Source organism: Helianthus annuus, chromosome 5, assembly GCF_002127325.2.
Source record: "Helianthus annuus cultivar XRQ/B chromosome 5, HanXRQr2.0-SUNRISE, whole genome shotgun sequence".
NCBI lineage: Eukaryota > Viridiplantae > Streptophyta > Magnoliopsida > Asterales > Asteraceae > Helianthus > Helianthus annuus.
The window spans coordinates 136,177,863-136,249,951 of record NC_035437.2 but is presented as its reverse complement, the minus strand read 5'-3'; the positions used below and the strand labels follow the sequence as shown (position 1 = coordinate 136,249,951).

Below are 72,089 nucleotides of genomic sequence, written 5' to 3'. Positions count from 1 at the left end.
CCGTGATCTTCTAGCATTGCTTGGTGGTTGTTCTACGACTTCTAAGCAAATCACGAGTGAGTACATAGTCCCCTCTTTTACTGTTTTTCAAACATTTTGGGGTGAAACACATGTGCCTACTTGTTACTTTCGTGTTTTCTTGTTTTCACATCATATGCTTGCTATGTTCTTTAGTACATTCATAGTACATGATTTCATTACATTGTTTTGCTATGTATGTTAACTTAACATGCTAGCACATTGATTTACATTACATTACTTTGCTAAATATGTTTACATGACATATTAGCACATTGTTTTACATGACTTTTCTGCTCTGTATGTTTACTTAGCATATTTAGCACATTGTTTTCACGTAACTTGCTTACATTTGGTATGACATTTGGTATGCATAAACGGTTCTTTACTACATTCATTAACATTGATCACGCCGCTCGGTAGTAAGTAGCGGTACCATAGGACTTGACAAATCCCGTTCCTAACATCCTGGGTTGGTGTGGATGTAAGGAATGACTGAATCCGTGAACATTTTTACTTTGATAACCTTTACTCTAAGGTTATCCTGCTGTCTCAAGGCTTGAATGTAGTGCGTTATCTTACCACACAAATGTTTGTATCAATAAAACAAGTTTTCTACTTGACAAAACATAACTTTTTGATTTATTCAAAATACTTTGTTTTGTTCCTTTTTACTTATGGTTAAGTATTCGCATTTTGTTACTTACCATACATAACTTTTGTTTACACATAACTACATGACTACATTTTGGACTTTTAAACATATGACAATGGTTTAGACAAGAACAATTGATGATTGGTTTAAACATGGACTTTATACATTGGTGATTTGTTTAAGTGACTTAAGTAACGGTATGGGTGCAGTATGATACAAACATGGTGGATACGCCGCTGGTACTTCCTATATATAAGTGTTTGTATTGTACTACATGTCATAGCGTTATTTAAATCATTTGGTTTGGACTTATACATTTTACACGAATAATACATTTTCACAAGACTTCGTTTTACAAAAACAACTCACTTATTACAACTTATTTTACTTGGTTATTCATTAACCATACATAATCCTTTTATTTATACTTATCATTAAACTTTATCGCTTTCCAAATGATTTACAAAACAAAACATTTTACAAGGTTCATGACTAACTTTTATTAAACATTCTTCTTAAACTTATAAGTCATGAATCCTATTTTCACAAAACCTATGTTACTCACTGGCATTTTTATGCTAACGTACCTATTTTCACATATGTTTCAGGAGCAAATGCGTAGGATGATCGTGACACGCTAGGGTGGACTTGGGCCTTAGTGACATAAAACAGAACTAGCCGTAGTTTAATTACGTCATGTGCTCTTTATTTCTGTAGTTTTAAGACAATGTAACTTGTTGGTTCTTGTTTGAAACAATGTATTCCACCCCTGGGTGATGAATAAAATAATATTTTAATTACCTTGGTTGTGGAACAATAATTCTGTTACAACACTCCCCGATGTTTCCGCCACGATTTGATGTTTTACGTGGTCGGGGTGTGACAGAAGAGTTGGTATCAGAGCCAATGGTTATAGGGAATTAGGTTATTAGTAATGCATTGACCTAGACTATAACCTTTCTAGGACCCCAACACAAGTTGTCTTGTGTTTAGATTTTAAAACATGCACTTCACCTATCCTTAGGTGATCATCAAAACAAGAACCCAGATTTCTAAAACGATTTTTGAAAAACAATCCTCTATTTTTCAAATGATTTATTTTATTATTTTGAACCCTTCCAGTTTAACTCATATTTGGCTTAGTGCCTTTCGAGTTTTCAAAATCCCGTCAAAGTTTGGGTCTAAATGATGTGAACACGTGCAAACTGGAAGAGTGAATGCCTGTACCATGAGTTTTCTGTCTAAGGCTAGAGTGTTCGTACAAATCCACATAATCGGACCAGTCACTCTTACCTGGGAACTCTTGGGGTGAGTGTTCACTTATAGGCGAGCATGTCTTCGCTAAGCATTGTTTATGGACCCATTTTACTTTGATTAGTCGCTGTGTGTCATTTGTTTGCTTTGTGATACGGACGAATGACCACCATCCTTGCTTTGTTGATTTTGTTTCATCTCGTTCTTTTCATCTAATCATCTCACTCGTTTCCTCTCGTGTTTTCCTCTTTCTAGCATGCCTCCTCGACGCGAAAATCAACTACCAAATGCCGAGCTGGCAGAAATCATCGCACAGCATATGGCTGCTGCGTTCCCGAATCTTATTGCTCAGCTTAACCAAGCCAACATCAATCAGAACGCTCCTTGTAACTTCAAGAGCTTCAATTCGGCTAAACCACTCAAGTTCAGTGGTACTGAGGGGGCAACTGGGCTCATTCAATGGTTTGAGAGCATTGAGAATACTTTTCGTCATGTTCAGTGTCCTGATAATCGCAAGGTCGAGTTTGCTTCTAGTGTTTTTCAGAAAAGGGCGTTGACATGGTGGAACGGGGTTATGAGAGATCGTGGTGCTGAAGTCGCTTTAGCACAAACATGGGCTGAGTTAAGGACTCTCATGATGAGTGAGTTCTGTCCTCGTCATGAATTGCGAGCGCTGGAAAGGGAGTTTGATGATCTAAAGCAGTTTAGTGGTGAGCACCGGGCATATACTGACAGGTTCGAAGAGTTGAGCTTGTTATGCCCAACAATGGTTACCCCACTTGATAAAGCTATCGAGAGATACATCGATGGTCTACCTGACTCTGTGCAAGACATCGTTACTGGTAGTAAGCCTACCACTGTTCGTCAGGCAATCGAGCTATCTGCAACATTGACTGAATCTCAGATTCGAAAGGGTAAGTTGCATCGGAAGGGTGACAAGAAGGGTAAGAAGCAGGATTCTGATAAGAAGGATAGCAAGAAAGGAAAGAACAAGAAGGGGAGTGATGCGGGTTCTTCGAGGGGTTCGAGGAAGCGGAAGGCTTCCCAGAACTATGCCGTTACTACTCAGGCTCAAGCTGCTCAAAATCAGCCTGCGCAACCTCCTGCCAAGAAACCGTACTTTGGCAATGCACCTCTGTGCAACAGGTGTAACGGACATCATCAACCACACCATCAGTGCCGTCAATGCACCAACTGCGGAAGATCTGGTCATCTCGCTGCTACATGCCGCATTCCTGTCAATCAGAATCGGGTAGCTCAAAACCCGGCTCAACAAGTTGCCCAGCCTCTCGCTCAGCAACAAGGTCAAGCAGCACGACCTCACTTTCCCCCAGGCGCTTGTTACAACTGTGGGGATCTGACCCACTTCCGCAACCAGTGTCCAAGGTTGATAAATGCAAACCCAATTCAAGCTCAGGCTCGTGGACGAGCTTTTAACATGAATGCTGTTGAGGCGCAAGATGACAACGAAGTGGTGAACGGTACGTTCTTTGTTTTCAACTGCGCGGCTACCAAGGTACGTTCCAGGTGATTCATTGGTTCTCTGAGCAGGCGCGAAGTGTTGTTAAGGCGATGTTAACTTGCGCAGCCTTGGTAGCTTTTGCATGAAGCTAATTGTAATTTTATGGCGGGAAAAACTTCGAAATTTGAACTCTGGCAAGTTGGTGAGATAAGTCGCTGATTGCGACGTCTGAGTTGACCCCTGGCACGGATGTCATCATGCCGACTGTGACGGTTGCACTTCGTGTCAGGAGAGTGAGGCCCACGCGCGCGTGGTAACCGTCACCCCTGCTTTTACGCGTGACATGGCAGCCTCTCATTGGTCAGCTTAGCGGCGAAAGCGGCACGTTTACCCATCGCATTAAATGCGATGGGTATATATATCCGAAGAGATGTGAGAGGTTCTCACTTTTCTTCTACTATTTCCATCTCTCTCGTTTCGTCTCTTTGAATCTTCAAATCTTGTAGCAGATCTTCAAGATTTTTCTTCACATCTTCAAGTTTTTCCAGAAACTTGGATCTTTATTCACGATGACTGAAGAACATCAGGAGGGTGTTTCTGGAGAAGAGGGTCCTGTTCCCGTTCTCCGGTGGGATCTTGGACTATTTGAGCAAATTGTTAGGAGCTTCCAGTTTCCACCGGAGTGGGATGCACGGTACCCGGCTCAAAATCAGACGTCAGCTGACGCACCGCCGGGCTACATGACGTTGTTTGAAGATTTTTTTCTTCAAGGCAACTTTAGGCTGCTGGCGACGAATTCATGGGGAATATATTGCATCACTACAACTTCCATATTTCCCAGATGAGTCCTCCTGGAATGGTTAGGGTTCGTCATTTTGAGTTTTTATGCCGAGCTCATGGCATCGAGCCATCTGTTGAGAAGTTCTGGGCCTTCTATCAGCTTCAACGGACGATGGGCTTCTTCTCGTTTGCCAGCCGTGGTGCTGCAAAGAAGATCTTGTTAAACCCACCGAAGAGTTTCCACGATTGGAAACCCAAATTTTTCTTTATTCGAGAAGAGGTGCTTCCGATTGCCATGCCCTTCAGAGATTGGAGCGAGCCGGTGCTGAAAGAGGATCTTCTGATCCCAAAACATGAACGGTGGTATCAACAATTGACCCCTACCCCTAACCGGGTGTTTGGGGAAAATGTATTGGTGGCGGCGCGCATGAGTGACCAGTGGTCACCGGACAGCAAGGAAGTGCCTGTTCTGAAGATTGGTGATCAAGGTCAGTTATTTTCCTACTTTCCCTTGTTGTATGTCTCCTGCTCTATTTTATTTATGCGTTTTGATGCGCAGAGGCGCAACTATACCAAGCTGCCTTTGCTACTTTTGGGGGATCCATGGGCATGCGCCCCCTTCTCGATGATGAGGAAAGCTGGTATGAGCAGATTAGAAGCAATTTCATGTACCCGGTTGCTGATGCATTTGCCTCGCCGCCTACTGCAACCGAAGCTGCGCAATTCCCTAAACCTCGTCCTTTGTGCTCTGTGACTTCTGCTGGGAAAGAGGTTTTCTATCTTTCCAGCGAGGAGTCTGTAGGGTCTTCAAACGGCGAGCTAAGTCCGTGGTCTAACATCTTTGCAGGTGTGTTGCGCGACTTGGGGGTTGACCCAGAAGAGAAGAAGAAAAAACCCTTGAAAAAGAAGAAGAAAATCAACTTGGATCCCGAGGTGACCAGTAAGGGGGCTGGTAGTAGTCGCGCAACCGCTGGTGCAGCTGGTAAAGGTACTGTTCGCCTTCGACAGAGTGATTTAAAGGATTATGTGATAATTAGTGATTCACTTAAAGGCTTATCGCGCGCAGCTGAGACGAAGACTGGAGCGGGTGGTTCAAGGAGCTCTGGAAGCGCGGGTTCTCGTAACCTGATGCTGGTGCAACTCCTTCCACTGCCGCGCATGAAGAAGAGGAGGCTGCTGCACAGTTGATCAGCAGAAAAAGAGTTAGAAGCGAGACCACCACTGGTGTGGCTTCCGCATCGGTGGTTGGTGCGATTCCCTTGGTTGGGAAAACGAGCAACTTGCGCTCTCTATATAGATTTTCTCCTGGTAAGCTCTTGACTTCTCTTCCTAATTGTAATTTTCTTTGCTTAATTACTTGGTTTCTGCAGAGATCAAGAAGAAAACCCCTGAGAAGGGGGGTTACATTTACTGAGCCAGAGCCGAAGAGGCCGAAGATTATCATTAAATCTCCCCAGACTGCTGGGGTTGAGTCTGCTAAGGAGAAAAATGTTGCTGAGAAGGATGTGGCGAAGGCTGCTGAGGCGCAGAGAAAAGCTGAGGAGCGTCGGAAGAAGATTGAGGAAGAGAAAAAGAGGAAAGCTGAGGAAGATAGGAGGCCCGAAGAGGCAAAGAGGAAAGAAGCTGAGGAAGAGAAGAGGGCTGAAGAGGCGAAGAGAAAGAAAGCCTCTGATGTGGAGAGGGAGAGAGAGCAGAAAAAGGCTATGGAAAGGCCTGTCAATGTTCCGGATTTTGAGATCATGAAGGGTCATGAGAGGAGGAAAGAGCCTGAGGTTCTTGATCGCACAAAGATAGTTTCTACCAAGGGGTCGGGTCGGTATGTTTCTAGTGGCGCAAGCTCTGGTGGGGCTGGGGGCTATAACCCACAGGTTATTGGGGCGAAGGATACCCTTGGTGATATCTATTACAAAAGCTATACCGAGGAATAACGTGGTAGCGCTCCTCACCAAGCTCCCTGGAGTTTGAAGCAAAGGGACACTTTTCAAGAATTTGGACCCTGCCGCGATTGGTTCTTAAACTCTTTCACTCCTGGTGAGGTTAATCGGCAGAGGGCGAAGACCCACGAGAGCTTGTATCGAACGTATGTGATCGGGGAGGCCAATACTCGCGCCGCTAATCATCAAATTGTTTGCGAGTGGCGAACGATGGTTAGGGAGCGAGCGGACTGGGAGAGTTATCGCGAGCGGATGTTGAAGCGTATCAGCGACTTTGAGAAGTCCAAAGCCGCCTTTGATGAGGAGAAGGCCAAGTTTGATGCGGACAAGAAAGCGGAGGAATGGGGGCGTGAGGGCCTGAAAAATAAACTCCAAGCTGCCGAACAACAACTGGCCAAGGAGAAGGCCGAGTTTAAGCGCATCTGTGAGAAAGATAATGAGCGCGCGTTCGCGGCTCGCAACAAGATTGTTGAGCTTGAAGCCAAGATTGTTGATCTCATTGCGAAGGTTGAGGATGCGCAGGCTGCCCAGGCTGCCAAGCAGCAGATTGAGGTTTGTAAAACTTATTTCCTTTCTTTCCATGCTGTTTGCAAAATAGCCTAAGTCTTTTGTCGCCTTTCAGGTAGAGTTGGCTGACGTGAAGTTGCAGTTGTCCAGCAAAGATAAGGATCTACAGGCCAAGGATGTCGAGATCGCTGAGCTGAAACGCCGGCTGAACGACCAGATTGATAGATGCGAGTCCTTGGAAATCGACCTCGAAGCGGAGAAGGTTAAGGCTGCCACAGCTGAAGAGGCGCGCGCTGTTAGTACCGCCGCCCTTAATGTAGCGCAGACTAACTACTTTGAGGCGCAAGGCATCGTTGATACACTTGTCTCTGAGGCCGAGTGGGTGCGCAGTCGCGGAGTAGTGCTGGTAAGTCTGTACTTATATATTTTTGTATGCTTAATTTGCTAGGAGTTGTCTTTAATATTCGGTTTTCGTTATAGGTTGCCAACTCTATCCTCAACGCTGGGGAGCTAGATCGCGCCGTTGCTGCTCTGACAGATGCTGCGCGCGCAGTAGGTCATTGAGGAGGGTATCTGGAATGTTTCCAACACGTCGAGGAGATGTTTGGACAAGAGTTTGACGTGAGCCATTGTTCGGTGACCGACCAGGCTAATGCCGAGTTGAGGCGTGCTGAGAGCGCTTATGATAACCTTACATTGCCTGTAATGGACTTAGTTGTGGAGGCTCTAAAGAAAGACGATTGGTGTCAGCGCCTCAAGGCCATTCTCGATCCACTGGTCACTGTTGAACTATCGGATGAGGAGGAGCCAGCTGGTGATGACGGTGGAAACGGTGGTGATGACGGCGGAAACGGTGATGATGGCGATGATGATGGTGATCAACATGATGAACTTGAATAGGCTTTGTCGAAAGGCGTTGTGCCTTGTAATTTTTTATTTGTTTTGAATGTACACTGTTGCGCGGTCGCGCTTTTTAAATTGAATGAAAGTTGCTTGTTCTTTCCCGTTACAATTATTGCACTGTTGTTAAAAACTTAGGTTAAATTAGCTCGAATAAATGGAAGTCTCTTCGAGTGAGTAGAACTGCCCGGTCTCGCGCTTTGTTCGCGGAGGACCTTGGAGGCGTTCTTGTTTGAGAGCTTGTAAGTTGCTGGAGTGTTTTCGTGCTAATCAGAAGTTTAACATGCATTTGTAACGAAAGAAGTAATAGACATGTCGTATGATTTCATTGACTTGGAAATGGGCGCTTAGGCCAACATACATTAATGGTTAAGGGCGTATAGCCAACATAGGAAAGTAAAAAGGCGCGTGGCCGATAGTAGCGGTTAAAGGCTCAAGGCCGAGGTAAATTACATATAGCATTTGCGCAGTTGTTGCGCATTCCACGTTCGCGGTAAGATGTGGCCATCTAGGGTACGTAACTTGTAAGCCCCTTTGCCTAGCACTTCGTGGATCAAGTATGGGCCTTCCCATTTGGGTGTTAGTTTCCCTGGGCGTTCGGCATTTGACGCTTCATTGTCTCGGAAGACGTATTCTCCTAGAGTTAAGGTACAGATGCGGACTCTTGTGTTGTAGTACTTCTCCAGTTGTGTTTTGTACTTGGCTTCTCTGATTCGCGTGATTTCGCGCCTTTCTTCCAACAAATCCAGGTCAAGACGTCGCTCTGCCTCATTGTCGATTGCGTTGACTGCTGTCAAGCGTGGGGAGGGCAGGCCAACTTCCGCCGGGATAACCGCCTCTGAGCCATAGACTAGGCTAAACGGGGTTTTGCCGGTACTTGTCTTTGGCATGGTTCGGTGAGCCCACAAGATACTCGGGAGCTCATCCACCCAGCCTCTTCGCTTTGTGCCCAGTCGGGCCTTTATCCCATCGACGATACACTTGTTCACACTTTCCACGTGCCCATTGCCTTGAGGATGTGCAACGTAGGAGAAAGTGTGTTCGATTTTCATCTCTTTCATCCACTTCTGGAGGTCTTCAGACGCAAAGTTAGTACCGTTATCGGTTACAATCTTTAGTGGTAGGCCGAACCTGCAGATGATGTGTTCCCAAATGAACTTGCGCACCATCATAGCTGTAGTTGAAGCTAGAGCTTTGGCCTCCACCCATTTGTGAAGTAATCCACGGCTACTATTATGAATTTTACGGCGCCAGGAGCCTCTGGGAAGGATCCCACCATGTCAATGCCCCACTGCTGAAAAGGCCAAGCAGTGGATACAGGGATAAGATCGTTTTTGGGGCGCAGGGTTTTAGGAGAGTGTCTCTGACAGGAATCGCACTTGCGCAATTCCTTCAGGGCATCAACGTGCATCCCTGGCCAGTAATATCCGGCGTTCATAATTTTTGCGACAACCATGCGTGGACCTGCATGGATGCCGCAGATCCCTTCTTGGATCTCCCTTATCAGGTAATTGGCATCTTGGGGGTCCACACAGCGCAGTAATGGCCCCAAGAAGGATTTTCGGTACAGAATACCGCCATTCATTTCGTAATGCAGGGCCTTGTTTTGGATCTTCCTCGCCTCTGCTCTGTTTTCAGGGAGTATCCCCTCTAGCAAATATTGGATTATAGGGGTCATCCAGGATGGTTGCCCCATCTCGATCACGTTTACTTGTCGCAACAAGACTGATGGATTCTTGAGTACTTCGATTCTTACATCTTTAGCAAGGTGTTGAAAGGAAGTTGAAGCAAGCTTGCTCAAGGCATCAGCTGGTTTGTTCTCAGAGCGATTGATGTGGACTACCTTGTGAGACTGGAACTGCTGAAGCAATTCTTTCGCTTGCTCTAGATATAGGGCCATAACCTCGCCCTTTGCATCGTATATACCGTTAACTTGGCTGGCTATCAGGAATGAATCAACGCGTGCTTGTAAATTTTTAGCTCCCATTTTGATGGCGAGGCGTAAGCCTGCCAGAAATGCTTCATACTCCGCCTCGTTGTTGGTGTTTTTAAAGTCCAACTTGATGGCGTAAGTAAATTCATGATTCTCAGGGCTCACAAGGCGCAGTCCTGCTCCCGCGTCGTCCTCATTTGATGCCCCATCGGTATAAAGCACCCAAGTCTCATTTGCCGTGTCTTTTTCAGGGGTCTCTATCAGCTCACATTCTTTGATTTTAGCAACTGGGACTTCTGTGATGAAGTCCGCAAGGACTTGGCCCTTGATGGCTGGGCGCGGCCTGTACAAAATGTTGTGGCCTCCCAGCTCTATGGCCCATTTTGCTAACCGCCCGGACGTTTCTGGTTTCTGCAGTATCGTGCCGATATGGAAGTTGGTAAGCACGGTTATCACATGCCCTGTAAAATATCTGCGCAGCCGTCGGGAGGCGTGTAGTAGCGCGAGAACCAATTTTTCCATCGTGGAATATCTTGTTTCCGGGTCAGTGAGTACCCTGCTGACGTAATAGATTGGAGTTTGGACTCCATTTCTCTCTACTAGTAATACTGACCCTACTGCCTTATCCGAAGAAGAAAAGTACAGTACGAGTGGTTCTTTTTCGAATGGTGTAGTCAGGGTAGGGAGCTCGATCAAACATTCCTTCATTTGCTGAAAAGCTGTCTCTGCCTTGGGGGTCCATTTGAACTCTTGTTTCTTCACACAGTTGCGCAACGTACTGATAAAGGGGTACGACTTCGCGGGGTGATTGGAAAGGAAACGGTTAAGCGCGGCCAGGCGGCCGGCCAAACGTTGCATCTCTTTGATTGTTCGCGGCGATGGCATTCGCTCTATGGCTTGGACTTTCTCTGGGTTCACTTTAAAACCGCCGTTTGTGACTATGAAGCCTAAAAACTTCCCTTCTTCCATGCCAAAAGAACACTTGGCTGGATTCAGCTTCATATTTACACTGCGCAATGAATTGAAAGTTTTTTCGATGTCCTTCAACATTTGGTCCTCTTCGGGACTTTTAACCACTAGATCATCGATGTAAACTTCAATGTGCTTTCCGATGTCCCCCGCGAAGGTCTTGTCCATCAAGCATTGGTATGTTGCGCCAGCATTTTTCAGACCGAATGGCATCTTTGTGTAACAAAAGATTCCAAGATCGGTTCTAAAAGCTGTCTTTTCCTCATCTTCGAGCTTCATCTGGACTTGATGATAACCCTTGTAGCAATCCAAGAAACACTTCCATCTATATGGCGCGAGAGAGTCTATCTTTTTATCGATCTCGGGCAAAGAATAGCAATCTTTAGGGCATGCCTTGTTGAGATCGGTATAATCTACACACATTCGCCATCCACCGTTCGACTTTTCCACCATTACCGGGTTCACGACCCAACTCTGATAACGCACTTCTCGTAAAATCCCAGCCTTGAGCAGCTCACATACTTGTTCATTCATTGCTTTCGTTTTGTCTGCTCCTAAGCTGCGCCTTCTTTGGACCTTTGGCTCAACAGAGGGGTAAGTGTTTAAGCAATGTTCGGTTATGTTGCGCGGGACGCCGGTCATGTCTGCCGGGGTCCAGGCAAAGATATCCATATTTCGGAACAATAATTGCTTTAAACGCGTTCGGATGTCTGACGAAATGGCGTGGCCAATTGTCACTGTTTGCTCTGGGTATTTGCGGTTTAAAACCCATTTTTCGGGCTCGGTTGTGGAAACCTTCGCCGCTTTTGCTGGGCGCAATTCTTCAGTTGACATTACTTCTTTCTTGGCGTAGATGATTGCCACTCCCGTCTTGGTTGGGAACCCTATCGCTAAATGGGGAGTTGAAGTAACCATGTTCAGCTCGCCTTGGGTTTCCCTCCCAATTAACACATCATGCCTCGACTTGACGGGCATCACCATGAAATTCACGCTTGTTGTTCTTGAATGCTTCCCGTCAGACAGCGTGACGGGGAAGTTGATTTGACCAAGTGGAAAAACCATCTCGTTGCAAAATCCGGACAAAGGATAATCAACTGGCTCGAGTCTCGCTTTGTCCTCTTCATCAAATTGGTTAAAACACTGTTCATAAATGATGTCGGCTGTACTTCCTGGATCAATGAATATGTACTCCGTTTCATAATGGCCGATGATACCGGTAATGACGACGGGTCGTGTGGCGCGAGGACCGCCGCGCACTACCGGGAAAATGACCTGTTGCTCTTGCCAAGAAGGCTCATAGGGGCGCTTGCCTTTCTCTTTTGCGCTGTATCTCGGTCCGTTGACCATGTGGGTCTCTAAGCGTCGGACTTTCTTGTGATTTCCTTCGTCGTGGCATTGGTGCTGACGAGTTTCTTTGCGCACGTTCTTCACCAAGTGGCTTAGCTTACCACTCTTTAGCGCTTTCTTGATCTCTTGGCGCAAACTATAGCAATCATCGGTCAAGTGCCCTGAGTCTTTATGAAAATCACAGTACAAGTTGGGGTCTTGCCCCTTCTTGTTTGTCATAGGTCTGGGAGCCTTGAAATCATGGTTCTCCGTCATCAGTACCTCTTTTGGCGTTTTTATGAGCGGAGTCCAATGCTTGTCACGATTATCATCTTTAACTGCTTTCCTGTAACCGATCCGGTCTATTGTTTCACACGCGTCCTCCTTATAGCGCGGTCTTTCATCATGGCCCCTTGGTCTCCCAGACTTCCAATCATTACCCTTGTATCTGTTGCGCCTGTTGTTGTCGCGCGTGTTCCCTCTGGAGAATCGATCTTAAGAGTGATAACTTTTGTTCCTAGCGAGTGATTCTTCAGTTTGCGCAACAATTTTTGCGGCTTCCATGAGTTTATCCCATTCTTTTGGCATTCCGTCTTTGCCTGTGATAGTTCTGATGAGACTATCACAGCGAATGGCTTTCTTGAAATGACAACGCATGAGTTGTTCGCTTACGCCGCCTATCTCCAAACATTCCTTGTTAAAACGGGTGATGAAATCTTCCAGACCTTCACCATCCCTTCGCCAGATATCTTCTACTTCAGCAGTGTCACGCTGGTAGCGTCGTTGTTGGCTGAAGTAGCTCAAAAACTGTGTCTTGAAATTTACCCATGATTTGATCTTCCCTGGTGGAAGGCTGTCGAACCAGGCGCGAGAAGCCCCGGTAAGGGTTTGAATAAACAAGTGACACCACATAGGCATGTTCCAACCACCCAAGCAACCTACACTGGTGAAAGTTCTGACGTGATCACCCGGATCAGTCAATCCGTTGAACTTTCCGACAGTCGGAGGTAACTTTTCTCTTGAAAGCGGCGCTAGTGCGATTTTCGGGATGAATTTCGAATGCTCCGCAGCTTCCGCTGGCCTGTAGGCCAGGCGGAAATCCCTTTCAGCTTCTTCTGTATACCCGACATGCTGTCGCGGTTTGAAGTACTCGTGATTCCTCTGCAAGCGGTTGAAGACTGACGAGCCTTCGTCGTCTTCCCAAGTTGGATCATTTGGGTCTGTCTCTTCCCATTCGTTGTTCATGTTGCGCGGCGTGAGCCGGCTATGAACAGGACCTCTTTGAAGGTTTGACGGATAGTCGTAGTAGCTTTCCGTTTCTCCCCTTGTGTCGCGCGTGTCCTGCACGCTTAGACGCCTGGTGGAGGGTGGCCTGTTAGTTCTGCCTTGGAGATTTGGCGGTGGGGGCATCTGGCGCGCCCCCTGACTTTGAGGAGTGACCAAGGACGGTTCTGCCGTCAAGACTGCTTGCTGCGCAATCAGAGATTGGTACGCTGCGTTTATTGTGGCGATATTCTTGGCATACCATGAGGCTGGAGTTTCGCCTTCTGGTAGCCCTAGCAACGCTGAAACATTCTGAGGTGGTGTTAGGTTTGAAGGTCCCTCGCCGTTATTCCCTGGAGTGACCGTCTGAGTGATGCGGGTGATGCTCCCACGCGGGCCCCCAGTATTGGTTACTTCGACTTCACCAATTTCTTCGATTTGCTGGGCTTGGAGGTTTTGGATTCCTTCACCCAACGCCGCGTTAGAGTTGGCTCCGAAGCCGAACTCGTGGATGATTCCTTGACCAGTCATGATCGAAGGACGAAAGATGTCAAAAACTCAGAAAAAGAAGATGAAGATGGTTATAGAAAAAACCGGTGGGCGCCAATGAAGAAACACTGAACTAATTATGGGGACTAATCAGTTTGGTTTATGTTTCTACCATAGTGGTTAATCTTCTAATGAATATCTGAGCTCCGACTTTGATGTTTAATACAGGACGCCGTTACTCGTCAAGAGGGGAATGTGGGGGTTTCCCTCTTAACCGGGCTCCGGCGTGAGAATAAGCGACTGCTTTGGGAGGATAATTAAGTATTAAGAGTGAGAGTAGAGGGAATAGAATATTTAACCTGTGGAATGAGGTCTCTATTTATAGCCGGAGAGGTGTAAGAGGATATGGGCTGATGGGCCTTGGGCCGGAAATGGACAACATAACGGATATGCTCTTTGTCTCGCTAGTGTCGACCGTTTAGTGGCTTCTAGAAGTTCTTCGGCGCTGGCGCACCTTAATTGGAGCCACGTGTCATTGTTGTCGGCCCTGCTGTTCTTCTGCCATCAGCAGACAAGTGGAGATCGTGGGACAGATGTCTCCGTCCTCTGATTGGTGCCACTTAGGCGTCCTTAAGTACTTCTTGCCAGACGATCGTGGCGCACGATTGAACAGAGCCTGCTGGACGCTCATTGGCTCTTTTTTACTGCCACTTGTACCTTGTGTACCACCGGGGGCAGCCTTGCGCTGCCTCCCTGTGTGGTTCTTGCTGAGCATCTAACTAACCCGCGCGGGTTAGTATGCTTGTGTGCTCCTTTAGTATGCTAAGTGCTGATATCGGAGCTTCTTGTGAGCGAGCCCTCTCGCGACGTAGAGCAGGAAAGTGGTGTTACTCGCGCGAAGCTCGTGGTAGGAAGTTTATTAAAAATAAGGAGTATGGTTCCCCGCGCACCCTTGATGGAGGTTTGCGCGGCTTTTTGGGACCATACCCCTTCAGTCATCTTCCTTTTCGTCGTCTTCAACCTCATTGTCTTTGTCTCTCCCAACATTTTCAATCTGGACACCCTTCATCTTCTTTTTTTCCCTGTTTACCTTGTTGTTTGGCTTTAAGCTCGTCGCAAGTCCGAATGTCATGACCTTTTTCATTGCATACGCTATATGTCCTTGACCTTTTCCCTTTGCGGCTGATCATTTGTTCCTTCTTCGATTTAATCCTTCTATGCGAGTCGTGGCCTTTGTTTCTTATACCAGCTGGCACACGAGCAGTAGGGGGAGCATTAGTTACTGGTTGTTGATAACCAATCAACTTTGAAAATCAGTCAAATTTTGGATCAAGTTGCTTGGTTATGCGACTCTGGTCAACTCTCTCTTTAAGCTGCATCATTTGATCCCTCACTAAGACAAGTTGATCAAGGTCGGAAATCAAATTACTAACCAAATACTCCCCTGTGTGGATGATTTCACGAGCAATCCGTTTAGCCTTGTGTTGCACATCCTTACCACCAATATTTAGATTGTACTTCACATTTAACTCATTGGGCACCACATCCTTCGTCCATCTCTTCGTAACATATTTGTTTGGAATTTCTTTAACACCAAACATCTTGAAAAGAAAATATATGTGTTTGCATAGCAGCCCATACTGCTCAAAACGCAAACAGCTACACTGTGCAGTTACATCATTTTCAAGATTCTTGAACCACACCTAGAAATAACCAAAAAAAATTATAAAATTTAAAATCGCATGTATAAAATAACAATTTCGCATGTCTAAACAATCATGTAACTGAATAAAATTAAAATCGCATGTGAAACATAACAATTTCGCATGTCTAAAAAATTATGTAAATGAATAAAATAAAATCGCATGTGTAATGTAACAAATTCGCATGTCCTAAAAAACATGTAAAATACCTCCAATAAACCATCTCCATGTGCTTTAAAGTCCTTCAACAATATTCTGATACGTGGACCTTCAACTTTGGTGTCCATTGGCAAACATTTGGAAATTGTTCCATGTATCTCTAATTGCTGATCAAAAAATATAGACCTGGTGTAGATCTTAGCAGCATCTTTTTCCAAGGTAGTTTGACTCCAATCAGCTGGCTCAGTATATCTTGAAATATGATCATTTTTTTCTATGATTGAACCTTTGTACATCTATTGCACCATCAAAATGATTCATAAACTCTACGAGTGTGAGTTGTGAATTAGCAACCTGACAAAAAAAATGGTTCTCACTCTCTGATCTTGAAGTTGTTCTCATAAGACCCGACATTGGCTCGTGCCGGTAAAAAGCCGGAATCCACATGGATCTCATCCTAAACATATCATCAATCCATTTGTTTTCAGTAAGACCGAACTCAATCATCACCAACTTCCACTGTCTCTCGAATAATTCGGGCTCAATCGAATCAGTCCAAACAATGTCGCACATCCTCCTTTTAAACTCATCATTATTGCACAACTCGTGTCCAACCTATAACAATAAATGCTTTTTATATCAGCCTATAACAAAAAACTATAATAAAAAAAATAACACCAACAAAACACAAAAATATTGCATGCTATACTTATCTGCCACTTTTTTCATTATGTGCCACATACACAATCTGTGTCTGCTAATAGGGAAAACCTCCTCAATAGCCTGTTTCATAGCAGGGTCTTGATCCGTCACTACAACATTTGGCTGCCGACCAAATGACCTTAAAAATGAATTCAGAAGCCATTTATATGATTCAATACTCTCTGATGCCAACAACCCAGCTGAGACTGTTACATTTCGACAGTGGTTGTCAATGCCAGTGAACGGAACAAACACCATCTTGTACCTGATCAACACATGCGAAATCACGTTTATGATATGCGAATTACTAAAAATCATATGCGAAACCAGAAATATAGCATGCGATATATTCAACACCACTCTATTGTCTACACATGCGATATTGAACGCTCATTAGCAAACAAACATGCGAAAATCAGTAACAAACATGTTTGTCTGTGAAACACTTACCTGTTTGTCTTGAAAGTTGCATCGAACGATATCACATCCCCAAATTCCATATAGTTAAGCTTGCATAAACCATCAGCCCAGAACAAACCAGTTAACCGTTTGCCATCATCAACAGAATATTCAAACGAATAATCAGCTAAATACTGTTTTTTGTCAGTCATCCTATTAATCACCATATCAGCATCATATTCTCCTATATAGCTATTAATTCGCTTCCTAAAATTTTTGCAATCATCAACCGTGGCACCAACGTTCTCAAAACCACCATAACGTTTCCTCATTATATGGAAAGCTTTGGCAGGACCAAGGTTTAAAGTGCCTAGTTCCCATACCATCTCCTCCTGGACATCTGACAATTGTCTGTAAGCTGGCAGCATGTGAATATCATTTTGACATACAAACTTATGATTATGCCCATCAACAAATCTCTTTACTGTATATAATCTACCATCCACAGTGCAAATCATAAGTTAAGCTTTGCATCCAGTCCTAATAGTCCCCCTGTTCCTTGTTTTAAATTGCTTTTTTGACTTCGAATGATCATCAATACACAGAGGCTTATGTCCCTCTTTAGAACAAACAAAATACTTAGTTTTGATTATACCACCACTGTATACTTCACCACCTTTCCGAATAGAAAAACCAGCTAACTTAGCATATGATTGATAAAACGCATATGCTTGTTCAATAGAGATAAATTGCATTCCAACAACAGGTGTAGTTGATGCTTGAACCTCCGGAGTGTAAACCCTTTCATCTACAAGAATCAAAATCAGAAACATAAAACGTCATAAAAAACACATGCGAAATGTATGATCAAAGCATGCGAAATGATGATATTGATCAATCTGAATTACATATGCGATTTATTATACAATAACATGCGGAAATACATAAAAAAATAAAATCAAATGCGAATTGTTAGAGTAATAACATGCGAAATTTCTGCATGTTGCTTTCAATACAAAAGTATAATCAACATTCAACCTTCAAAAAAAAGCAACAACAAACAAACATTGCTACGATTAAAACAAAAAACAACTATACGAACAATTTAGATATCTGAATAAACATAATTACCATTAGAACACTCGTTTGCATGACTTGTACTTGAAATTGGAATTGGATTTGCAGGTCGCGGATTTAAAACATCCTCAATCGAAATTCTCTGATAAGCAGATAATTGAGCATGATCACCGATCGGTCGATTTTCTTCAAAATCAACATATGTTCGTCCAGTGCTACTCTGTGGATCCATCAAAATAAACAAATTGAATGAAACCCTAACACAGAAGAACGAAAACTGCCAATTGAGAATTATGGAAAATTTGAAACTGATTTGAATAATAATTACCGGGATATCAGTGTAACGAACTTCTCGCTGAATGAATGAAGAGACGAATTTGCCCTCTGATGATTAGGTTAATTGCCTGATCTAACCTTATTAAACCGAAAATGAATCAGGACACGTGTACGGCTCAAAATATAGCGTATGTAATGTACGATAACCATATTTGTACCATACTCTTTACCTATATATATATATATATATATATATATATATATATCATTATTTGGACACATATTGTCGGTAAATCAGAGTTTTCAACGGTATTGGTATATTGTTGGAAATGTATAGCAACTTTTTACGTACTATTTCATAGGGAATTTCGTCTCTTTCTAGAAGCCTAAGTTCATAGTTGGCTAACCATAGGGGTGTTGTTAGTTCAAACATTTAATTTTGTCTCTTTATGTTGTTAGTCCTTACGCATTCTCTAAAGTCATAAGGTTGGGTACTAAGTTCTAAAATGACAAAAATACCCTAATTTCACAGTTAGTTTTTAACAACAGTTAGACTTAACGCCCTAGGATATTACAAAATCAAACGTTAACCTCATAATGTTACTTTAAATTATTTGTACCTGAGATTGTTACTATCCACAAACCACAGGGACTAACAGTGTAATTAACTCAATAATATTTAGTTAGAATAATATAAATAGTAAATGCAAATTTAAATGTTAATAAATTCTACAAATATAATTTTTGTTTATAAGACAATATTTAATATTTATTAACTAGTTAAATTTTATATTTTAAATTGTAAGACCCAGTTTAAACACACTAGATTTAATAACATAAAACCTTGCCTTTCATAGCAAATTTGAAGTTTACAAAAACTTTCAGGATTTGAAAACATAACTACACATAACATTCACGATAATATCCCTACGCAACCATATTCAAGGTAGAATCTACAACTGTTACATAATTTTAAAACAAAAGATCAAGTGCGGAAGCGTTCGCTTGAGTGTTCGGTTCAAATACAAATGCTTGATCATCACCCTTCTACGAGAAAACCTGAAAAACTGAACATTTTTAGACCAATGTTAGTATTATGGTCTTGGGATGATAATAATATAATCAAAACGGTGTTTGAAAACCAATTAACGCAACCAAGAATAATGAAATTCTGATTCTGGATCTGGGTGCCACCGTAACCTACGGTGGTCACCGTAAGTTACGGTGGTTCCTGGAAGTTTGTGACCTGCCGTAAGGCAGTAGCGTCCCGCCGTAGCATTTTATTGGCTACCGTAAGTTACGGTATCACCGTAACTTACGGTGGTCACTGTACATGTTTTCTTGCTTTGTTGTTGTTGTCATTCTATTCCCAAATTGCAGTAAATTAATCTTGTACATGATTATCACTAAACCAAGGTTAGGATACTCATGTTCTGATTATTACCGCCATCATGTTTCGCTTTCCCCATGAGGGATTGCTTACGCAAATATGTACATGTTTAAATTCAAGGCTTCGTGTTTGTCAAACTACACTACTTGACATGTTTACCAATCAGAACCTTAACTCCTGTATTAGGAGTTAAGTTTCTCTACTAGCTTAGCGTGTCCGCTACACGGCTTACGCTTGGTTTATAACCATTCGTCACATTTACTCTCAAACTTGTTTTGACCCGTTCGGATGCCAGAACTTAGGCACCAATCAAGGGACCCCCTTTTTCTATCGCATGATTGACCCATTTTACTTGTTTGAGACGCAAAGTCACTTTCGTGACATATTGGTCTATCTTGTTTACCATGCTTTATACTACGACATAAAAACAATAAGTAATCTTAATGTAACGAAACGGTAATTTCGTACCTTTAGAGCACGCCTTTCTCCCGTGAATTCCCTCCGGCTTGTCCGCTTGATGATCCGGACTCTTTGCCTAGGAAATTCAGTTTACAACTTGTTTAGAACTCTTTACATGAGTATTAACGCATTATTATAAACATTCATCAAATCTGCGTTTTCATCCAAAATTTAACATTCCAAATCCCTACTTAGGCATTTCAACAAACACCTAGCGGGTCAAATTTTACATAGTCATTACCAAGTTCATGACTTGTTATTTACATCTAAATTCACTTCAATTAACAAATTGTACACACTTAAACTTTCAAATTACTGAATTTCATCATACAATTCAGCTTTTCACTAGATTAAAATTCATAATCCTAGTGTTTGTCTAGTCTTTACAATATCATAAATCACCTACAATGGTGATTGTAATTTCTTCAAGTATCATGCAATGATTTTCACAAATATTCATCCAGGGTTTAATCCTAAGCATCATATTACTTCAGGATTCATTCATACATAACATATCTAGGTTAAATTTCAGTTATTCACCATTAACCTAGAGTTCATGATGGATCAAAATATCAAGATTTTACATACCTTTTTGATCCTTACAACGAGGTGATCACTAATTCGCGTTTAGAACTTGATTTGGAGCAGATTTATAGCTTCGATTGTGAGTTTTATGGAGATTTTAGGGTTTGGAACAAACCCCTACTCGCCCATTCCTTCCTTGATCGACCAGACACACCAAACGGTGTGTTTGGTAATTTTTGTTACTATTTCAGCATTTAACTTTCATGTTTTGGCAAGTTTAGTCCCTCACTTATCACCTAGCTTTAAATACTATTGTTTTAACTTAGTGCAAGCTATTTCAAGACTTGTAATTTTAACTAGGTTAAAATTTCTAGTTAGTTAATTCTTGTTTATTAAATCTTTAAATTTCTAATATAAGGATTTATATTTTCGGGGTGTTACATAAATTTAAATTTCATTTTATTCATTTTTCTTTTAATAACACGTACCATAGTTAATAATACGTATGGTCGTGTCGAGTCGGGTAACATTTCGCGTCAGAACATGTCACATAAAAAAGTTGTTTTGGTTCGAGTCAAAACAAGTTCAGGTTATGTAACACCTCGAAATTTTGTGTCCATTGATGTGTTAACACGTGTCATTTGTTTACACGTGGCATCTATGATAAATAAAGGACTAATTTTGACAAACCTTGAAAGTATATATAAATTCGAGGGTTATAAATGTCAACAAGGGTAAATATACTGTATAGTATCCCTAAATAATGCTTAAACCTTCAAACGAATAAATTATAGATCGTGTAAAAATAAAACGCGGAAGAAAGTGAGAGATTACAAACTACAGGGGTTAACTGTGTCAACATGTTTAATAATACCTTTGAGTGACCCTTTAACGTTCCAAAGACTTTGTAACGGTATTATACCCTCACTAAAATAATATATATGAATTTCGCGAAGTTTCGATATGAAACGAGAAAGTTACGATCGAATTCGTAAAAGAAGGGTTAAAAGCGTCAACAGTGAAAGTTAAGGCTTTCCAATATAATTAATAAATAAACCGGGGACTTAATAATGCGGGTAATTAACACGAGGCCCCTATCGGTAAATAACCGAGGGCCAAACCGCAAAGTTACCCCTTCAAAACCGAAAGGTCAGGCGAATCATTACGAAAGATTTCGTTATTAATGGCCAGATTCTGTAATCATTACAAAAAGATTTAAAAATCCTGAATTCTTAACCTTAGGCGACCCGCGTAAGGTTTAAACATAAGTTGAGGCGGGCCGCGAGCCTCCTCTATTTCGCGTCTGATTTCTTAACCTTTAGGCGACCCGCATTAAAAAGCATGAGAACTCCCATGCGGGCCGCGTAAAGTGCCCAGATGCAGAAACTTTGTAACTACTTGGCTTTTGGAACCTTTGAACGATCAAACACCACTTAATGGAGCATGGGCACCCTACATTTGACCCATAACACTTAGGGGACATCTACCCATCACCCCTGACCTGTTGTGGTAGTTGTAATGATCATAGGAGCTTGTTTTTGGCTATAAATAGCACCTTTGTGTGCATAACCATTCACACAATCAAAACACACAACTACTGATCATTCTAAGTGCTCCCAAGCATTCTCTTCTGCTCTATAATCAAGAAGCAACTTCTGTAAGTCGTTCATAACCATTTTGGCTTCACATTTCCATAGTTATAGCTCATAAACGCAACCGTCGTAACTAACGGTTGTCATTGCCATATCTTGCAAATGATTCAGTCTTATGACGAATCAAAAATGGTTACGAGTTGGTATTTATATGGGTATTAAACCTCTAAAATGGTTCCCCCTGATCACCACTCTAACTATATCAATTATCGAGTCAAACGTGCGGTTAAAAAGTCAACAGAAAGCTATTTTAGCGATTTAAGCATAATCTGTAATGTATATGTTATGGAACCTGTTTTGACAATCATAAAACATGATAATAAGTATATAAACCTGTTTGCGCTCGTTTGAATCGATCATTTACTATATTGAACCGGTTCGGAGCCGAAAGTCGCAAAAGTTTGACTTTTGCTTTGACTTCAGTTCTGACCCGTTTTAGTGAGGTATAAATATACCTTAGGACTCTCTTAGGACCAGGTCACATGTTGGTATACGCCCCTGTGGTCGGTTCATGAGTTATCCGAGTCTTTTACGTATTTCCGTCATTCGCCTAAAAGTTGACCGTAACGGCCTTTTTAAAATTAAAACGAGTATTTCGGACACGTGAACGGACCAAAACCTTGCTTATTAAATTATAAGCATGTCCTTAAAGTTTCGCGTCAATCCGAGGTCTAGAAGGAGAGTTATGCTAAAAGGCGCACTTTTAAGAAAGTTTTTACAATTAACGGCGCAATTAGCATAACGCCCATCTAACCCAAGTTTTCGTCACCAAAACTTTTACCCACTGTGGTAAAATAATATTTTGGGAATTTTAAAGATTTTTAATAATTTTTACCTTGCTCATAACCTGCGGTTATGGCTACGGTTCGGTAAATACCGAATATGCCCTTTTTGGCCAAAACGAGAGTTCTACAAGGTCTTTTGACCCGATTCCAGTTGCTACTGGTTTTAAATAATGAATAAAGTATTTTAAGCTTTATAAGCTGTTCGGGAAACTCAGATTTCCTGTAGAACTCGAAAATCCCTTTTAAAGTCTTTAAAATGACCGAAAAGCCCCTACGGGGCATAATATAAACTTAAACTCGTTACGGGCATTACGGAAGGTATCCTACTGATACCAAAATACTTTTAAAGCATATTGACTTAGGAAATAAGCGTACGACTCTCATAGTTAACCGTTTCGCCTATTTGCGCACACGGTACGGCTCATGGAACTAGTTTTCGTGCAATAGCCGATATGGGTCAAATTATATTATTTGAACCCCAAAATCCAGAGTATGAACTATAAACCCATATAAAACAAGTCACTGAACTTGTCGGGTCCAAAACATACTCCATTCTCGGTTTTCGCCTCTTCGTGCGAATTAACCATATCTATATATCGGAATCAACCGGTTTAAGCTACGGCTAATACAAGGACCGTTAGGATTCTAAGAGGTTAATTAAAACCTTCGTTCCAGATTAGGAGCCCCAGTAAAAGCTATCGGTGACTTGATCTAAATTAAGGATTAATACTTGCAAAGGTAAATACTTTTGACTTATTTCCCCTATATGGGCTTAGGTTACGGTATATTAATACCGCTTGATTGAGCATTATATACTTCCATCGCTTAGGTGGTTAATTGATTAAATATGATCGGCTCATTTAAACAGTTTTGTTGCTTATAAGCCTTTGGGGGGTTTAATGACCGTTGTCCCGGATATCCTCGGCATCATTTTACGAAATGGCCACGACCATCGACATCCCGGTATAGGCGTACACCCGGTATAAAGTGTCGACATTAAAACTAAAAGACGTAGCCGTTGGTTTCTGTACTACGGTTTTACGCAAACGTGGTGTGTCTATAAATCTTTAACCCGGCACGACCCGGGCTACTGAACGCATAAAAGAACATGTAAAACGTTCACAAGATCATTATGAATTTTCCCAAGTTATAAAAGAGTTTGTGCCTTGTGCATTCAAATCAATTTTAATAAACATTTTCAAATGTGTCAGTTGAATGTATTTACCAGTGTAAACTGACGTATTTTCCCCAAAAAGATTAAGTGCAGGTACCTAAACGTAATTGGCTGGTATTAGCTCCCTAGCGTCGGGATAAGCCTCGCAAGCTTGATTGCAGTATCTGATGGAACATTACTTTACCTTTATTTACGATCCACTGTGGATATATTCAACCCCTGTAATACATTTTGATATTACGATCAGAGGTTGAAATTTATATATTTATCTTATGCTTCCGCTGTGCATTATATAATTGTGTGGTTTGACTATATTGTTGCCAACATCGTCACGGTAATCCCCCACCGGGCCCACCGGTGAGACACGTGGAAATAGGGGTGTGACAGGTTGGTATCAGAGCCAACATTGAGTGAATTAAACACTATCCTAATGTGTTTAATCTCAGTGACACAATTGCACATACTTGAGTCTAGACAAGAACTTAGGACAAATTCGGATTAATACTCCTTTTTGTCTTTAATTTCGATTTGATTTTTAATAAGTTTGGAGCAGGAAAATGCCACCTGTTATATTCCGAGGAAGAGGAAGGGGACGTAGAGGCCGAGGAGAAATCGTGACACATCACGATCAAGAAGCTGGACCATCTGGTACAAGACATCCTTCGATGACAAGGAGCGAAGAGCCACAACGACGAAGAGATCTTTACGAACCCGCGAGGCATTCCACTTCGCACAGCTCGACGCCATCCTACCGGCACTCCTTTGGGCCAGACTCAGAAAATAATCCCAACAACCCACAACCTTCCTTCATACCTCTACAACGTTCGGTATCGCACCGAAATTACGACGACCCTACTCCGTACTACGTAGCTCAGTTTAATCCGGCTGACTACATACAGGAACCTTCAGGTTTTGTTCCACTAGGGCCACAAGACCATTTTTCTGAAGATCCCATGGAGGAAGATGAGGATCCAACTGAACCAGCTCGTGGTACGCCCACGCATCCGATAGAAGTATCTGATGGATCTTCATATCATGGTCCGCAGTATCAAGGCCCAGACAGCTTTATGGCCTTGTTTGACCGACATGAGTGGTACAACACACCATCTCATCAGACATCGCAACCGAGACATCCACAGGATCCCTCTGAGGATTCACGCTTTGAGGCAGTTACGCCACCACCTCCGCCACCGGCACAACCAGTAATACCTGATCCGCCGAGGCGTAGGAGGACCAATGCTCGTATGTCTACACGAGGAGGAGGGGGTAACCACTTCAGCACTCCTCGACATTCTAGTAGTAGCCACTATCCGCCACTACATGAAGAAGGACCTTCAAGTCCTATACAGGAGGCGAACTCCGCACCTACTGCACGAAATTCGCCACCATTTGGGTATGACCAACCCATACCTGCTTATACGGGTCCGACGGCTTACAACCCGTTCGAACCGTCACAAGCACAATACAACTACGGCTATGAGCGCGACCCATATGTGGTGTCGGCTAGATATAATGCGCGCTACCCTGACGGAGCACATGGAAACATGGGACCACCGGATTACTCAGCTCATGGGTATCCAATACCTCCCAGACCTCCAGTTCCGCAACAAGCGCCACAACCACGATTCTCTCCTCCTGAACAGGAAGAAATACTCCATCGACTAGATCGAGTGGAGAGAGAGTTCGAGGAAGAGAAGAAAAGCCACCGAGGATTTCTCAAGGGCTTGGCGAACCTACTAAAGGGCAAGAAGAAGAAACGTGACCACTAGCCCTTAATAATAGTACTACTGTAATTTCTACTTTGAAATAAGTCCCTGCGTGGACAACTTATCGTATTTCAGTCCCTACGTGGACTTATCTTTAGTCCTTGCATGGACACCTATCTTATATTAGTCCCTGCGTGGACTTGTCACTTATTTTAAAACCTCTATGGAGGTATGTATTATTTGAAAGACCCGTTTAGGGCAATATGTAATTGTATTTGAAATTTCGGAATGTATGTTATGTGTTTTGTTTTAATATATATAAAAAATAAATCAAAACCATTCCTTTTATATTGATCTGCCTAATAAAGAATCTTAAGGGGGTGAAACCTAGCTTGGGGTCTTTTAAGATCAGTCAAGATGGTACGACCTAGCTGAAAAGATTCTGATTTCCCTGTTAACCTCTGTACGCATGTTAACATTCATGGCAGATGTGATTCGTTAAAATCACGCACGTCATTCTTATACAATAATCCTTTGAGGATTTCAAAACCCAACTAGATGATATATAGATCGTGGGTTAAATCACCAATGAAGGTGATCAATATTATAAAGACATCCATTTAGTGATGCAATGCCTACGGGCCAGTACTACAAAGACATCCATTTAGTGATGCAGTGCCTACGGGCCAGTATTATTAAAAACATCCATTAGTGATGCAGTGCCTACGGGCCAGAATTATTAAAACATCCATTAGTGATGTAGTGCCTACGGGCCAATATTATCAAAACATCCATTAGTGATGTAGTGCCTACAGGCCAACCATATTAAGACATCCATTAGAGGTGTAGTGCCTATGGACCATAATAATTGTCTTATAAGACAAAAGGCAGTAGTAGTCTATGACTCTCTGTCAGAAAGAGATAAAAGAACTACGGTTCAACTCTCTATGCCTTTGATTCTCTGGAATCTCGGCTAATATTATAAAACATCATCGTGATTAGGCTTTATGCCGCCCATACTATTTATATAGTTAAAATAGGATATATTCAAATCCTAATATTTAATGAAATAAAAAGTTAACCAAATATGGTCTCTGTACCATGGTTGACAAATTGTCATAAAAGACAATTATATAATAATCTCCTAAATTAAAATTTTGTTATCTTCTGTAACAGATTCAAGTTACAATGGCAGATCCCAATGGAGAGAACAGCCACACGAATGAAGATGACTATGACAATGCGTCAGTACATTTGACAGGCGCACAGCTAAAGGCTCTGATCAACAATGCTGTCCAGGCAGCTATTGATCGTCAAAATACTGAGTCTCAAGGCAGAACTGTGTCAAAACCACCCTCTAAACCAAAGACATACTCCAAACCACCCTCTGAACCCAAGAAAGATGACGACAAGCACTCGTCTACTGAGCACAGCGTTCACCGCGATAGAGAATATACTGATGCGTCCAGTGCTAAGGGTTGCACCTACAAATACTTTGTATCATGCAAGCCCCGTGAATTTACAGGGGAGAAGGGTGCGGTTGATTGTATCACCTGGCTGGACGAGATGGACACGATTGTGGACATCAGCGGGTGCGCTGAGAGGGACGTGGTTAAGTTTGTGTCCCAGTCTTTCAAGGGCGAGGCCCTGGCGTGGTGGAGAGCTCCGGTGCAGGCTTCAGGTAAGTCTGCCTTGTACAAAATGTCATGGGGGGAGTTTATTACCCTCATAAAAGAAAACTACTGCCCTCAGCACGAGGTTGAGAAGATTGAGGCTGATTTTGTCTCACTAGTGATGACAAACCTGGATTGTCAAGCTTATCTGACAAGCTTTAACACTATGTCACGCCTGGTGCCATATCTTGTGACACCAGAACCACGAAGGATTGCCCGATTCATTGGGGGCTTAGAGCCGGCGATCAAGGCCAGTGTGAAGGCCTCTAGGCCGACGACCTTCAGGTCAGTTACTGACCTCTCCTTGTCTCTTACACTTGATGCTGTCCGTCTGAGGGCACAAAGGAGCAAGGAGGCTGAAAAGCGAAAACGTGAGGATGATACCTCACGAAAGTCTGGGAAAAAGCACCGTGGAAACGGTGAAGGAAAGAGAGGGTCGGAGGCAAAGAAGGAGGGGCAAGCTGATGGAAGACCTCACTGCAAGGTCTGCAAGAAACCTCACTCCGGGAAGTGTAGGTTTGCGTCTGGTTCACAGTCGCAACAAAGGACTCCACCCTGTGGGCTATGCAAGTCCAAGGAACATAAGACAGTGGAGTGCAAAAAGATAAAGGATGCAACCTGCTTTAATTGTAATGAAAAGGGGCACATAAAGAGTAATTGCCCGAAGTATGCCAAGAAGGCAGAAGAGACTAAGAAGACAAATGCGAGAGTTTTTCGCTTGGATGCAAAGGAAGCGGTCAAGGACGATAATGTGCTTACAGGTACTTTTCTCGTAAATAATATATTTGCAAGAGTACTGTTCGATTCTGGCGCTGATAAGTCCTTTGTAGACCAGAAATTTTGCCAACTACTAAATATGCCAATCAAAACCCTTGACGTGAAATACGAAGTAGAGTTAGCAGACGGCACGATAGAAACCGTCTCTACCGTTCTAGAAGGATGTGAAATATCCATTAGGAACCATTCTTTTCCTTTATCTCTACTTCCTTTCAAACTTGCGGGTTTTGACATCGTGCTAGGCATGGACTGGTTATCCCATAACCAGGCCCAAATCATTTGTGGCAAGAGATAAATAGTCTTAAGGACTCCGAGTGGTGAATCTCTTACCATTCGAGGGGATACGCACTACGGATTGCCAGAAGACGTATCTATGCTGAAAGCTTCAAGGTGTTTGAACAGAGGCTGTGTAATTTACATGGCTCAGGTGATAATAGAAGAACCAAAGCCGAAGATCGAGGATCTTCCTGTCATTTCTGAATACCCCGAAGTTTTTCCCGAAGAACTACCTGGTTTGCCACCAGATAGACAAGTGGAGTTCAGAATTGACATCATTCCTGGAGCAGCTCCGATAGCAAGAGCACCTTACAGATTAGCCCCGACGGAAATGAAAGAACTGAGGACCCAGTTGGATGAACTGCTGGCGAAAGGTTTTATCAGACCTAGTTCATCTCCCTGGGGAGCTCCTGTCCTATTTGTAAAGAAGAAGGACGGATCGATGCGGTTGTGCATCGACTATAGAGAGCTGAATAAAGTTACCATAAAGAATAGATATCCTTTACCAAGGATCGATGATCTGTTCGACCAGCTGCAAGGAGCAAGCTACTTCTCCAAGATCGACTTAAGGTCGGGTTATCATCAACTAAGGGTCAGAGATGAAGATGTACACAAGACTGCATTTAGGACTCGCTATGGTCATTACGAGTTCCTAGTGATGCCTTTTGGGCTCACAAATGCACCGGCTGCGTTCATGGATCTCATGAATCGCGTTTGCAAGCCGTACTTGGACAAATTCGTCATAGTCTTCATAGACGATATCCTGATCTATTCTAAAAGCCAAGATGACCACGAGAAGCATCTCCGTTGCATTCTCGAATTACTACAACGTGAGAAACTCTACGCCAAATTCTCGAAATGTGAATTCTGGCTAAGAGAGGTTCAGTTTTTAGGACATGTTGTGAGTAAGCGTGGTATCCAAGTGGATCCCGCTAAGGTAGAGGCGGTCATGAACTGGCAAGAGCCAAAGACGCCTACCGAAATTCGTAGTTTCCTAGGATTAGCAGGATACTACCGGAGATTTATTGAAAATTTTTCAAGGATTGCTGCGCCTTTGACTTCCTTGACCAAGAAGAAAGAAAAGTACATTTGGGGCCCGAAGCAGCAAGAGTCCTTCGAAATACTGAAGCAAAGGCTAAGCAACGCACCTGTGTTAACATTACCGGAAGGTACAGATGAATTCGTAGTTTACTGCGATGCATCACACACAGGCATGGGGTGTGTGCTTATGCAGAAGGGCAAAGTGATTGCCTATGCTTCAAGGCAATTAAAGGTGCATGAAAAGAATTACACCACCCATGATTTGGAGTTGGGTGCCGTTGTATTTGCACTGAAGTTGTGGAGGCACTACCTTTATGGTATTAAATTTGTGATTTATTCTGATCACAAAAGCCTCCAGCACCTGTTCAACCAGAAGGAGTTGAACATGAGGCAACGCCGTTGGATGGAAACCCTGAATGATTATGACTGTGAAATCAGGTACCATCCTGGCAAGGCGAATGTGGTCGCCGATGCATTGAGCAGGAAAGAAAGGGTAAAACCCATTCGAATCAATGCCAAGAACATTGAAGTTAAGAATAATTTGATGGAAAGAATATTAGCTGCGCAGCGTGAGGCTGTGTTGGAAGCTAATTATCCTAATGAAAAGCTGGGAGTAACTGAGGAGCAGTTGACTCTTAGCAAGGATGGAATTCTTAGGCTGAATGGACGTATATGGGTTCCGATTTATGGGGGACTACGAGATGTTGTTCTCCAGGAAGCCCATAGTTCCAAATACTCAGTCCATCCTGGTGCTGATAAAATGTACCAAGACTTAAAGGCAAATTATTGGTGGATAGGCTTGAAAAAGTCTGTAGCCGCCCATGTAGCAAAGTGCTTGACTTGTGCTCAAGTCAAAGCCGAGCACCAAAAGCCGTCTGGCTTGCTACAACAGCCTGAACTTCCCGAGTGGAAGTGGGAATGCGTAACTATGGACTTCATAACCAAGTTACCCAAAACCAGGAAAGGAAACGATACAATATGGGTCATAGTTGATAGGCTGACTAAATCAGCTCATTTTCTACCCATCAAGGAGACGTATAGCTCCGATATGTTAGCCCAACTTTATGTTGATAAGATTGTAGCCTTACACGGCATACCTGTGTCTATTATCTCCGACAGGGATACTAGATACACATCTCATTTCTGGAAAAGTTTCCATCAATCTTTGGGCACGCGTTTGAACTTTAGTACGGCTTACCATCCACAGACGGACGGTCAAAGTGAGCGTACTATCCAAACGCTAGAAGACATGCTTCGTGCATGTGCGATCGATTTAGGTGGTAACTGGGATAAAAACCTACCCCTGATCGAATTCTCCTACAATAATAGCTACCACACCAGCATAAAGGCTGCGCCTTTTGAGGCATTATATGGTAGGAAATGTAGATCGCCCGTTTGTTGGGCGGAAGTAGGAGAGGTCCAATTATCGGGACCAGAGATTGTTTTCCAGACGACGGACAAGATTGTCCAGATCCGGGAACGTCTCAAGGCTGCCCGCGATATGTCACACCCCAACCGATGGCGGAATCATCGGGCGCGGCACTGAGCGAAACAGATTGTTCAGAAGTTTATAACACGTCCCATACCATGTCCCAAATAATAACAAGTTATCATAGAAATCAACTCAACAATATGGGAACTGTTCCGACAACTCAAATTCTTAATTATTACAGACCAAAAGTAAATATTGTTTTAAGACCTCTAGACGGCTATCCGTTAAATCTTACTGACTACAGGTGCCAGTACAAGATCTACAGATAATTATGGCCCTGGAACAGGTACGGTGGACACTGTCCTAAGGTCACAGGCTCCTAGAAGCTTATTATTGCCCCGCTTCCTAGCACGCTAGTAGCTTAAACACCTGTCACATACGTTAAAATAAAAGTCAATACATATAATGTAAAGGTGAGTACACAAGTTTGATATAGCATATAGAGTTCGAATAGTTTACGCATAACCAAGCACGTACACAAGGGCAAACGATGCATGTAAATTATCAACATGGGACCATCGATACCAACGACTTCGAGTTGACTGTCCGAGACAGTTCGCAATACATGATTAATTATCCACCGTAATCCATGCAAGTAATTGTCCTTAGAACCCCCGTGGGAAACGGGTGCCTGAGTCCCCAAACTATAGTACTACGTTGCCCTAAAGCAGGTAGATAGCACTCCACGTGTAAGACAGTAATAAACAGCAATCATTTAGACAGGTCAATACATTGCAAGTAGGTTTAGCGTTCAATAGTTTGGTGTTGTTTGTGAATTTTGATAGGTTTACGTATGTAACACCCAAAAGTGCTGAAAGCAAAAAGGGATCGAGTATACTCACAGTGGTTGATGTGGATTGAAGGGAGCACTGAGAATAGTTTAGCCTGAATAGTTCGATAACACAACGATGAGTAACGCGGAAAAGTAAACAATGTACTTGGATCGAGTAGGCCATTCGATCGGACAGCAGTTCGATCGAGTGGGCTGTTCGATTGGTTTGAAAGTCCGTTCGAACATCCATTCGATCGGCCGGCTGGCTCGATCGGTTGGTTCCTTCAAGTGGATTGTTTCTTCCTTTGATGTGAAGGATGTGTTTGTGTATGATGGTTTGTACTACCTTTCAAGTTGGTCGATCGAACAGCTGTTCGATCGGTTAGCCCAACCGATCGGTTAGCATTTTCGACTTGGCAAGATGTCACTCGATCGGTTAGCATGCTCGATCGGGTGACATTCCATTGTTTCAAAAAGTCTAAGTGTTTTAAAGTATAGTATCTCATGATCCGAGCAGTAATGATTACAATCGAGTGGCGTAGTCGATCGAACAGTACCTCGTCAATACTACACTTTTGTGAGTTGGTGGGTCTGTGTGCTAGTCGATCGGTTAGCCTAACCGATCGGCTGGCATAGTCGTTCGGTTGGGCTGTTCGATCGAACAGCCTAGCCGTTCGGCCAGCTTCTCGATTCGGTTAACCTTCCACTTAACACTTGGTTATTCCCGTTAATTGTTGGTGTTTTAGAGATATTTTGACTACGAGTTGAACCATGAAGCTGAAGTCCTTACTTAGTCTACTGACTCGAGCAGGAATCACCCAAATTCGGTCAGAGACGGTTTGGAACCCAAGTTTAACGTTTAACCCGGAATCGGTATATCTCTCGGTAGAACCCGAATCTTGAACCATGTGTTTGTTTAGATTGATTTGTAAATCGGTTCAAGTCCCGTTTTCACCTTTTTGAGTGTAAAAGAGTTGAAAGATAGATGAAAACCCGTCTTTCAATCCTTTTCTATCGTGAAATGTTAAGATCTTTGGAAGATTTTAGGTTATTTATGTGGAACTCGGTTAGATCTAGCTTGTTCATGGTTGAATGAAGTCAAAAACATGAAGTTCTTGATGAGCACCAAGAACACCATGATGACATCACTCAAGAACACCTAGATCTTGGTGATTTCATGGATGAAATTCAGATTTTGAAAGATAGAAAGATGGAGAATCGATTAATGAACAAAAACGTACAAGGATTAGAGTGAAATACATACCGGTTGAAGAGAAATCTGAGATTTAGTGAGAAGAAGGGGCTGGTCGGTCAGAGCTTTTCCAAAAGTGGAAAGTTTGACAAGGACAGCCCTATTTATAGGCTTCCAAAAGAGGAAAGGGTCAGCTGATCGAACAGCATCCCTGATCGAGCAGCTGTCCGATCGAACAGTCCTGTTCGATCGGCTAGCCTGTTCGATCAGGTTGCCCTGTTCGATCGGCTTGCCTTGTTTTGAGTATTTCGCGACGATTTTTGATATTTCGAGTTCGATGAACGATGATTTGAGGATGATAGAATCCCTAATCAAATTACTTTTAGTTCCAACTACTATATCTACATACAAGCATCCTTACAACCATTTCGGGTTCGATTTCCATTGAGTTTGATTCACCTTTGAGTCTCGATTGATTTGATTGATTCACCACACACTTTAACATAAAAGTAAACATGCACAAGTAACACATAAGGCACACACACACGTATAAAAGCTTTAAAATCTCCACACTAGAGTTTGATGATTGATTTGGTTAGCTTGATTATTGATTGATTAGCTTTATTGCATTGTTACTTCCTATCATTCACAGTCGATCGCTGATTCACAGTTCGATTATCGGTCGATTAGTTTGATTATACAACACTTACTCCAAATAATACGAAAATCAAAATGAAACTAAAATGAAATTAATCTTTATTAATCTTTAATTCCAATAACAGTCAACTATTGACCTTGACTTTGACTTTTGGAAAACACGGGGTGTTACAGTCTCCCCTCCTTTAGGGAATTTCGTCCCGAAATTAGGCCGAGAACTGTACACCACCGTGTGATTTTACCAATTTGATGATTCAGATCTATCTGAATAACTGCGGGTACTTGGCCTTCATGTCACTTTCGAGTTCCCAAGTGAACTCCGCGCCTCGTTTGCCTTCCCATCGTACTTTTACAATAGGAATGCGAGAGCGTCTGAGTTGCTTGGTCTGTCGGTCCATGATTTCGACAGGCTTTTCCACGAAGTGTAGCGTCTCATTGACCTGAAGATCGTCGAGTGGTATTATTGCGTCGTGGTCGGCTACGCATTTTCGAAGGTTTGAAATATGGAAAGTCGGGTGGACATTGCTGAGTTCCTCCGGTAATTCGAGTTTGTAGGCAACTTTACCGATCCTTTCCAGAATCTTAAAAGGTCCAACAAATCGAGGCGCAAGTTTCCCTCTCTTGCCGAATCGGACTACTCCCTTCCAAGGTGATACCTTTAGGAGCACGTAGTCGCCAACTGCAAATTCGCGGGGCCTGCGTCGTTTATCGGCGTACATCTTTTGTCTATCCCGGGCCTTTACCAAATTTTCCCTTATCTGGTGGATCTTGTCAGTCGTTTCTTGCAGAATCTCGGGCCCAGTCAATTGTGAATGACCGACCTCGTGCCATACAATAGGCGAGCGACATCTCCTACCATACAAGGCTTCGAAAGGTGCCATTTCGATGCTGGAGTGATAGCTATTATTGTACGAAAATTCGACCAACGGTAGGTGTTTGCTCCAACTACCACCAAAATCGATAACACACGCACGGAGCATGTCTTCAATAGTACGAATCGTTCTTTCAGTCTGCCCGTCGGTTTGCGGGTGGAATGCGGTACTCAAATTCAGCGTCGTACCAAGAGCTGCTTGAAAAGTTTCCCACAATCTCGATGTAAACCGAGCATCGCGATCAGAAATGATGTCTCGAGGCGTACCATGATTCTTAATGATCTCGTCGGTGTAGATTTGGGCTAGCTTGGCCACCTTATAGTCTTCTCGTATTGGCAAAAAGTGGGCTGACTTGGTTAGACGGTCGACTATAACCCAAATACTGTCGTGACCTGATGGCGTGGTCGGAAGCTTAGTTATGAAATCCATAGCTATGCTTTCCCACTTCCATACGGGTATCGGCGGTTGTTCGAGTAAGCCTGAAGGTCTTTGGTGTTCAGCCTTGACTCTTGCACAACTTAAACAGCTACCAACATAAAGAGCAATATCCCTTTTCATCCCAGGCCACCAGTACTTGTAGCGAAGGTCCTGGTACATTTTGTCCGCACCGGGATGAATGGAATATCGGGATTTGTGGGCTTCGTTCATGATGATCTTTCGCAAATCTGTCCTCCTCGGAACCCAGATTCGGTCCAGATAATAGAATATCCCGTTGGCTTTGCTCACGAGCTGAGCTCCATCGTGATAGATTCGTTCTTTCTTCAACGTACGCTCGTTAAAGCAAGCATGTTGTGCTTCGCGGATGAGAGCTTCGAGGTTATACTGAGCCTGGATGTTTTGGACACCTATCACGTAATTCTTTCTGCTGAGGGCGTCTGCAACTACATTCGCCTTGCCTGGGTGATAACGGATCTCACAGTCGTAATCGTTGAGAAGTTCTACCCATCGGCGTTGACGCATATTGAGTTCTCTCTGGTTAAAGATATGTTGTAGGCTCTTGTGATCGGTGAAGATCGTACACTTTGTACCATACAGGTAGTGTCGCCAAATCTTTAAGGCAAAGACAACTGCGCCTAGCTCGAGGTCGTGGGTTGTATAGTTCTTCTCGTGGATTTTGAGCTGTCGAGATGCGTAAGCTATAACCTTGTCTCGTTGCATGAGGACACAGCCAAGTCCAAGGTTCGAAGCATCACAATAGACAACGAAGTCGTCGCTTCCGTCCGGCAGTGTAAGAACTGGTGCATGGCACAGCATGTGTTTGAGGGTTTGGAAAGCAGTCTCCTGCGCGGTTCCCCACACAAAAGGCTTATCTTTATGAGTAAGGGAGGTAAGTGGTACAGCAATCTTCGAGAATCCTTCGATGAATCGCCGGTAGTAACCAGCTAATCCGAGAAAAGAGCGAACTTCTGACGGATTCTTTGGCGTAACCCATCCCTTGACTGCCTCAATCTTTGCAGGATCAACGTGTATACCCCGACTATTCACAATGTGACCCAGAAATTGAACCTCCTCCAACCAGAACTCACACTTGGAGAATTTGGCGTAGAGTTGGTTTCCCTGAAGCAACTCGAGAACCAATCGCAAATGCTGCGCATGTTCGGCCCTCGATCTGGAATAGATCAGGACATCGTCGATGAATACAATGACGAAACGGTCTAAGAACGGTTTACACACGCGATTCATCAGATCCATGAAGACCGCGGGTGCGTTGGTCAAACCAAAAGGCATGACAACAAATTCGTAGTGGCCGTATCGGGTTCGGAAAGCGGTTTTGGGTACGTCTTCCTCTTGAATCCGCAACTGATGGTAGCCTGAACGTAGATCAATCTTGGAGAAACACTGAGCACCTTGTAGTTGGTCAAACAGATCATCGATTCTTGGTAAGGGGTATCGGTTCTTGATGGTCAGCTTGTTCAATTCCCGGTAATCGATGCACATTCGGAACGACCCGTCCTTCTTTTTGACGAAAAGGACTGGCGCGCCCCATGGAGAAGTGCTCGGGCGAATGAAGCCTTTTTCAAGTAACTCTTGGAGTTGGTTTGAGAGTTCTCGCATCTCAGATGGAGCGAGTCGATACGGAGCTTTGGCCACTGGATTGGCTCCTGGAATAAGGTCGATTCGAAAGTCGATATCACGACTTGGGGGTAATCCAGGAAGATCATCAGGGAACACCTGAGGAAATTCTCGGAAAACGGGGACATCCTTGACTTCAACTTTCTTTTTCTTGTCCGTCTCAGCTACAACAATGTTGGCCAAGAAGGCTCGATATTCCTTGCGGAGATATTTGCGAGCTTGAAGACAGGACATGAGCTTGAGATCCTTCGCAGTAGTTTCACCGTAAACACATAGAATATCACCACTTGCTAGCACAAAACGAATCATTTTATCAGCACACACAACTTCAGCATGGTTTTCACGAAGAAAGTCCATGCCTACTATGACATCGAAACTTCCGAGCTGCATTGGAATGAGATTAATCGGGAATATATGATTGTTGAGCTCGAGAGTACAATCACGGAGCACAGAATTGACAGCAATGGTTCTTCCGGTAGCGACTTCTACTTCGAAGGGTGTCGAAAGATAAGAGCGCTTACGTCTAAGAAGCTTCTCAAATTCAAACGACACAAAGCAGTTATCGGCTCCAGTATCAAACAAACATGATGCATATATACCATTCACAAGGAACGTACCATTGACCACGTTGTTGTCAGCTTGAGCCTGACGTGCATTGATGTTGAAAGTTCTGGCGTGAGCGGCTTGTTGTTGAGGCTGTTGTTGTTGTTGCTGGGGTTGTTGAGCTTCTTGTTTCACCACCCTGTTCGGGCACCGGTTTGCGAAGTGGTTAGGGTCACCACATGCAAAGCAGGTCCGAACATTGTTTGCCGGGGCCTGTGCAGCTTGAGGAGCTTGAGGAGCAGGGAGTAGAGCTTGGTTGGCAGTGACTTGGGCTTGAGCTTGACGGGGACCATAGCGGCAACTCGCAGTGAAATGCCCGTAAACGTTGCAGTGGGCACAGAATCGGCAGGCCACACCCACCGGGTGATGATAGGAACATGTAGCACAGAGTGGGTGGGGGCCGGTATACGCACGCTTCGTCGGCGGCGCATTGATCACTGGTGCAGTGCGCTGTGGTTGTTGCTGTTGTGCTGGCACAGACTGAATAGGAGCAGCAGTGGTTGCGGCAGCGCAACTTTTGTTCTTCTTCCTTCTTCTCGAAGACTTGGAGGCTTGGGCAGTGGTGGTATCGGTTGATGCTGTGGTGACTTGCTGCAGAGACTTGGCTTGTTTATCCCAGAAACCAGCCTTCACCCGCTTGTCGTTAATCTCAGCGGCGAGTAGGTAGGTTTCCTCGATCGTTGCGGGCTTGGAGGCGTGAACAAAATCTGCGACACAATCCGGAAGAGCACGGATGTATTTCTTGATGGTCATGTCAGAAGTCTTGACCTGGTCGGGACATATGATACTCAATTGCTTGAAACGGGCGGTAAGACCAGCATTGTCCCCCTCCCTTTGCTTGATACCCCAGAACTCATCCTCCAACTTTTGGCGTTCGTGGGGAGGACAGAACTCGTCCATCATGATCGCTTTCAATTCCTTCCACGTCAGCTCGTATGCAGCGTCGTTCCCGCGCTTGTTCCTTTCTGCGGTCCACCAGTCCAAAGCTCGCGACTGGAAGACACCGGTAGCATTGAGAGTACGGAGGTGATCTGGGCATCCGCTTTGACGAAGGGTGACTTCTACCGAGTCAAACCAATGAAACAGAGCCGTAGGGCCATCTTCACCGGTAAACTCTTTTGGCCCACATGCCTTGAATTGTTTGAAGCTAAAAGTAGCTTTGTTGGGGTCTTTGGGCGTGAGGGTTCGGGATTCCTCAGATGACTTGCTTGCGTTCTCGAACACATCACTGACGGCTTTTGCCAGGGTCTTAGAGATGATAGCAGCCAGACGTCGATCCCTTTTCTCCTGGCGGGTAAGACGTGAGCGTGATCTAGGTTGTCCAGATGACGACATGGTCTGCAATAGACATCGTCACAGGCTCAACACAACGAATTCGAGTCTCACACGTTCTTAGATCTCTAAAGCTTAGAATCACGTCGCATCTCTCGTCACGTAACACATATAATCACATAAGCACATAATCATAGAGGCACATAAGCACAGAAGCAATTAAAGCAAAGAAGCAATTAGGCAAATAGAGCACTTAATTTCCTAAACACGTACGCATTTTTATCACAGAGGCGGTCAGAAAACAGAAACCTATAACCACAAGTCGAGTGTCGTTCGTTTTGCGTATCGGATAGCATCAAATTGTATCGTCTATCTTAGTCGTATAGCGTAGCATAGCACACTGGTTTCGTTTAGATCACATCAACAGGGATTTGAATCGAGATAGGATAGCAACAAAGGTCACGCAGATTGATAACAAATGGAGTAACCAACAAATCTTAAAACACGTAAACAGGTAAATCATATAAAATCAACAAAACAACACTCAAAATCGGAAAATGGATTGTCTGCGGCTACTAGACTTTGACTAACCATGGCAATTTTAACTATTCACAGTTAACTTGTCGTCACTTTCGACTCTAGGGGACATGTTCCTGCCTCGATTCTTGGGCATTATGCATGCGCATTCTAGGTCATACTCGTGAGTTCAGGTCGTTGGAGTCCGTCAATTGCCTTGGCGAGATAAAATTACAGTTGGAATAACTGCCAAGGTTAGGGTTTCACCCCTAGCTCAGCAATTTCTTCCTTGTTTTAAGAAATTTTAGAGGAAAATTTTCATCAAATTGCGGGTTTCAGCCCTAATTTGGTATAATTCTCCCCCGTTTGTTGATAGAAAATTGTACAAAATAATTGGCAAAATTTGTAATTTAAGCAGGAATTTGCGGGTTTCACTCCTAATCCCGTCCAAATTACGAAATTTGGCTCGGAGTTCGGATGTAATGATAGAATAGAAGGAAGCAACATAGAATAAGCACATAAACTTGGTCTCTTGGTTCCTAACTATAGTCTAGGTCTCTAAGACAGCGATCCGGACTAGATCGTGTCTAACCTAATTCCCTATAGTTATGGCTCTGATACCAATCTGTCACACCCCAACCGATGGCGGAATCATCGGGGCGCGGCACTGAGCGAAACAGATTGTTCAGAAGTTTCCACAACAACTGTCATACAATTCAGTTATATAACACGTCCCATACCGTGTCCCAAATAATAACAAGTTATCATAGAAATCAACTCAACAATATGGGAACTGTTCCGACAACTCAAATTCTTAATTATTACAGACCAAAAGTAAATATTGTTTTAAGACCTCTAGACGGCTATCCGTAAATCTTACTGACTACAGGTGCCAGTACAAGATCTACAGATAATTATGGCCCTGGAACAGGTACGTGGACACTGTCCTAAGGTCACAGGCTCCTAGAAGCTTATTATTGCCCCGCTTCCCTAGCACGCTAGTAGCTTAAACACCTGTCACATACGTTAAAATAAAAGTCAATACATATAATGTAAAGGTGAGTACACAAGTTTGATATAGCATATAGAGTTCGAATAGTTTACGCATAACCAAGCACGTACACAAGGGCAAACGATGCATGTAAATTATCAACATGGGACCATCGATACCAACGACTTCGAGTTGACTGTCCGAGACAGTTCGCAATACATGATTACCACCGTAATCCATGCAAGTAATTGTCCTTAGCAACCCCCGTGGAAACGGGTGCTGAGTCCAAACTATAGTACTACGTTGCTAAAGCAGGTAGATAGCACTCCACGTGTAAACATAATAAACAGCAATCATTTAGACAAGTAATACATGCAAGTAGGTTAGCGTTCAATAGTTTGTGTTGTTTGTGAATTTGATAGTTTACGTATGTAACACCCAAAAGTGCTGAAAGCAAAAAGGGATCGAGTATACTCACAGTGGTTGATGTGGATTGAAGGGAGCACTGAGAATAGTTTAGCCTGAATAGTTCGATAACACAACGATGAGTAACGCGGAAAAGTAAACAATGTACTTGGATCGAGTAGGCCATTCGATCGGACAGCAGTTCGATCGAGTGGGCTGTTCGATTGGTTTGAAAGTCCGTTCGAACATCCATTCGATCGGCCGGCTGGCTCGATCGGTTGGTTCCTTCAAGTGGATTGTTTCTTCCTTTGATGTGAAGGATGTGTTTGTGTATGATGGTTTGTACTACCTTTCAAGTTGGTCGATCGAACAGCTGTTCGATCGGTTAGCCCAACCGATCGGTTAGCATTTTCGACTTGGCAAGATGTCACTCGATCGGTTAGCATGCTCGATCGGGTGACATTCCATTGTTTCAAAAAGTCTAAGTGTTTTAAAGTATAGTATCTCATGATCCGAGCAGTAATGATTACAATCGAGTGGCGTAGTCGATCGAACAGTACCTCGTCAATACTACACTTTTGTGAGTTGGTGGGTCTGTGTGCTAGTCGATCGGTTAGCCTAACCGATCGGCTGGCATAGTCGTTCGGTTGGGCTGTTCGATCGAACAGCCTAGCCGTTCGGCCAGCTTCTCGATTCGGTTAACCTTCCACTTAACACTTGGTTATTCCCGTTAATTGTTGGTGTTTTAGAGATATTTTGACTACGAGTTGAACCATGAAGCTGAAGTCCTTACTTAGTCTACTGACTCGAGCAGGAATCACCCAAATTCGGTCAGAGACGGTTTGGAACCCAAGTTTAACGTTTAACCCGGAATCGGTATATCTCTCGGTAGAACCCGAATCTTGAACCATGTGTTTGTTTAGATTGATTTGTAAATCGGTTCAAGTCCCGTTTTCACCTTTTTGAGTGTAAAAGAGTTGAAAGATAGATGAAAACCCGTCTTTCAATCCTTTTCTATCGTGAAATGTTAAGATCTTTGGAAGATTTTAGGTTATTTATGTGGAACTCGGTTAGATCTAGCTTGTTCATGGTTGAATGAAGTCAAAAACATGAAGTTCTTGATGAGCACCAAGAACACCATGATGACATCACTCAAGAACACCTAGATCTTGGTGATTTCATGGATGAAATTCAGATTTTGAAAGATAGAAAGATGGAGAATCGATTAATGAACAAAAACGTACAAGGATTAGAGTGAAATACATACCGGTTGAAGAGAAATCTGAGATTTAGTGAGAAGAAGGGGCTGGTCGGTCAGAGCTTTTCCAAAAGTGGAAAGTTTGACAAGGACAGCCCTATTTATAGGCTTCCAAAAGAGGAAAGGGTCAGCTGATCGAACAGCATCCCTGATCGAGCAGCTGTCCGATCGAACAGTCCTGTTCGATCGGCTAGCCTGTTCGATCAGGTTGCCCTGTTCGATCGGCTTGCCTTGTTTTGAGTATTTCGCGACGATTTTTGATATTTCGAGTTCGATGAACGATGATTTGAGGATGATAGAATCCCTAATCAAATTACTTTTAGTTCCAACTACTATATCTACATACAAGCATCCTTACAACCATTTCGGGTTCGATTTCCATTGAGTTTGATTCACCTTTGAGTCTCGATTGATTTGATTGATTCACCACACACTTTAACATAAAAGTAAACATGCACAAGTAACACATAAGGCACACACACACGTATAAAAGCTTTAAAATCTCCACACTAGAGTTTGATGATTGATTTGGTTAGCTTGATTATTGATTGATTAGCTTTATTGCATTGTTACTTCCTATCATTCACAGTCGATCGCTGATTCACAGTTCGATTATCGGTCGATTAGTTTGATTATACAACACTTACTCCAAATAATACGAAAATCAAAATGAAACTAAAATGAAATTAATCTTTATTAATCTTTAATTCCAATAACAGTCAACTATTGACCTTGACTTTGACTTTTGGAAAACACGGGGTGTTACACGATAGGCAGAAGAGCTACGCTGATCCAAAGCGTAAGGATTTTCACTTCGAAGTGGGTGAAAAAGTATTACTTAAGGTGTCACCCTGGAAGGGGGTGATGCGCTTCGGCAAGAAGGGCAAACTGAGTCCGAGATACATAGGGCCTTTTGAGGTCATTGAACGAGTCGGATCAGTTGCCTATAAACTAAACTTGCCTGAAGAGCTCAATGGAATTCACAATGTGTTCCACATCTGCAATCTCAAAAAGTGCTTCGCCGACGAGTTGTTGGTGATTCCACACACAGATGTGCATATAGATGAGAGCTTAAAGTTTATAGAAAAACCCTTGTCGATTGAAGATCGACAGGTAAAGAAGCTTCGCAGAAAGCACGTACCGATTGTAAAAGTCAAATGGGATGCTCGTAGAGGTCCTGAATATACGTGGGAAGTCGAAGCTACAATGAAAGAAAAATACCCCTATTTATTTGAGTAAATCTCGGGTCGAGATTTATTTTAAGGGGGTGAGGATGTAACACCTCGAAATTTTGTGTCCATTGATGTGTTAACACGTGTCATTTGTTTACACGTGGCATCTATAATAAATAAAGGACTAATTTTGACAAACCTTGAAAGTATATATAAATTCGAGGGTTATAAATGTCAACAAGGGTAAATATACTGTATAGTATCCCTAAATAATGCTTAAACCTTCAAACGAATAAATTATAGATCGTACAAAAATAAAACGCGGAAGAAAGTGAGAGATTACAAACTACAGGGGTTAACTGTGTCAACATGTTTAATAATACCTTTGAGTGACCCTTTAACGTTCCAAAGACTTTGTAACGGTATTATACCCTCACTAAAATAATATATATGAATTTCGCGAAGTTTCGATATGAAACGAGAAAGTTACGATCGAATTCGTAAAAGAAGGGTTAAAAGCGTCAACAGTGAAAGTTAAGGCTTTCCAATATAATTAATAAATAAACCGGGGACTTAATAATGCGGGTAATTAACACGAGGCCCCTATCGGTAAATAACCGAGGGCCAAACCGCAAAGTTACCCCTTCAAAACCGAAAGGTCAGGCGAATCATTACGAAAGATTTCGTTATTAATGGCCAGATTCTGTAATCATTACAAAAAGATTTAAAAATCCTGAATTCTTAACCTTAGGCGACCCGCGTAAGGTTTAAACATAAGTTGAGGCGGGCCGCGAGCCTCCTCTATTTCGCGTCTGATTTCTTAACCTTTAGGCGACCCGCATTAAAAAGCATGAGAACTCCCATGCGGGCCGCGTAAAGTGCCCAGATGCAGAAACTTTGTAACTACTTGGCTTTTGGAACCTTTGAACGATCAAACACCACTTAATGGAGCATGGGCACCCTACATTTGACCCATAACACTTAGGGGACATCTACCCATCACCCCTGACCTGTTGTGGTAGTTGTAATGATCATAGGAGCTTGTTTTTGGCTATAAATAGCACCTTTGTGTGCATAACCATTCACACAATCAAAACACACAACTACTGATCATTCTAAGTGCTCCCAAGCATTCTCTTCTGCTCTATAATCAAGAAGCAACTTCTGTAAGTCGTTCATAACCATTTTGGCTTCACATTTCCATAGTTATAGCTCATAAACGCAACCGTCGTAACTAACGGTTGTCATTGCCATATCTTGCAAATGATTCAGTCTTATGACGAATCAAAAATGGTTACGAGTTGGTATTTATATGGGTATTAAACCTCTAAAATGGTTCCCCCTGATCACCACTCTAACTATATCAATTATCGAGTCAAACGTGCGGTTAAAAAGTCAACAGAAAGCTATTTTAGCGATTTAAGCATAATCTGTAATGTATATGTTATGGAACCTGTTTTGACAATCATAAAACATGATAATAAGTATATAAACCTGTTTGCGCTCGTTTGAATCGATCATTTACTATATTGAACCGGTTCGGAGCCGAAAGTCGCAAAAGTTTGACTTTTGCTTTGACTTCAGTTCTGACCCGTTTTAGTGAGGTATAAATGTACCTTAGGACTCTCTTAGGACCAGGTCACATGTTGGTATACGCCCCTGTGGTCGGTTCATGAGTTATCCGAGTCTTTTACGTATTTCCGTCATTCGCCTAAAAGTTGACCGTAACGGCCTTTTTAAAATTAAAACGAGTATTTCGGACACGTGAACGGACCAAAACCTTGCTTATTAAATTATAAGCATGTCCTTAAAGTTTCGCGTCAATCCGAGGTCTAGAAGGAGAGTTATGCTAAAAGGCGCACTTTTAAGAAAGTTTTTACAATTAACGGCGCAATTAGCATAACGCCCATCTAACCCAAGTTTTCGTCACCAAAACTTTTACCCACTGTGGTAAAATAATATTTTGGGAATTTTAAAGATTTTTAATAATTTTTACCTTGCTCATAACCTGCGGTTATGGCTACGGTTCGGTAAATACCGAATATGCCCTTTTTGGCCAAAACGAGAGTTCTACAAGGTCTTTTGACCCGATTCCAGTTGCTACTGGTTTTAAACAATGAATAAAGTATTTTAAGCTTTATAAGCTGTTCGGGAAACTCAGATTTCCTGTAGAACTCGAAAATCCCTTTTAAAGTCTTTAAAATGACCGAAAAGCCCCTACGGGGCATAATATAAACTTAAACTCGTTACGGGCATTACGGAAGGTATCCTACTGATACCAAAATACTTTTAAAGCATATTGACTTAGGAAATAAGCGTACGACTCTCATAGTTAACCGTTTCGCCTATTTGCGCACACGGTACGGCTCATGGAACTAGTTTTCGTGCAATAGCCGATATGGGTCAAATTATATTATTTGAACCCCAAAATCCAGAGTATGAACTATAAACCCATATAAAACAAGTCACTGAACTTGTCGGGTCCAAAACATACTCCATTCTCGGTTTTCGCCTCTTCGTGCGAATTAACCATATCTATATATCGGAATCAACCGGTTTAAGCTACGGCTAATACAAGGACCGTTAGGATTCTAAGAGGTTAATTAAAACCTTCGTTCCAGATTAGGAGCCCCAGTAAAAGCTATCGGTGACTTGATCTAAATTAAGGATTAATACTTGCAAAGGTAAATACTTTTGACTTATTTCCCCTATATGGGCTTGGGTTACGGTATATTAATACCGCTTGATTGAGCATTATATACTTCCATCGCTTAGGTGGTTAATTGATTAAATATGATCGGCTCATTTAAACAGTTTTGTTGCTTATAAGCCTTTGGGGGGTTTAATGACCGTTGTCCCGGATATCCTCGGCATCATTTTACGAAATGGCCACGACCATCGACATCCCGGTGTAGGCGTACACCCGGTATAAAGTGTCGACATTAAAACTAAAAGACGTAGCCGTTGGTTTCTGTACTACGGTTTTACGCAAACGTGGTGTGTCTATAAATCTTTAACCCGGCACGACCCGGGCTACTGAACGCATAAAAGAACATGTAAAACGTTCACAAGATCATTATGAATTTTCCCAAGTTATAAAAGAGTTTGTGCCTTGTGCATTCAAATCAATTTTAATAAACATTTTCAAATGTGTCAGTTGAATGTATTTACCAGTGTAAACTGACGTATTTTCCCCAAAAAGATTAAGTGCAGGTACCTAAACGTAATTGGCTGGTATTAGCTCCCTAGCGTCGGGATAAGCCTCGCAAGCTTGATTGCAGTATCTGATGGAACATTACTTTACCTTTATTTACGATCCACTGTGGATATATTCAACCCCTGTAATACATTTTGATATTACGATCAGAGGTTGAAATTTATATATTTATCTTATGCTTCCGCTGTGCATTATATAATTGTGTGGTTTGACTATATTGTTGCCAACATCGTCACGGTAATCCCCCACCGGGCCCACCGGTGAGACACGTGGAAATAGGGGTGTGACAGGTTAAAACAATGTTTAAGACATGTTAGGTTAGATTGCCTTCTCCAAAAGAGCTACATTTACAATTAATATTTTAATAACTAAATACTATTTTAATTATATATTTAGGGTAGACTTGTAATTTAACTCAAATTTTAAGACACTTGAGAAAATTCATAATGCATTTAGTACAACTCATAAAGAACCTGTTATTTACCACTTTGTCCCTTCTATTGTGATTTTTAACGACAAGGAATGACGTGCCAACCATCGTGACACCGGGAACTGTGGCCGAGGTCAACTACTCGACCGCCGCCCGCCCCTTGGCTTTCCCAGATACGCGGAAACCCGACCTCCACCCGCCCGAAGGCGCGACCGTTGAATAATCGGTAAAACCTCGCCTCCTATCTAAGACGAACCGGTGTTACCCGTATTCGCCTTTTACTTGGATGCGGCAGAAAATAATAGGGAGAGTGGAAGTTGAACCTGGGTCACAAAGAACACCAACTTTTTCTCCAACCACTGCACCACTACCTCATTGGCCCCTCCTCTTGTGATATTAATGAAATATTCAATGAAAATAAAAATAATCTAACTTGCCTTAAACACTAATTATATTTAGGTACAATTATTATTGTTCTTATTATAACTACGTAAATACTTAGTAATTAAATACTTAAGTATTTAAATAAGATAATACTTAATTTAAATAGTTTTTACTTATAAGGTTATATATAATAAATGTAAATTTAAATATTAACCTAGAGTTTTATAAAGAATATTATTGTATAAATCTTTAGTAATTATATATATAATACTTAATTTAAATAGTATCTAGTTAAAAAAATTTAAATAGTAAATGTAAATTTAAATATTAATTTAAAGTGTTATAAATAAGATAATAACTAATGTAGTGAATTAAATAATCTCATGTGTATTTAATATAATGTATTAATTAAGAAAAGTATATTAAACTGGGACAAATTAGAAACCATTACATAGAGCACTTGTACCCTATGTTTCAAACTTTATAACATGTAATGCAGTGATAACATTGTGAAATTATCCTCTCTATCCTAAGAAGATGCTTTATAGTTCCCTTAATAAATGCAGAAATATTTATATGTTATATAAATATTTTATTAAAAATAATAAGTAGTTTATTGATAATTACTATTTGTATAAAAATTAAAAAGATAAGTTAAGTGATAAAAAATGAAATATAAGTATTTTCCATGGTTGAAAGATGGATCAGGGTTGTGATATGACCATGAGATGTGAAATATGAAAAACGAGTATAACACATAGTCACAAGCAAATTTGATTAAATTCAGTAACTCCTTTTCAATGTAATTGTATGCTATCATAATTGATTTGTGCGTGTTTTCAAGAAAAAAAAACGTTAAATGTTGAACGCCTTTGAAATTAAGAATTAGATGTATTTACCCTTCCATCCAAGTCTTGTTCCAGTTTCATTATACACAATTCATAAAATTGTCATGACTAAAATTCTAAAGTATACATTAATGAGTTGGCAACATCTTAGTTCTTTTGACTAAATTCGGCGTTACAAATTGAAAAATAAGGTATTCAGATAGTTAAAAATTATGGTTTTAGACTTAACTAGTTAAAATCACCAACCTCAAGGACTCAAAAAGGAATTAACTCTTCATCCTTTAAGATATATTAACATTTAATTTTAGACGGAATTTTGTTTAACCACATATTCACTATCCACTAGTTAAAGGGTCGCTATTGATAATAACAACACAAAAAGAACAATAATACAGTTGTTTTATTTTGCTCTTGTGTAAATATCTTCTCTATTTCTTTGGAAGATGTATATGTTGCAGAAAAACCATTCTCTTCATAGTTCATACACACTTTAAATTAACTTGATAAATATGATTTTAGTGTTGATTCGAAGATCATGCAAAAGTTTTTACTTTGTAATGAATAACATGCTTTCTAAATGTTTCCATGTTTCTTATATAAATAAGATGGTTTGTGATTTTCATACCATGAGGTATGGTCATACCACACTCCGCATTCAGTTGAGGTGGACAATTGAGACCGCGGGGTACACCACACCACCCTTTACGGCCTCGTTGATGATGTCCATGCTCGGTGGCTTCATCTCGCAAAGCCACTCTCCATTCTCACAAGCCCACTCTACTGCTATTATGTCGTATATGCAATCTACAACTTTTACCGCATAACTTACAATAAATCATATGAAAACGTTATAAACATCAAACAGTTATAAACATCAAACAAATGGGTTACTTTTTTTCTTGACAAGACTAAAATTGTCACACCCCCAAAAATCCCACCTGCGGAGTACTACCGCATGGAGGCGTGACTGACCAGGATCCAGCCACCAATCATACTGAACAAGCAGGTAACTAGTTATAAAAGTTTAACCATCACGATTGGTGTTTCAAAACATATAAGTTTAGGTTGCAAGCGGAAGCATAAGTTTAAAGTTATAACATAAGTTCCAAAAATTTCAAGTTAAACATAGTCTTGTAGCAATTCCTGTCCCACAACGATCCTCCTCCATGCAAGCTCCCACTGAGTACCTATGGTCCTGCAAAGCATGTAGTAACGAGTCAACAACTAGTTGAGTGAGTTCACGGGTGGGCGTTCGTTTTAGTTGTTTCGAAAACAGTTTACTTTATCTGGCATCCTGCCGTGGGGGTTACCCCATAGTTTAAAAACGTGACAAGTTCGTTCCCAGTTACTCCGGCACTCCGGCCGTGGGGGCTACCCCATGTAGTTATCAGGCATTTCGGCCGTGGGGGCTACCCCATGTGTATCATCTGGCTCTCCAGCCGTGGGGGCTACCCCATGTGTATACTAGACTCGTTACCGTATCGATTGCTGACTGTAGTCATGTTTATGTGCCCTGAAAACATCAATGTCTATCATCATTGACGTGCCACAGATCCATTAGTTCACGCCCGTCCTCTGCGGCACGGTGTGAGGCTTGTCAGACCTAAATAGCGCTATCTAACTAATGACCCGCTCGCCATTGGCCCGGCGATTAGTCGATACAAAAAGGAGGGACTTCGTGATAGAGTTTTAGTCTAGTACGTTTATCCGTCCATCCGGACGAGGAATTACATTCCTGAACCACTGACGTCCTACCCAAGGTAGACGAGGAATCCACGTTCCTTAACCCCGTTCCCAACCCAGGGAATCCCATGCTTTGTAAGGGTGTGAACTCACCTTGGTTTGCTCGGCAGTCAAACGCAGAAAGTCAATCAAGTCGCAAGTAGTCAATAACGTCCTAACACGGATATCACGTATAATCAGATTCGAACCAAGTAGTGCACAAATGTTCAACACGTTTGACAAGCACGTTTAGCAGTAATAGTTAACAGTCAACAGTAGCACATACGGTTCACAAGTTCAGCCCAACTACTTAGGCCCAAACACGTAAAAGCAGTTAACACAGAAGCCCATCAGTCTGGCCCATTAACTAAGGCCCAAAAGTGTGGTCTCGAGTCGCAACCGGACTCGCAAGCATGGTCTCGAGTCATGCTGTATGCTGATCATGGATGGTTGCGAGTCGCAACCGGTGTCGCAACCGTAGTCTCGGTTCATCATGCTAAGGTCTCGAGTCGCAACCGGACTCGTAACCTGTGGTTTCGGCTTGTCCTGATATGGTTGCGAGTCGCAACCGCGTGGTCTCGAGTCATCACGCTGTGGTTGCGAGTCGCAACGGGTGATTGCGAGTCGGTAAGCTGTCATTTTCACGTTCACGTGTTGATGCAGGTGTAATCAGCCAAATAGTACAATATAATCAGGCCCAAATCCGGAAATGACCAATAGAATTTCACTAACATATTTCCTAATCAGGCTATTAGTCAAATGTGGATCAAAATCACAAGGGTTTTCAATCTTCAACTATCATTCAAAGTGTTCTTCAAATATTCAAACCCATCTTCATCAAGTTCATAACATTTTAACCACTTATTCAATCAACACTATGAACAAGCATCAAAACACTAAGCATAACACATAACCCGGTTTTCATACAAGTCCGATTTCATGACATATGTAACCCGATTTCATGTTCATCAACATAAGTGGTTCAAACTTCATTTAGACACAACATATCACATCTTGCCATATAATATATGTTAACCGGTTATCAACATGGTGCATATTAGAATCATCATAAACATCAAGAACATCATGTAATCTCTAACTATAGACATCATCTTATGCATACATCCATTCAAGCACAAACACAACAAAAATTAACCATAAAAATACTAACCGGTTGGTGATGTGTGTGTGTGTGCCGATCCAAAGTCCAAATCCGAGAGTTTCTTGTGTCAACCGAGTGGATCCGAGAGTCTTGGAGATGTGTTTGTGTGCTAGAGTTCTAGTGGGAGAGAAGATAGAAGTGTGTGTGTGTTCTAATGTTCAACAAAGTGGTAACAAGTAACTAGGGGTGGTGTATTTATAGTCAAGTTCCAAATGGTGCACCCTTAGTGGGTTTCGAGTGGGGTTCACGGCCCAAAGGCCCAACCGGCCAAAGGTTCTCGGCCCAAGGCCCAAAACCGATTACTATTCACTCGAGACCTCATGGTCTCGAGTCGGGTTCCTTGTTGTTTCGTGTCGGGTTCTCGGTTCACTTATAATACATATAAATATATACAATGCACACATAACAAGCACATATCATGTAAAAAGGTTCACGTTTATCATTAAGTTCAATCGGCCAACTAATCACATAACATACAAGCAAGTTACAACGAAAGGTTCTAGATTTCGAGTTGTCACATCATCCCCAAGTTGAAAGAAATTTCGTCCCGAAATTTGATAGCACTCACTGAGGAAGCTAGTTAGGTTGCAAGGTTTTCCCGGTTTTCCTGGGGTGTCACATCCACCCCCCGTTGATCTGGAATTTCGTCCCGAAATTCCGTAGCTTCAGCCTCAGTAGCGTTTGTACTGTTCTCAAACAGTTGGGGATACTTTTGTTTCATCCGATCTTCGCGCTCCCAGGTAAACTCTGGGCCGCGACGTGAGTTCCAACGAACTCGAACAAGAGGTATTCTAGTGCTCTTGAGGACCTTAACATCCCGGTCCGTGATCTCGACAGGTTCTTCGACGAATTTCAACTGTTCGTCGATCGTGAGTTCCTTCAGAGGAACTACGTGCGTCTCATCTGACAGACACTTCTTCAGATTTGACACATGAAAAACGTTGTGAACTGCACCGAGTTCTGCTGGTAATTTCAGTCTGTAGGCCACCTTGCCTATTTTCTCAAGAATTTCGAAAGGTCCAACGTACCGTGGGTTGAGTTTGCCGCGTTTACCAAAACGAACCACACCCTTCCAGGGTGAAACTTTGAGTAATACCCGCTCCCCAACCTGGAGCTCAAGTGGTTTCCTGCCCTTATCGGCGTAGGCTTTCTGACGGTCACGAGCGGCCGCCATGCGTTGTCGTATTTGAGCAATCCGCTCAGTAGTGTCTACCACATGTTCTGGACCAGTGATCTGACTATCCCCCACCTCTGCCCAACAGAGGGGTGACCGGCATTTACGTCCGTACAATGCCTCAAACGGAGCAGCTTTAATGCTGGTGTGGTAGCTATTATTGTACGAGAATTCTACGAGTGGCAGATGCCTTTCCCAGCTGTTGCCAAAGTCGATTACACAAGCGCGAAGCATGTCTTCTAATGTCTGAATAGTTCGCTCGGACTGCCCGTCCGTTTGTGGGTGATACGCTGTGCTCATATCTAAACGTGAGCCAAAAGACTTGTGCATTGCCTGCCACAGTTCCGAAGTAAAACGTGCATCTCGATCAGAGATAATAGAGGTGGGCACCCCGTGCCTCGAAACAACTTCCTTGAGGTATATCTCCGCCAGAGTGGAGAACTTATCCGTTTCCTTGATTGCCAAAAAGTGTGCGGATTTTGTGAGTCGATCCACGATCACCCAGATAGTATCGTTTCCGCGCTGTGATCTAGGTAAGCCAGTAACGAAATCCATGGAAATTTGCTCCCATTTCCATTGTGGTATCTCTGGTTGCTGAAGTAGGCCTGAAGGTTTCTGATATTCCGTCTTTACTCGCGCACAAGTCAAACACTTGCTGACGTAAGTTGCTATGTGGGCCTTCATGCTAGGCCACCAATACGTAGTTTTGATATCGTGGTACATCTTGTCCGAACCAGGGTGTACCGAGTAGCGAGATTTGTGCGCTTCATCCATCACAAGTTCTCGTAAGTCGCCATAGTGCGGGACCCAGATGCGCCCTGTTACATAATAAGCACCATCTTCCTTCTGTTCTAAACGTTGCCTTGACCCGCGTAGAGCTTCAGCTCTAATGTTTTCTGGTTTCAGTGCTTCTATCTGAGCAGCTCGTATTTGCGAAGGTAGACTAGAATGGATCGTGAGTTGTAGAGCTCTTACGCGTTTAGGCGTAGTGTCCTTTCGACTGAGGGCGTCCGCCACTACATTGGCCTTGCCCGGGTGATACCTGATAGAGCACTCGTAGTCATTCAGCAGCTCGACCCATCGTCGCTGCCGCATATTCAGTTCCTTCTGCTTGAATATGTGTTCTAAACTTCTGTGGTCGGTGTAGATGGCGCACTTGGTTCCGTACAGGTAATGCCGCCATAGTTTAAGTGCGAAAACAACAGCTCCCAGCTCTAAATCATGTGTCGTGTAGTTCTTCTCATGAACTTTGAGTTGTCGTGAGGCGTAGGCTATGACTTTATCTCGTTGCATCAATACACAACCAAGACCTTGAATTGATGCATCACAGTAAACCACAAAATCTTCTGTGCCCTCTGGCAGTGAAAGGATAGGTGCACTACAAAGTCTATCCTTTAGATGTTGAAAAGCTAACTCTTGTGCATTTCCCCAATGATAAACAACGCCTTTTTGCGTTAGCAAGGTCAGGGGCTGCGCGATCTTAGAAAAATCCTTAATGAATCTCCGGTAGTAACCTGCCAATCCCAAAAATTGGCGAATTTCCTTTGGTGTACGAGGTGCAGGCCAGTTCTTAATTGATTCCACTTTGGATGGATCAACGTGAATCCCATCCTTGTTCACCACATGCCCTAGGAAATGGACTTCACGAAGCCAGAAGTCGCATTTCGAGAATTTTGCGTAAAGCTGTTCCTTCCGAAGGAGTTCCAAAATAAGTCGTAGATGTTGTTCGTGCTCTTCTTTGCTCTTAGAATAGATCAGGATGTCGTCGATGAAGACTATAACAAACTTGTCCAGGTACGGTTTGCACACTCGATTCATCAAATCCATAAAAACTGCCGGTGCGTTCGTCAGCCCAAACGGCATGACCAAAAACTCATAGTGTCCATATCGAGTCCTAAAGGCCGTCTTAGAGACATCCTCTTCCCGAACTCTCAGCTGGTGATATCCCGATCTCAGATCGATCTTTGAGTAGTAACTCGACCCCTGCAACTGGTCGAACAAGTCGTCAATGCGCGGTAGAGGATAACGATTCTTCACAGTCACCTTGTTGAGTTCGCGATAGTCGACACACATTCTGAAGGTACCATCCTTCTTCTTCACAAATAGTACTGGAGCTCCCCAAGGCGATGAGCTAGGACGAATAAAACCCTTATCCAAGAGTTCTTGTAGTTGCGTGGAGAGTTCTTCCAACTCTGATGGCGCTAAACGATAAGGTGCACGGGCTACAGGCGCGGCTCCAGGAGCTAGATCAATCTGAAACTCGACTTGGCGATGGGGCGGAAGACCAGGTAATTCCTCAGGGAATACCTCAGGATAGTCGCGTACAACGGGAAAATCTTCTAGCTTCTTCTCCTTCTCTGTGGTACCAGTAACTAAAGCCAAAATCGCAGTGTGGCCCTTTCGTAAGCATTTCTGGGCCTTAAGAAGAGAGATAATGTTCTCAACAGCACTTCTCTTGTCGCCACGAATCATGAGAGGTTCACCACCTAAACCAGGAATACGAACGATCTTCTCGTTACAAAGAATCTCTGCTCGGTGTTGGGATAACCAATCCATCCCAATGACAACGTCGAAACTACCCAAGACAATAGGAATAAGATCGATAGAGAAAGTCTGGTTAGCGAGAATAAGCTGGCAACCCTTGACTACGTGTGAGGCCTCCAAACTCTTACCATTAGCTAGCTCGACAGTGTGCTTGTCGCTCAGGGGTGTAGGAATACGCTTAAGCATCTTACTAACTTCTAGTGACACATAGCTAGTATCGGCACCCGAATCAAATAAGACTGTAACATAAAAGTCGTCGAGAAGGAACTTACCCGTCACCACGTTGGGATCATTCCTTGCTTCACCTTGACCAATCACGAACACACGCCCCCTAGCACCATTGTTGTTGTTGTTCCCATTGTTACCATTCCCCTGATTGTTGTTGTTGTTCTGATTCAGTTGGGGACAATCCTTCTTGAAGTGGCCTTCAGCTCCACACTGAAAGCACCCTTTGTTGTTACCCTGCTGCTGTCGCTGATTCTGCTGAGGTTGCTGACGATTCTGATTGGCGGGGTATGCGCTCCTGCAATCCTTTGCAACATGACCAGGCTTGTTGCATCGATGACAGTTGCCCCTGGTGCATGGCCCACTGTGGTGTAGGCTGCAACGATTGCACTTGGGGTGATTCCCCTTGTATCCACCATGACTTTGACCACTAGATGACTGCTGACCGGGGCTCTTGTGATCATCCGTCTTTCTCTGCTGAGACTGAGTTTGCACTGAAGTTGAACCCCTGCTTGAAGTTCCATCCCATTTTCGTTTATCCCCACTAGAAGCACCAGAAGTAGTTGCAGCACCTATACGCTTCGGTAACTTGTTCTGCTCCACCGCTTGGTCAGTGAGACGGTGAGCCAACTGTACAACCTGCTGGATAGTAGTCAACCTCGCTGAAGTCACATGACTTTGGATCTCTGGCACCAAGCCCTTGAGATAGAGTTCAATTCGCTTATACGGAGGATCCACCATAGTAGGACACAACAAGGCTAGCTCATGCGATCTCTTAGTGTATGCCTCAATTTCCGACCCCGACATCTTAAGATTGTAGAACTCATCTTCCAGTTTGTGAATGTCGTCACGACTGCAGTATTCCTCCCTGATCATTTCCTTGAAGTTTTCCCATGGGGTGGCGTTGGCAGCAACCAACCCCAACATTTGCACTTGAGCATTCCACCACGTGAGAGCCAAACCCTCGAGAGTACCAGTAGCATACTTTACCCTGCGCGCTTCAGGGCATTCACACATTTCGAACACGGACTCCAGTTTCTCAAACCAGTGTAGGAGACCTACTGCTCCTTCAGTGCCGCTAAAAGTCGTGGGTCGACAGTCCATAAAGGTCTTAAAAGTGCACACCGGTGCCTGAGCATACTGACCTAAGGTAGGTGAAAGAAAAGACAGAGTTTAACACAAAGGTTGGTTCACGAGAGTAGGATCCAAATGATCCTAGAACAATTTCGGGCTGCAGGATATACCTCCTGCGTGTGCAGCTGCGAGCGCTGCGGCAACTCGCTCGTTGATCAAAGCCGTCAACTGGGCTTGTGTCATGTTAACGCGTCCAGACATGTTTCTTCATAATAAAAGCAATACGTGTGAGAGAAGTTCGCGAAAGCACGATAGTAAGACAGAGTAAGCACGCACGTGTTCAAACAACAGTAGCTATACTAATCAAGCATACCATGAGCAATGTACTACGCAACTAACAAGTAGGCAATATACATACATCATATTACCTAGAACGTCGAGCCTTGCATGAGGAGCGAAGTGTCGTTGTGGACCGTTGAGCACTAAACCGGTTATAGTCTGGTTTTAACAAAATCGTTTCTCCTTTATTAAAACCAAGTTCACTATAACCAATGGCTCTGATACCAATCTGTCACACCCCCAAAAATCCCACCTGCGGAGTACTACCGCATGGAGGCGTGACTGACCAGGATCCAGCCACCAATCATACTGAACAAGCAGGTAACTAGTTATAAAAGTTTAACCATCACGATTGGTGTTTCAAAACATATAAGTTTAGGTTGCAAGCGGAAGCATAAGTTTAAAGTTATAACATAAGTTCCAAAAATTTCAAGTTAAACATAGTCTTGTAGCAATTCCTGTCCCACAACGATCCTCCTCCATGCAAGCTCCCACTGAGTACCTATGGTCCTGCAAAGCATGTAGTAACGAGTCAACAACTAGTTGAGTGAGTTCACGGGTGGGCGTTCGTTTTAGTTGTTTCGAAAACAGTTTACTTTATCTGGCATCCTGCCGTGGGGGTTACCCCATAGTTTAAAAACGTGACAAGTTCGTTCCCAGTTACTCCGGCACTCCGGCCGTGGGGGCTACCCCATGTAGTTATCAGGCATTTCGGCCGTGGGGGCTACCCCATGTGTATCATCTGGCTCTCCAGCCGTGGGGGCTACCCCATGTGTATACTAGACTCGTTACCGTATCGATTGCTGACTGTAGTCATGTTTATGTGCCCTGAAAACATCAATGTCTATCATCATTGACGTGCCACAGATCCATTAGTTCACGCCCGTCCTCTGCGGCACGGTGTGAGGCTTGTCAGACCTAAATAGCGCTATCTAACTAATGACCCGCTCGCCATTGGCCCGGCGATTAGTCGATACAAAAAGGAGGGACTTCGTGATAGAGTTTTAGTCTAGTACGTTTATCCGTCCATCCGGACGAGGAATTACATTCCTGAACCACTGACGTCCTACCCAAGGTAGACGAGGAATCCACGTTCCTTAACCCCGTTCCCAACCCAGGGAATCCCATGCTTTGTAAGGGTGTGAACTCACCTTGGTTTGCTCGGCAGTCAAACACAGAAAGTCAATCAAGTCGCAAGTAGTCAATAACGTCCTAACACGGATATCACGTATAATCAGATTCGAACCAAGTAGTGCACAAATGTTCAACACGTTTGACAAGCACGTTTAGCAGTAATAGTTAACAGTCAACAGTAGCACATACGGTTCACAAGTTCAGCCCAACTACTTAGGCCCAAACACGTAAAAGCAGTTAACACAGAAGCCCATCAGTCTGGCCCATTAACTAAGGCCCAAAAGTGTGGTCTCGAGTCGCAACCGGACTCGCAAGCATGGTCTCGAGTCATGCTGTATACTGATCATGGATGGTTGCGAGTCGCAACCGGTGTCGCAACCGTAGTCTCGGTTCATCATGCTAAGGTCTCGAGTCGCAACCGGACTCGTAACCTGTGGTTTCGGCTTGTCCTGATATGGTTGCGAGTCGCAACCGCGTGGTCTCGAGTCATCACGCTGTGGTTGCGAGTCGCAACGGGTGATTGCGAGTCGGTAAGCTGTCATTTTCACGTTCACGTGTTGATGCAGGTGTAATCAGCCAAATAGTACAATATAATCAGGCCCAAATCCGGAAATGACCAATAGAATTTCACTAACATATTTCCTAATCAGGCTATTAGTCAAATGTGGATCAAAATCACAAGGGTTTTCAATCTTCAACTATCATTCAAAGTGTTCTTCAAATATTCAAACCCATCTTCATCAAGTTCATAACATTTTAACCACTTATTCAATCAACACTATGAACAAGCATCAAAACACTAAGCATAACACATAACCCGGTTTTCATACAAGTCCGATTTCATGACATATGTAACCCGATTTCATGTTCATCAACATAAGTGGTTCAAACTTCATTTAGACACAACATATCACATCTTGCCATATAATATATGTTAACCGGTTATCAACATGGTGCATATTAGAATCATCATAAACATCAAGAACATCATGTAATCTCTAACTATAGACATCATCTTATGCATACATCCATTCAAGCACAAACACAACAAAAATTAACCATAAAAATACTAACCGGTTGGTGATGTGTGTGTGTGTGCCGATCCAAAGTCCAAATCCGAGAGTTTCTTGTGTCAACCGAGTGGATCCGAGAGTCTTGGAGATGTGTTTGTGTGCTAGAGTTCTAGTGGGAGAGAAGATAGAAGTGTGTGTGTGTTCTAATGTTCAACAAAGTGGTAACAAGTAACTAGGGGTGGTGTATTTATAGTCAAGTTCCAAATGGTGCACCCTTAGTGGGTTTCGAGTGGGGTTCACGGCCCAAAGGCCCAACCGGCCAAAGGTTCTCGGCCCAAGGCCCAAAACCGATTACTATTCACTCGAGACCTCATGGTCTCGAGTCGGGTTCCTTGTTGTTTCGTGTCGGGTTCTCGGTTCACTTATAATACATATAAATATATACAATGCACACATAACAAGCACATATCATGTAAAAAGGTTCACGTTTATCATTAAGTTCAATCGGCCAACTAATCACATAACATACAAGCAAGTTACAACGAAAGGTTCTAGATTTCGAGTTGTCACAAAAATGTTCTTTGTTTGACCTCAGACAAGTCAAACTTTGCTGTAATAATCTGTAACTATATTATATTATTATATTAAAATTTAACAAAAACAATATAAATATTCATATTTATTTTTTAATATTGCATTTAAAAATATCATTGTACCCTAACACACATAAAAAAACTTAAAACTTTATATTCTATTTATAATAAAATTTAATAGTATATATATATATAGAGAGAGAGAAGGATCCGTTAGAAACCACTCTTTATTGCGAGAACCGCGAGAACCAATGTGAACACAACAAAAAATAGCTAAAAAACACACAAATTTTTTTTTTTAACATTTTTTATAAAAAATTCGCTACTTTTAGTAGCCAATTTTTTTTTTAAATTTTTTTTGGCTACTAAAAGTAGCGATTTTAATGTAAAAATAATTTTAAAAAAAATTTATGTGTTTTTTTGATTTTTTTAGATTTTTTTGGGGGTTTAGTTTTTAACATTTTAGCTTTTTTTTGGGGGGGGGGTTGGGGGTTAGTTTTTTTAGTTTTTTTAGCTATTTTAGGTTGTGTTTACATTGGTTCTCGCGGTTCTCGCAAGAACTGTACTATATATATATGGGGAGAAGATCATGCGAGAACCACCTCTTATTGCGAGAACCGCGAAAATCAATGTGAACACAACCAAAAATGCCTAAAAATAGCTAAAAATCACACAAAATTTTTTTTAAAATATTTTTTATATAAAAATCGCTACTTTTCGAAGCAAAAAAAAATTAATTTTTTTAAAAAAAAAAAAATTTTTTTTGGCCACTAAAAGTAGCGATTTGAGCATAAAAATACTAAAAAAAAAATTTAGATTTTTTTTTTGGTTTTTTTAGATTTTTTTAAGTTTTTCGGGGGTTTAGTTTTTAACATTTTAGCTTGGGGGGGGGGGGGGGGGGGTGGAGGGGGTTTAGGTTTTGGGGGGTGAGGGAGGGGGGTTTAGGTTTTTTTTTGGTGGTGGGGGGGGGTTAGTTTTTTTAGGTTTTTTGGGGGTTTTAGTTTTTAGCATTTAGCTTTGAGGGGGGAGGGGGGTTAGGTTTTTTTTTTTTTTTTTTGGGGGGGGGGGTTAGGTTTTTTTTTTTGGGGGGGGGTGGGGTTAGGTTTTTTTTTAGTTATTTTAGGTTGTATTCACATTGGTTCTCGCGGTTCTCACAATAAATGAAGTTCTCGCATGAGCCCCTCCCTATATATATATGAGAAGGATCCGTTAAAAACCACCTTTTATTGCGAGAACCGCGAGAACCAGTGTGAACACAAACAGTAATACCTAAAAATCTAAAAAAACACCTAATTTTTTTTACTTTTTTTTTGGAAATCGCTATATTTCGTTTATAATAAAAAAAATTCAAAAAAAAAAATCGAATCACAGTTTTCCATGCACATGTGCATTTGTATCATTTCTTTGACAAATTCCGTAATTCATTACAAATATTAGACAATTGCATTTTCATTTACACTACCACGTGTAATACACTACTTTTTACGTTAACAATATATTAGAAATGCAAATGTGCATCTTATGTATCAATATGAAATAAGGTGTGTTGGTACACTACTTTTTCTTTTATCTATTATTTCATCCACAATACACAAACATGCACATTGGCATTTTTGTCATGTCTTTGACAAATTCCGTAATTCATTACAAATATTAGACAATTGCACTTTCATTTACACTACCATATGTAATACACTACTTTTTACATTACCAATATTAGAAATGCACATATGTATCTATATGTATCAACATGAAATAATGTGTTTTGGTACACTACTTTGAATACACTTTCCCTTTCATCTATCATACCATCCATAATACACTACCATTACCTCCTACCATCCATAATACAATATCATTACCTCCTGCCATCCATAATACAACACCATTACCAATATTTTCACTTTATTACATGTATATCAACACCATTTATACCATCCAATCATCATATTACATCATAAAGTAACAACTATAGCCAAACCATCAACCACTAAATATAACTAACCAAAAAACATGTATATGGGCCTAATTCTCCATTCAAAATCACAAATTTTTTGTACTAAAACATGTTATATCATGGTTATACCTAATGATGCACATGTGTATTTTGAATATTGGTAATGTAAAAAGTAGTGTATTACGGATGGTATTATAATTTAAAGTGCAATTGTCTATTACTGAGAACGTATTACGGAATTTGTCGAAGTAATGATACATATGCACATGTGCATAGATAATTGTTACTAAAAAAAAGTTTTTTTTTTGGTAACTAAATATAGCGAGTTTTTGTTAAAAAATATTAAAAAAAAATTTTTAGTGTTTTTTTGATTTTTTTTAGATTTTATTTTTTGTTCACATTGATTCTCGCGATTCTCGCAATAAGGGTGGTTCTCAAATAAACCTTACCCTATATATATATATAACCTCTCACTAAAAAAATATTTTTTTGGAGTGGTGTTTAACTCTATGTTAGCTTTATTACCTTTAATAAATGTATAAGTAGTGTTATATTTTATATAATACATTTAATTAAAAATAAGTAGTTTAGTGATAATTATTAACTGTATTAAAAAAACTAAAAGGATAAGTTTAATGATAAAAGATGAAGGATAAGTATTGGGAAAATCTTCATTATACTCATTGAAATCAAAATATCTAAAAAAGACAATTGTAGCGGCTCAACGAGTCGTTTCAACCTCGTGTAAAGGCTTGAAAAATTCCTTTCAAGTCAATCAATCCATGATTGCCATGTGTCCGACAGACGTCATTCGGTTGAAGGTTCTTAGTCGGTCGAAGGTTCTCAGCTAGGTACTTTCAACACGGCTCAAACCTTTTCAGATTAGTCTTTCTTTGGTTTGGCTTAAGATCTTTCAGTGTAGCGTCTTGGCTTTTTTTAAGATTTTTCCTTGACTAAGTATAATAATAATAGTTCACTTATAATTAGAACAAGGTACAATAACATTTTTTATGTATAATTTCAATATTTTAGTTATATTATAATAAGTATAATAATAATAATAATTCAGTTATAATTTCCACCGTTCTGAAAAAGGATTAACAATGTTGCTATATAAATTAATAGGTTAGAACCCCGTGTATTACACGGGTTAAATAAATGTAATGCTCATACTAAATAATAAAACAATATAACTTTAAAAACCTTGTTTATTACATGAGTTGAATAAATATAATTTTATATATCAAATAATAAAAAGTTATGTATTTAAGAATCTCGTGTATTGTACGAGTTGAATAAATGTAATTGTATATACCAAATAATTAAAAAAGTTATACCTTTAAAAACTCTGTGTATTACACGGGTTAAATAAATGTAATTTTGTATACTAAATAATAAAAAAAGTAACATCTTTAAAAAACTCGTGTATTGTATAAGTTGAATAAGGCTAATTTTATATACCAAATAATAAAAAATTATATATTTAATAACTCAATGTATTACACGAGTTGAATAAATGTAATTTTGTATCGTAATAATAAAAAGTTATATCTTTAAAAAACAACGTGTATTACACGGGTTGAATAAATCTAATTTTGTATGTCAAATTATAAAAAAAGAGTAAATTACAAAAAATCGTCCTTTATGTATGTATGTTATTGCAAAGTGTGTCATTTGTCTTTAATAAATACAGAAAACATACTTAACGTTTACAAACCCTAACATGTTGTATCCTTTACCCCAAACTCTGTTTATTTTTTCAGTTAAGTCATGTCATGTGAGACCCACTTGAAGGCATTAAAGTTATTTAACCTACCCAATTTATCTTCCCCTCTCTTAAAACCCTAATCCTCCAATTTAACATACCAAACTCTTTTACAAGATCACACCTCATTATTCTCCAATTCAATTCACACAACAAAACAATCAAAAGCAATTCTATAAATCACTTATCCGATCACCAGCCACACATAACGACGTTGCTGGGTCGACTCCGAAACCGGAACCTAGGAGACGACTAGCTCTGTTGCTTGTTCTCTGCCATTGCTGCATCGACTCCGGCGAACGGTGTTGATGGATCCGATTGCCGTGTTCTTCGAACGTGATCGTTTTTTGCCGATGATGACCATTTACTGTCGGGAAAATGTTTGAGTTTTTCGGATAAGAGTTTGCCGTCCCAGATTAAACCCGATGATCCTTGGCGTCTGTATGATATGATGGATCTCTGTAGTTATGCCATTTCTGTGTGTTCCAATCTTTTTAGTGCAGGAGGAGAAAGTGGTAGGCAGAGGCCTCCTCCAGATGTTGGTACCCGAATTCACTGGGAGAACGAGGATGAAGGATGGGTTGGCAGCAGCAGCAGCAGCGGCACCACCACACAATCGGTGGAAGAAGAGCAGAAGAAGAACTTGCTTGGTGAAAAGTTTTCTGAATTGCTCTGCAGGGGTTGAGTTTGGTATGTTAAATTGGTGGATTAGAGTTTTAATATAAGGAAGACAAAGTGAGTATGTTAAATGACTTTAATGCCCTCAAATGAGTCACACGTGACATTAGTTAACTGAAAAAATAAACAGAGTTTGGGGTAAATGATATAGCATGGTAGGGTTTGTAAACATTAAGTATGTTTTCTGTATTTATTAAAGACAAAGGACATACTTTGCAATAACATACATACATAAAGGACGAGTTTTGTATTTTACTCTAAAAAAAGTTATATTAAATCTAAGATCCTTAAGTCAAGCCGCTACACTGAAAGATCTTAAGCCAAGCCAAAGACTAATCTGAAAAGGCTTGAGCCGTGTTGAAAGTACTCAACTGAGAACCTTCAACCGAATGACGGCTGTCGGATACATGACAATCATGGGTTGGTTGACGTAAGAGGATTTTTTCAAGCCTTTACACGAGATTGAAACGGCTCGTTGAGCCGCTACAATTGGCCATTTTGGATATTTTGACTGGTCAATGGCTAAAATGGATATTTTCCCATAAGTATTTTAATGGTTGAAAGATAGATGATGATTGTGCATGATGCTGCTGAGATGATACATAATCTATCTACTATAATAAAAGAAACCAACTTTTGGACACGTGTCATGCATTGAAGGTATTCTCAAATCTATACTTATCTTATATTAACTAATAAATAAATAATAAATTAATATTAAATCTGATCATACATTAATAAAATATTATCCTCAAATCTAAATTGTTAATTTATTATATTTTTAAAACAAATACCTCTCTTTCCTACTTATTTATTATAATATATAAATAATAAATTAATATTAAATGTTATCCTAATTTATTAAATATATAACTTTTTTTATTATTTGGTATACAAAATTATATTTATTCAACTCGTGTAAAACACAGGGTTTTTAAAAATATAATTTTTTTATTATTTACTATACAAAGTTACATGTATATAACTCGTGTAATACACGAAGTTTTTAAAGATATAACTTTTTTTTATCATTGCTATGTAAAATTAGATTTATTCAACACGTGTAATACACGGGAGTTTTAATGATATAATTTTTTTATTATTTGGTAGATTTTTCAACCCGACTATACACGAGTTTTTTTAAAGATACAGCGTTTTTAGTATTTGATATAGAAAATTACATTTATTTAATCTGTGTAATACACATGGTTTTTAAAGATATAACTCTTTTTTTAGTTTTATTCAACACGTGTAATATAAAAGATTTTTAAGGATGCAATTTTTTATTATTTGGTAGATTTATTCAACCCGATTATACACGAGTTTTTTAAAGATACGACGTTTTTAGTATTTAGTATACAAAATTACATTTATTTAATCTATGTAATACACATGATTTTTAAAGATATAACCCTTTTTATTATTTGATATATAAAATTACATTTATTTAATCCGTATAATATACGGGGTTCATAAAGATATAACTTTTTGTTATTTAATATATAAAATTACATTTATTAAATCTGTGTAATACACATGGTTTTAATCTAGTTATGAAATATAAAAGATGTGTATATTAACAAATGGTCTCAAAGCATTCGCATCACAACCATCAACCCTTTTTTTATCTTTAAAATTTTATAAAAAGATAAACTGAAAACTCACCACATCTGATCCATCATTTATCTAACTCACCTGTATATTTTGAAAATTTGCTTTAATATCTTTTCATATATAAAGTTACTATTCATCCACAAAAACAAGAAATATAATAAAATAAGTGTTTGTGAGTAAGATAAATATATAAATGATGGATGAGATGTGAGGGGGTTTTTAAGATGAGAGAAAAATTCTAAAAAGTTTATTTTTTAGTTAAATTATATGAGAGAAAATGGTGGAGGTGACGTGAATGCTATCGATACAAGTTTTAATTAAAATTAGTAACTCCTTTTTGACGTAATTGTATGCTATCATAATTGATTTGTGCGTGTTTCCAGGAAAACGTTAAATGTCGAACGCCTTTAAATTTAAGAATTGGACGCATTTACCCTTCCGTCGAAGTCCCATTCCTGTTTCATTACACATATTTCACAAAACTGTCACGACTAAAATACTAAAATATACATTAATGAGTTGGCAATATATTAGTTCATTTGATCGAAGTTGGTGCATAGGTATACATTCCACAAAAATATCATTAAAAACATAAATTTACGAACAACACATTATGTGTACACGCTTAATTGCTTATACATCTTAGGGATCACCCTTGGGGTGCTAAGGTGGCGGGACGAGGGACCGAGGAACAATGCACCGCCCCTGGTCTCACGATATTCTAGGGTGAGCAGGTTCCCGGCTCACTGTAATCTTTTCTTCTCTATGTCTCTCTCCTTTGTTTCAGTCTATCTCTCTCTCTCTATCAATATTTAATTTTAAATATACAACTGAAGAGTGAATAATGAAAGATGAGTATAACATAGATTATGTAACGAAGACGAGGGATATAATGAGATGGTAATATGAATCATGTGACTCTAAAGTAAGAGTCAGGTATCAAAGACCAGACAGACACAAGTATAACACATAACACATAGCCTTATATTTTTATACAATTTCTAATTCTAAAAAACAAATAAAACCAATCTATTTTTATACCCATCTCATCTCATATCCTGAGTAAGTTATTAAACCCACAACGCATGGCTTACCCCTCCTCCTCCTCTCCACTCTCTGACTCTGACTCACCCACCTGACGTCCTTTACCAAAAGATTCATTTCTAGTCAAACCTCTCTTTGACTGCCAACTATATTAAACAAAACACCAACCACCACCACCACACCACCACCTTCTCCGCCGCCACCTCCTCCCTTATCTCCACCCTAACCTCACCGACAAACTCAACTCATATTACCAATTCCCGCCGTATTCATCGCCTACATTTCTCCTAAATTTCCGTTACATCTTCTTGATTCAACCAAACACATTGTTCAATGGCGGATTCATCTTCTCCCTCTTCCTTCTCTCTCTCTAGGTTTCTCTCTCTAGAAACAACAGACACCGGATTAGCAGCAGCAGACGACGAAGAAGACGACTTGAATGAATTGAATGAAGACGAAGAATATCTACGAGTTTTACTAGATAAAGAGAGTGCTCACAACCGCATTGATCAACCGCATGTTCATGATTCGATCCTAATCTCCCGATCAGAAGCAATCCAGTGGATATTCAATGTTCGATCATCTCTTCAATTCAAATTCCACACTGCCTACTTATCCGTAACATTCATCGATCGATTCATTTCAGTTTCACCATCACACATCACTGTAAGAATAACGTACGTATTTGTTATTAAAAGTTTGTAACTGAAACCCTAACATTTTGATTGAATTGAATTAGCATGATGATAAGCCTTGGGCGATCCGACTGCTAGCAGTTGCGTGTTTGTCATTGGCGGCAAAGACGATCGATCGTACGAATTGGCAGTTATCATCGTTGTTACAGGCCGAAGGATTCGAGTTCTCAAACAAGGCGGTTCAGCGAATGGAGCTTCTTGTGTTAACCACATTGGATTGGAGAATGTGTTCAATTACTCCGTTTCGTTTTATCGGTTACTTTGTTTCGTGTTTGTGTAACGAGTCGTCGTCGAGAGATTTGGTGTCGATGATTTCGCAGATTATATGTGCAGCAACAATTGGTAAGTTTATTAATGATCGTTTTGGTAATTCAATTGTTTGAATACTTTAGTTATGTTTAATTTTTTTGGTTGTAGATTTGAATATAATGGCGCATCGATCATCTACTATAGCAATGGCGGCAACATTGATGGCTGTGGATCAAGGTTTGACCAGAGAATCAATGGAGATCAAAGTGAAGACGTCTTGGGTTAACCAGCTTTTTGATCATGTGAGTCTTTCTATTGTGTTTTTTTTATATATTCGTTGGGACCATATTAAGAAAACATTTTATAAAAAAAAATAAAATAAATATAAAGTTGACCACATGAGAGTGGTGTTCAATCGGTTTGTTTTTCGGGTTAAGTTAAGCCTGAAGTTAAATAAGATTCAAAAAATAGTTTATACAACAATGTGATTTAGAGAAATGATTATGGTTGTTTTACAACTTCTGAATGGTTAAGTGCTGAATCAGTAAGAGGTCTGAATTATTAAGAGACAACATCAAGTTTAACCGTTTAGAGGCAAATGTCTGACCAATTTAGATTAGAGGTCTTAACCGTTCAGACTTAGTATAATGTTTAACAATTCAGAGGCAAATGTATGATCCACTCAGACTTCAGCTCGCGAAACAAATAGTCTGAATCATTAAGTGCTGAACCGAACAATCAGTAAAAGGTCTGAACCATTAAAAGGTAAACAAATAGCCCTAAACACTACTATAATGGAGAGGAAAAGAGAGATGACGTTTGTTTTGTTTTATGGTTACATAATCGTGAAATGTATTTGATTTAATTAATATGTAAATGTGTGTATTTAATTCTCATCCTATATATTAAAAATGAAATAGGATATTGGAATAATAGGTGTCAACATGCTACACTGACATATAAACAATATTTTTTTATGCCCTATTCTTATATTTTAAATAATTCTAAGGGACTTCAATAAAAACAAAGGAATTTATATTTTATACTTCACTTAGTTTTTCTATTAACCCTAAAGTTTTTCATACACATCCTTTTTACATAAGAATTACTAGTAAAAAACCATTCTATATCGTCTCATTATTGACATATAAAAGTTTGTTTCTTTCTATTTTTGTTTTGCAATATTTATTTTTATTGAGCTAATATGTACATAGATAATGTTTTATTTTTAAATATTATATTACTAGGTTTGGATACCATGTATTACGTGATTAATCAAATAGAATTTTATATACTTATTAATAAAAAAAAATATTTTTATTGCACAGACTGAATAAATTATAACATATTCTCATAACTATAGAATCATTAAGATATATTTAAAAAAAATAAAAATAAACTTTAATGTGATAGTTGAATATTATGTTATAATAACTAAATCACTGTTCATTCATTTGGTTTTTTATCATATATAGATTTTAACGAACATAATTTGAACCGCAGTTCTTTTGAGACTTAAATAGAAGTTTTTAAGTAGATAAAATTAAGTTTATTTGAATATTCATAATTAATTTTATATTTAATTTATTTGGTTAATGATATAATAATTATGAATAATTAAAGAATAAGTATCCATAACTATATATTAGAGATAGATGCAGAAAAAACCAAAAATAAAATTAGTTCATGTGCTAATATCCAGTGTAGTTTTTTTTTTTTTTTTAATTCTATAGTATAAATATAGATATAGATATAAATATAGAATGCAGAATATATAAATTATAAAAACAGGGACATGTATATGATTAAATAAAAAGTTTATTTTGCTCAAATAGAATAATAAGATATTTTAACTTTTTATTTTTAAATCAATGGCTAAGATGAAAATGTAGAAAAGAAGAGGTTTAAAGGTATTTTTGAAATATCATATTCATTGACTTTCTCTCTCTACATGCAAGTCACATATATATTTTCCTCCATTTTCTAAACGTTCATAATTTTTTTATACGATATTATTTTTTAAGAAAAAAAAAGGTGTAAGGGTATTTTTGGAATATCATATTTAATGACTTTTCTCTTCACATGTAAGAGACATGCTTATTAAAAAAAATTGCACCCTAAAATCAAGCATTTTCCTATATAAATTATGACAACTAAAAGAACCCAAAAAATTGGATTGTATTTCTATATTGTATAGCATTTTTGTGCTAAACTTTTATACTATGTTTTTGTACTACACCTTTTGTGCTGGATTTTTTTGTACTAGATTTTTTCTGTTACATTTTTTTTGTCTAGATTTTTTTTGTTAGATTTTTTTTTATGGTATATTTTTTTGTACTGGATTTTTTGTGTTAGATTTTTTTTGTACTAGCTTTTTTATGTTGTAATTTTCAGAAAACAAAAGGGTGAAAGTTTGTATTTTAGGACTAAAATATCATTTCATTGTAGTAATAAAGACTACCACATGTCATCTCCATAATCTTTCTTAGACCATGCGTAGTGGGGGTTTTTTTGGACGTTTTTCCCTAAAAAACGCCCCCACAACGCCCTTTATCCACCCGCGGAGGCGTTTTTTTCAAAGAAATTGCTTTTGGCGTGCTTTTTTCCACGCCTTGCTTCCTTTTATTTGTCCAATCACCGTTGATTTTCATTCTGTTTGTCCAAAAAGATTTTTTGATGGTATTTTTTATTTAGTTTTATTACATCTCTTTTAATATAATGCCCCACAATGCCCACATTTCCACTACACACATTTTAGAAAACGCCCCATAATATTCCATTACTGACTGGGCTGCCACATAGCGTAAAACGCCCAAAGATTAGAGCGCTACATATAGTCTTAGACTATTTAGACGAAACTCACTTTTTAATAAATCTTCTCCTGTAACAACATAGACTAGGAAACCCACTTTTTAATATATCATTTCCCTATGAAAGCATCTTGTCAACATGGTTAAAATAACACCGAAATTAATGTATTCTTCTAACCTGGAAAGAAAATTTTAAAACTAATATAATGCTATCAGGTATTAGTATTCTAGTCTTTCTTTATTTCGATATTACTCGTTTGGGCCATGTTAGGAGAAAAAAAAAATTGGTGTTTCAATACTTATTTTATTCAGCTAAAATGTAGTATATATAATGTTTTATACTTAAATCTATTCAACATATACAATTCTTATGGGCGGCAATAGTGGTGGCCTCTTATTGGTTTAAATGGGCGGCAACTTCAATAGTGCCGGGCAGCTACCTGGCACTCACCTATTGACCCAATAAATTTACGATTTTATCCCGCCTTAAAATTACGACTTTGCCATCAATATAAAATTATGTTTTTACCCCCACTTAAAAATAAATTTGCGCTTTTGCTCCCAGCTAAAAATTTCGATTTTACCCTCGGTTCAAAATTACGATTTTTCCCCGTTTCAATTTACACTTTTGCCATTAGTTTTTTTCCATTAAAATTACGATTTTGCCATCAGTTCAAAATTATGTTTTTACCCCCCATTTAAAAATAAATTCACACTTTTGCTCCCATCTAAAAATTTCAATTTTGCCTCGGTTCAAAATTACGATTTTGCCTCGTATAAATTTATAGTTTCAATTAGTTTTTTTTCGCACAGCCAACTTACGATTTTGCCCTCAACTTATATTTACATTTTCTCCATCGTTTTTGTTTGTTTTCCTGGGCCCCAGTGTAAAATTGCAGTCATGCCGGTAGATCCTTGGCACTCCCCCATTGGTCCATTTAATTTACGATTTTATCCATGAATTAAAATTATGATTTCACCATCAGTTAAAAATTACGTTTTTCCAATCGTTTTAATTTTTTTAGCAAAACTATAAAGGTTTTTTATGTTTTAATTGGTTGACTCCATTTAATTTTTTTTCGTGTCAAGGAGTTGCCTAACATTCGCTCATTAATCCTGAAAAATTATAGTTTTGCCCTGAGCCCAAAATTACGGTCTTATCATCGTTTTTATTTTTTTTTCCTACCAAAATTATAGTAGTCTTTTTTTAAATGATTGAGAATTATTCGGTTATCGCCCCGCAACGCGGACGAAGCATCAACTAGTTAGATAAAAACATTATGTCCATGGGGTTAAAATGAATTCAAAATTAATATATTATTTTTCTTGTTATTTATTTGTTTTTACATAAAAAGTTCAAAAAAAAATAATAATAAATCAAAGTGCACGTCTTTTAAGTTTTAGTAATAAAAAACTAATATAAAAGAAAATAAATTTATATATTTTGTTTCTTTGTTTAACTTATGTTCATTACTATTAATACACGTGATAATGGTTTGAAATAGGTGGATGTGTACACTTGTTATAGTCGAATGCTGAAACTCGAACCTCTAAAAGTGAACATCTTCGAACTGGATTCGACAAAGAATGAAGAGAATCCATCAAAACGCCGGAAGCACTCGTGATATTTAGCCAATGGGAAAATAAGCCAACCCACAAATCCGATCCGGTTTTTATTTGGTTGAATGATTTGTTTGGGTTTTGAGAAATTTTATAATTTCATTTTGGATATAGTTTTTTAATCTTTTTTATAGTTTTGTAAGGAAACTAAGAAAGATCCGATAGAAAAATGAGGAATAAAAGAGCCAACTTTTTCTTTTTTAGATCAATTTATTTGTTTTTATTTAACTTCAAACATAAGCAAGAGGGAATTTAACATTATTGATTGAAAGTAGTAGAGTACATTTTCGGTTAAAAAAAAACCTGTGATCTAAAATTGGCAATGTTATACCTTCTTAAAAAGATTTTTTGGTTATCCTCGAGATAAAAGCATAAGGAAGTTTTTGTTTTTTCACAAAATTTCTTCTTGTCATTTTTTGTCTGTGTCGCTCAGACGTTTAGGTCAGCAGAGTGTTTCTTTTTGGAAGACATTTCATTAAAAAACTTATGCACGTCTTCTTCTTGCTACAGATGTATGATGACTTCTTCTAACCTCTTCTTGCCCTAAAACCCAAACATAACATGAAACCCTAGCCCTTTCTCTTCCACCCTCTCCTCCCGCCGCCGCCACCCCTCCCCACTGTCGACCCCATCACCGCCGACACCCTCCCCACCGTCTTCCTCCTTCACCACCACCTTCCCACCCCACGTCGACCTCTTTCACCGACGTCTTCTGTAACAACCTCGCAAATTTCCATTCCAAAAAGTGTAACACCTCGTAAAATCACATCCAATGATGTATTGACACGTGTAATAAACCCTAATAAAGTAAAACGTTGAATTTCAGGGACTAATTTTTCGAAAAATCGAAAAACTTTGAATGCGAAAGGACTAAAAGTGTCAACGTGCTTAGTATAAGCCTTCGAATGACGTTTCACGGTGTTCCTATTCACATATGAGCCACTTGTTGATCAAGAGTAGCCGTTTGCGTAATTAATTGAAAGTTTGCGCGATGAAGGGTTAAAAGCGTCAACATGTTAATTCTTACCTCTGAGTGACCTTTTAATAAACCGGGAGCTTCATGATATTTGATTATACTCTCGGGTGGCCGTCTAAGGTTTTTATGCCTTTAAGTGACGTTACGCATAACTTTGCAAGTTTAAGGAGTTAAAAGCGTCAATATGTTTAATTATACCTCTGAATGACCTTTTTACAAACCCGAAGCATCGTGATGTTTAATAATACTCCTAAGAATGCCTAATATGGATTAGATAAGGCTT

General features: G+C 40.6%; 2 protein-coding genes across 2 annotated transcripts; one reads left to right on the top strand and one right to left on the bottom strand.

Moving 5' to 3' along the window:
- Window positions 1-15,725: 15,725 nt before the first annotated feature.
- Window positions 15,726-16,776, bottom strand: LOC118492171 (protein FAR1-RELATED SEQUENCE 5-like). Its single transcript, XM_035989987.1, has 3 exons — window positions 16,505-16,776; window positions 16,031-16,319; window positions 15,726-15,809 (listed from the first exon to the last, which is right to left on the bottom strand). The coding sequence occupies exons 1-3, from the start codon at window positions 16,678-16,680 to the stop codon at window positions 15,726-15,728; spliced, it is 549 nt and encodes a 182-aa protein (XP_035845880.1). The 5' UTR covers window positions 16,681-16,776.
- A 48,698-nt stretch (window positions 16,777-65,474) lies between these two features.
- On the top strand, window positions 65,475-70,943 carry LOC110941404 (cyclin-D5-1). Its single transcript, XM_022183038.2, has 4 exons — window positions 65,475-66,122; window positions 66,196-66,493; window positions 66,569-66,702; window positions 70,716-70,943. Exons 1-4 carry the CDS (start codon window positions 65,790-65,792, stop codon window positions 70,833-70,835), a joined length of 885 nt encoding a protein of 294 aa, XP_022038730.1. The 5' UTR covers window positions 65,475-65,789; the 3' UTR covers window positions 70,836-70,943.
- The last annotated feature ends 1,146 nt before the right edge of the window (window positions 70,944-72,089 follow it).

Excerpts from the sequence above, each read along its gene's own strand:
- LOC118492171 (XM_035989987.1), bottom strand. The coding sequence starts at position 16,680 with ATGGTGATTAATAGGATGACTGACAAAAAACAGTATTTAGCTGATTAT. Across the intron at positions 16,320-16,504 it reads GCAACTTTCAAGACAAACAG|GTACAAGATGGTGTTTGTTC; the intron begins GTAAGTGTTTCA and ends TGTGTTGATCAG. Across the intron at positions 15,810-16,030 it reads AATATTTTTGTGTTTTGTTG|GATGAGATCCATGTGGATTC; the intron begins GTGTTATTTTTT and ends TGATATGTTTAG.
- LOC110941404 (XM_022183038.2), top strand. The coding sequence starts at position 65,790 with ATGGCGGATTCATCTTCTCCCTCTTCCTTCTCTCTCTCTAGGTTTCTC. Across the intron at positions 66,123-66,195 it reads TTTCACCATCACACATCACT|CATGATGATAAGCCTTGGGC; the intron begins GTAAGAATAACG and ends GAATTGAATTAG. Across the intron at positions 66,703-70,715 it reads TTAACCAGCTTTTTGATCAT|GTGGATGTGTACACTTGTTA; the intron begins GTGAGTCTTTCT and ends GGTTTGAAATAG.